The 72089-nt window shown below is 39.5% G+C and overlaps 1 protein-coding gene across 2 annotated transcripts; it reads right to left on the reverse strand.

Annotated features, from left to right (window-relative positions):
- Positions 1-8678: 8678 nt before the first annotated feature.
- On the reverse strand, positions 8679-49186 carry NAF1 (nuclear assembly factor 1 ribonucleoprotein). Of its 2 annotated transcripts, XM_003129014.7 has the most exons (8): positions 48833-49186; positions 46236-46407; positions 34504-34597; positions 31288-31370; positions 17506-17666; positions 14661-14712; positions 11244-11346; positions 8679-9604 (listed from the first exon to the last, which is right to left on the reverse strand). In XM_003129014.7, the coding sequence occupies exons 1-8, from the start codon at positions 49087-49089 to the stop codon at positions 9141-9143; spliced, it is 1386 nt and encodes a 461-aa protein (XP_003129062.4). In that variant the 5' UTR covers positions 49090-49186; the 3' UTR covers positions 8679-9140. The 2 variants fall into 2 exon arrangements, with proteins under 2 accessions (XP_003129062.4, XP_020956970.2); XM_021101311.2 differs by lacking the exon at positions 11244-11346.
- Positions 49187-72089: the final 22903 nt, after the last annotated feature.

A 72089-nucleotide genomic window follows, 5' to 3' on the forward strand; every position in this document is an offset into this window, starting at 1 on the left:
ATCTCTTTGCCTAGGTACATGGTATCGCTTGGAATTGTGCAGCAGGTGACCCTACTGAGAAAGCGTGACCATGAGGCAGAATAAATAAGCAAGACTGACATCTTAGGAGCCAAGCGGGAAAAGTTTGAGAGTGGAAAACTATCAATCATGAAAAGAAGTGAAGTATGTAGTAAAGGCTGAGTTCAGATCATCATAGTGTCCATTGCGGGAGGCACGGAAAGACTTTGACAAGAGTGGTTTTCACCCACCAGTTTGGGCAAAACCCTGATTCAAATAAAGAGAAGATGGGAGAAGAGGAATTGGGGACTGGGGTTATGCTTTTTTTTTTTTTTTGGCCGCCCTGGCATAGAGAGTTCCTGAGTCAGCGATCAGATCCCAGCCACACTTGTGGCAATGCTGGATCCCCAACACACAGTGCTGGCCAGGAGCTGAACCTGTGTCCTGCTGCTTGCCACAGATCTCGTTGTGCCACAGAGGGAACTCCTGGATCATTTCTAAAGTTTTTTTTTCCAAAAAGAAGCAGAGAAATAGGGCAGGAACTGGTGAAGTGGGCCAAAAGAATGATTTCCTACCAATTATAGGATGGGACAAATAAGAAATAATTTTTCCTGGAAGGGAAGATTGGTGATGTAGGAGGGAGATGGGGGCACTGGGAGTGCACAGATGAAGTGATTGGCTTTAAACAAAGCACCATCTAAGTAGATGCCAACTGTTACATTTAGAACAGATGAGCAATGAGATCCTACTGTATAGCAAAGGGAACTTATATGCAGTCTCTTGGGATAGAGCATGATGGAATATGAGAAAAAGAATGTGTATATATACACACACATACATATATATATATATATATATATATATATACATGTATAACTAGGTCACTTTGCTGTACTGTAGAAATTGACACAACATTGTAAATTAACTATACTTTAATTTAAAAAAAAAGGAAAAAAAAAAAGTTAAAGCCCCAGGACTTAGGAGCAGAAGCAGGACCTAGGAGGAGAACCAGGCTGGGAGACAGACGTGGTGACAGGTCTGGCTGCTGCAGAAAGCATAGCAGGTTGAATTTCTGGGAAGCAAAGTTAAGTGGGAGTCTGGGATGATGACCGTGTACTGGGGGTCACATCTGTGGAAGTAAGCGGGCAGAAACAGGATCAGTGGAAAGAAAAATTCAAACTACAGTGCATGCCTGGCAAAGCCTTAACTAACTGCAAAGGCAGCTCTGGATTTGTCCCTTGATACCCCTAAACAGGTGCAGGATGTGGGTCCCCCTGGAAGTTGTCCTCCTGGGCTCTTGCTCCTTCAGTGGCACCTGGAGCTGATTTCAGGAGGATACCAGCTGGCAGCTCTCCCAGCAGCTGGAGAATCAGCCACTTCCATAACAGACCTCCACGTCCACCTTTGCATTTCCCAGCACACAGAGGTGAACAAAACCGATACCTGGAAAAGGAAGGACAGTGAGATGGGGGCAGGGGAGTAGAGGGCTTGCAGAGGGGGTGGGGAGGAGGGCGTGAAACCATCACCTCCCCCCTTAGTGACGACAGAAGGGTCTGGAGGCGGGGGAAAGGGTGCCTTTTAGAGGTGGTAGTGAGGAGTTTCAGGTGACAGCACTGGTGGTCTGGTTTTCTCCAGCCACATTCAAGTGTCTGCGCAGCTGCAGGAACAGAATGAGAAAGAGAAGAATTGAGAAATCAGTGAAGATGGGGCTAGACTGTGGAGGGACTTGCAGGCCATTTAAGGACGTTGTCTTTTTTCCCTGAATGGAATGGGAAGCCATCCCAGGGTTGTTTATTTTAACCTTTTTAGACTATGAAAAATAATATACATATATGGAATTGCATAGAACGTGCATGTTCAACCAAATAAATTCTCCCAAAGCCATAACACAGATAACTGTCCAGATTAAACAGGGCATGGCCACCAGCACCACAGAAAGCAACCCTCTTGTCCTCCCTCAATTTACTCCTTTTCTCTCTGTTCCTGGCTTTGACTCTCTTGACAATTACAGTGATTCTTCTCTTGCTATTTTTTTTTTCATTTTTTCATAGTTGTGCCATCAAAGCTTGTTATCTCTAAAAACTAGAGATTAGGTTGCTGTTTTTGTGTGCGTGTGTGTTTTTATTTTTATTTTTTTTAGGGCAGTACCCTCGGCCTCTGAAAGTTCCCAGGTCAAATCAGAACTACAGCTGTCAGCTGATACCACAGCCACAGCAATGTGGGTTCCAAGCCACATCTACAACCTGCACCACAGCTCACCTCAACAACGGATCCTTAACCTACTGAGGGAGGCCAGGAATTGAACCCGCATCCTCATGGATACTAGTCGGATTCCTTTCCACTGCACCATAATGGGAACTCTGGCTAGCTGTTTTTATGGAATCAAACAATATATTCTTTGTGTCTGGCATTTTTGCTCTACACTGTGTTTTTGAGGTTCATTCAGTGCTGCATTTTTCAGTTCAGACAGCTACAGGATCAGACCTAGGTTTGGATTTTTGAAAAATTCTAACACCAGATAAGAGGAGCTGGTTTGTGAACAAAGCTGGTTTTGTCTACATTTCAGGACAATATAGCTTTCTGGGTCCTTACCCAGGCTGTAGGATTATAATTTAAAGTTCTGAGTTTATCTCTTTTTTCTCTAAACTCTCCAGTCAACTTGGAAGAATCAATCACCCAATGCTAAGTCCTTATTATTTGTTCCCATGGTAATGTTTTCTGTCAGCAGCTACTTGCTCAATTAAACTTTGTCTTCTCTAGACACTAGTTGTTGGGCTACTGCATGTCATGGACTACTGTTTTGTTGCTTATCTGTATTTTCAGTAATGTAGGATGTCCTTAACTCTGCAAAAGTTCTCAATTTTCAATCTTCATCAGTTTGCCTAGAAGGAGCTTTGTAAAACACAGATTGAACAACTAAATTTGTTAAGCCGAAGATAGTGCCTCTTTTAGTGTAAGAGTGATTTCCTGTTCATAGTCTAAATTATCTAAACTCCCTACTGAGCAGACACATTGGGAAGATGTTTTCTTCATTAAATACTTTCTCCCCTTCTGGCAAAAACTAGTTGGAAGTTTTGCCTATAGTCATTTGAAATGGAACATTGCTTAGGCCAAAGTTTCTTTAAATGGAATGTATGCACATATACAATGTTGCAGATATAAAAATTCTGTAAGAAATCAAAGAAGCATTTTCAGTGAAGGCAATTTTAGTTTCTTTCCTTTTTGCTTTTTAAGGCATATGGAAGTTACCAGGCTAGGGGTCTAATCAGAGCTGCAGTAGCTGGCCTACACCACAGCCACAACACAGGAGCCTGGTTGCATTTGCGACCTATGATGCAGCTCATGCCAACGCTGGCTATTTAACCCCAACCTCCCCCCCCCGCCCCGATCCAGGCCAGGGATCAAACCTGCATCCTCATGGATACCAGTTGGGTTTGTAACCCGCTGAGCCACAAGAGGAACTCCAAAATTTTAGTTTAATTCAGTGTCTTCCAATGCAGTGTGTTCTTTGCCTTCACAACAGTTTTTTAAAGGATTTGTGCATTATCAAATTTGAAAAACCTTTGTGTTCTACCCACTCCAAAAGCGGAATACCTTGAGAGCTTCTCTCCAGCCTCTCCCTTTCTCTCTCTTTAAAAACAAAGAGGAAAGCCAGGAATCCTGTCCTAGAAAAATGCACCTCTCACAGTCTTTTAGTATGTTCTAGAACACTGGGGAACCAAAAAATCCCACATTAAAAAACTAAAGAACAGTAGACTCCTAACCTAATACAGTACATTAAATATTACTTCCAGGCCCCATGGTCTTCTTAGCAAGCCCAGACACCTCTGAGAAATGTGCCCCACCATGAATTTCTTCCAGCTCTTCTATGACAGTATTTCCAAAGTGTGTCCTGCAGAATGGGGCAGGGAGATGTTCACTGAAGAAAAATAAACATGGGGAGTAATATATTCTTTCATCTATATATGAGATTGAACCATATGAAATGGCCATTTCACAGACAACTTCATACAGTTCATAAACAGTATTTGAACACACTAATAAAGTTAACACCTACAGTTATTTCCCTCTGCCCTTAAATATTTTTCCACCCACAATTCACCTGTGGCATATGGAAGTTTCCAGGCTGGGGGTCGAATTGGCACTGTAACTGCCAGTCTACACCACAGGCACAGCAATTCAGGATCCAAGTCCACGACTGCAGCCTACACCACAGCTCACTGCAATGCCAGATCCTTAATCCACTAAGCGAGGTTAGGGATCAAACCTGCATCCTCATGGATAATAGTTGGATTTGTTACCACTGAGCTACAATGGGAACTCCCAGCCCACAATTTTGCTAACAGAATTAATTTGAACTTATGTTTCTGCCAGTAAGTTTAGCGTGACCACAGTCAGGCCAACATTTATGAGGGCAATGGTTCTACACATGGCACTAGCCATGGGTACTAAGCACCTTTATTTCCAAGACATCCATCTATCACAATTTAATAGGACTCCATGCTAACAGGTTTTGTTCTTTTGTATTCTTTCTTGTTAGAGCTGAACCTGTGGAAGTTCTGGGCTAGGGATCAAATTGGAGACATATCTGCAACCTACACCATAGCTGCTATGTCAAGTCCTTAACCTGCTGAGCCACACAACTCCTGTTCCTTTGTATTATTTTATTACTATTCAGGTCAAATCTCTTGTTTAATCAATGTTTAGCCCCTCCATCCTCAATACAGATAAAAAACTTTTACCACTTAAGTCTCTTCTCTTCAGGGGCTGGTGCAATACAACCAGCTATGAAATAAGCCAATGTAATATTTATTCCCATTTCATCAACCTTATGAGTAGAAATAAAAGATACTGAGCAACTAAAATATGCACAATAGACTTTTTGTACTAATCTTCAAATTTATATATACATAAGCATTCATATTTTATATATACATTTTTAACTGCACATGCAGAATAAATTTTTGATATTTTTCTTAATTGGCATTTTCATTATTTTACCATCTGATACACAAACATGTACCTTGTTTCCAGGACAGTAACTGTACATGTCTAACCCATCAATGTAACAATTTTGGTACAGGGCACAGAGTCAGAAATGTAATTTCATTGCTACTAGTAGCTCAAACAAGTACTTTGTCCTCATAGATGGTATTAAGGTATTTCTCAACTTTAATTTGAGGCACAAGAGAGTCACCATTTCCCTGGTTTTCTGGAAAGTAATTGCTAAATAAATTTAGGTTCTGAATAGGTCAGGATGACAAGCAGAGAAAGGCTTTTGGAATATTGGCAATTTATCTGCAGAAAAGGACACAAATGTGTATTGCTGTTTTTATTCTGAATGTATTAAATCATACAATGTAAAATGTATTAAATCATAGTGCACCTGCAACATTACAATGACTTCTAATTATTTTACTTTCCAGATTGCATTCTACTGCAAGTATTTATTTTTTAAGTTAGAACTGAGAGCTTATTATCCTTGGAATCAAACATGCAACGTCAGAAGAGAGATGCTGTGACCACATATTATGTGAACACAACAAATTCACTCTACAAAACTTTAGTTTCTAACTCTTCTTCCATGTACTGAGATGAGCACCTAAGGACAGTGTCCTGGCTATTTCTCAAGCAACAGAAAAGAACTCAACTATGGGATAGCATGGAAAATAATTACCAGTAAGCTTTAAGCCAGTTAATTGTATTGTCTTAAAATGTTTAAATTCATAAAACTGAAAGCAAATGCTAATTACTGTTGAAAGAGAATATAAATGAAACATTAGATCTGAGATTTTTCTCTCCCCAAAGTAATGTCTTAAGAAAACTTGTCCTTAAAAAACACACTAAGATTTCTAACACTTGGGGACTTTAAATACTGCTTCTTTTTTATTAAAGTGATTGAAACTCAGATCCTATCTATTCATCAACCATGTTGTAAAAAAACTTCTTTTAATTTTTGGGGCCATACCCATGGCTTATGGAAGTTTCCAGGCTGGGGGTCAAATCGGAGCTACAGCTGCCAGCCTACGCTACCACAGTGAAGTGGGATCCGAGCTGCGTCTGTGACCTACACCACAGCTCATAGCAATACCAGATCCTTAACCCACTGAGCAAATCCAGGGATTGAACCTGCGTCCTCATGAATACTAGTCAGGTTTTATCTCTGAGCCACCATGGGAACTCCAAACGTATTGAAATTTTTTTATGGACTTAGTTTTATCAACTACAGCACAAAAGGAATGGGGTGGGGGTGGGGAGAAACAGATCAAAGATGAAGCTTCTCAAAGTCTCCAGAGTCCCCAGGGGTGGGGAGCCCTGCACCACACTCACTGCTATGGGGTAGGATCTATAGTCGTCCAACTTCACAGAAGAGACGGGTGTGTTTCAGGATTCAACTTTATGACTTCACTGCTGTCTCAGAAATGTGTTTTGTTAAGTTCTGAAACTATACCTCCTCTAGGTCTCCACTTGGTTCTTTCAGTGTTTATTCTAATATGTGGACAAGTCATCCAATTACCATGAACCACATTCACTGTTCTGTTTAAAGGAGAGTTACTCATCTTATAAAACAAATACATTAGCTTGGGCAGTAATTCTTATTTCATTTTACCATATTTACAATGGCAGATGTGCAAAAAGCATCTATATTCAATCACGTGAAAGTCAATACACTTGATTATAGGTTTATATAAAGAATTCTCTGTTTGAGAAAAGAAACACTATGTGGAGAACATTTAAGTATTTACCTTGGAGTTCCCATCACAGCTGTGGAAACGAATCTGACTAGCATCCATGAAGCCACAGGTTTGATCCCTGGCCTCACTCAGTGGGTTAAGGATCCAGTGTTGCCATGAGCTGCAGTGTAGGTAGCAGATGTGGCTTGGATCTGGAGCTGCCATGGCTGCAGCAGCTGTAGCTTCCATTCGACTCCTAGCCTGGAAACCTCCGTATGCCACAGGTGCAGCCCTGAAAAACCAAAAAAAAAAAAGCATTTAACTTTATACTGGCTAGTAGTCGAGAGATCCACAGGATTTTAAAGGCAGCACTGTTAATTAAGATTGAGATTGAGATGGGGATGATGAAAGTTGTACTTTTCTCTCTTCTAATAAGAGACAACTTGGTTCCTCCTCTTAAACTCCAAACATCACACAGCTGAAGATACAGCTGAGAACCAAGTGAGGTACCACATATACAACTGAACCACAATCTTCTCTCTTCTCCCGTCAACCCCCACCTTACCACCACCCCAGCAGAAACCTCTTCAGTCCGAGAGAGAAGGGCCAACAAACTGAGGTAGATAAATCTACCCTGAAATCTCCATAGACTGAGAATAAACCCTTAAATTCATCACCTGGGGGGACCTGTTCAAAGGGGTTTCCTGGGTCTTCTCTCAGAATACACTGAATTTTAAGATAAATCCAAGAATGTGCATTTTTAACAAACTATCCAAAGCTTCAGTGATTTCTGAAAAGCCCTGAATTAAGTACCGGGAGGAAGGCAAATTAGACCTAAGTGTTTAAGTAGCAGCTTCATTGAAAGCAGAGACCGAACTGCATCATTCATCTCCAAGTGTCTTCAGGTATATTAAACAGCTACTCTCTACTTTCACAGAGGTGAGATTTCCTACATGCCATAGGGATTGTAACCACTACTGACTTACTGCTAACTAGACAGCAACATCTCATGCTCCCCACCCTCATGAAAGAGCTTTAGTTTCCTTAGTCCCATAATCTACGAAGCAAGTCCTAAAGAGAAGGTGCAATAATACTACAGGAAAGAATCACAAAGCACAACACACAGAAGGTCCATGTACACCACGGCAGGAACCTTTCCACGAGTGCCCAGGAACCCCAAAGAGGCTCCTCAGCCCGTGGGGAGGTGAGTCCACAGGCCTGAGGTGAATCACAGGTGACCCTAACAGGCACACATATATTTCCATAATATATAATTAAGGAACGAAGGGTGGAGAACACTGAGTACGAAGTGCTGGTCTGAGAATGAGAACTAGGTCTAACCCCTGCAGCTCGCTGAGCAATCTTAGTGACTTGACTTCTCAGGGTCCACAGTCAGGCTGCTCCATGGTTAAGTGAGGGCTCGTTCAGCCTACTTTCCAAGGCCTCTTCTACTTCTGATATTCTGGGCTTTCCTTACATTTATGTTTCATGAATACAGGAAACGTGAAAGAATACCCACTGGTCATTTAATTCAAAGCTCTAAATTCAATCAGTCATTCAATAAATATTTACTAAGCACCTAACCCCTGCCAGGCATCCAAGGGTCTGAGAAATGGATGTGGAAGACACAGTCTCCCAGTATTCACATGTTACCGTGAATGTGTAACATACTTTACTGAGAATAACCCTTGTGTCTAAGTGATTAAATAGTAAAGCCTACTGGATCTTGCCCAAATATTGGAAAAAATCTGCACAGATAATGGAAAGCTCATTTATATAAAACAAATATTAACTCTACATATAGATAATGCTTCTAATATGTAAGGCTTTCTTCTCTGTATGCTTCACTGCTTAAAAAAATAACAATAGTACAGGAATTATCTTGCACAGTGGGTAAAGGTTCTAGCACTGTCAATGCAGCAGCCTGAGTCACTGAGGCAACACAAGTTTGATCCCTGGCTACAAACTTTCACATGCATGGAACAGCCAAAAAAAAAAAAAAAAATACTACATTTAAATTTATTGGTAAATCATATTTATAATCAAAATTAACTTTCAAAGTACAAGTTTATAAAAATAGTTTAAAGGCTTTTAATAAGACTTACCTTATTTTCAGACACACCAAGAAGACAATTATTTTCAGCATAGTTTAATACATGATGGAACTTGCTCCAAGTCTATTATTAGATCTTTACATAATCTTTAATTGGGCAGGGTTTAGTTTTAATTAAATATTACATAATTGGACTTTCACCCCATCAATTTAAAGTTAAATTCTCATGAATACAATTTCACAAAGGTTATAATATACATATATCAACTGAATATATACCTCAACTACTTACAAGTGAAGGAAGCATTTAGTAATTTACAGTGTTTTAAAAATCTAGCTCCATAATCTCTTTAGAAAAAAAATCCTTTCCATATAATATACAAAGTCCACATTTCTCAGGAAATGCATACATCCACCTAATAGTAAGGTCCAAAATGAGAAGAATTACTATCTTCAGAAGAGGAGGGAGGAGGCAGTGGTGGGGGTGGTGGGGGTGGAGGGAGGGCGTATGGTAAGGGAAGTAATTGGTGAGGGGCCACCGCAGGTGTAGCCCAACCCATGTTTGCAGATACAGGCGGTGGCGGCGGGGGTGGGGGAGGGGGAGGAAGGGAGAAATTGTGTATGTCGAACACGGGAGGAGGGAAAGGGTACTGTGGCATCACGAGACTATCCTGTCTCTGAGGTGGAAATCCTGGGGTCTCCTGAGGCGCCATGGGTCCTGAGTGGTAAAACTGTGGCAGTGGGGGCTGGCCAGGGCAAGGCCGAGGGTGTCTACCCCGAGAAAATCCCCGCGTGAATTCTCTGTTGCAATAGCCTGCTGAAGGCTCCGAGGCAGAGCTGTGAACATTCCAATTCTGGTGTACTTCTGCAAAATCTTCACCTTTAGGGAAAAAAGGATAACAAAATTCAAATTAATTTTAATACATCAAAAATACAGTTTAGGTGGCCAAGGGGCACATGAAAAGATGCTCAATATCAATAAATTATGAGAGAAATGCAAGTCAAAACTACAATGAGGTATCAGTTCAACCCAGTCAGAATGGCCATCAATAAAAAAAATCTACAAAAATAACAAATGCTGGAGGGGATGTGAAGAAAAGGACACCTTCTTACACTGTTGGTGGAAATGTAAATTGGTACAACCACTGTGGAGAATGGCATGGAGGTTCCTCAGAAAACTAATATAGAACTACCATAGCACCTAGCAATCCCACTCCTGGACCTATATCCGGATAAAACTGTAATTCAAAAAGATCCATGCACCCCTATGTTCACAGCAGCACTATTCACAATAGCTAAGACATAGAAATAACCTAAATGTCCACTGACAGAAGAATGGATAAAGTTATGGTACATATGTACAATGGGATACTACTCAGCCATGAAAAAGAAAATAATGCCATTTGCAATGACAGGGATGACCTAAAGATTATCATACTAAGTGAAGTCAAAAAAAGACAAACATCATATGATATCACTTATATGTGGAGTCTAAAATGACACAAATAATGAACATATCCACTAAACAGAAACAGATTCGTGGACACAGAAAAGAGACTTGTGGTTGCCAAGGGAAGGGAGTGGGTGAGGGGAAGGACTCGGAGTTTGGGACTGGAAGATGCAAACTATTATATACAGAATAGATAAATAACAAGGTCCTACTGTATAGCACAAGGAACTATATTCACTATTATGTGATAAACCATAATGGAAAAAAAAATCATGAAAAAGATATGACAACGAAAAAGAACATACATGTATAACTGAACCACTCTGTTGTACAGCAAATACTAACACATTACAAATCAACTATGACTCTAAATTAAAATTCTTAATTGTAAAAAATTACTGTTTAAAACTTTAGTAATACCTTTTCTTTAACTTCCAGTGTATCTTAATAATTATACATTTATAAGGCTTAAAATTATCAATTTTAAATGAATCCAAAAGGTCAGAGGATCAGGAAAAGAAGTATGTTTCTTAAGAAAAAAGTACTGATGGGGAGTTCCCATCGTGGTGCAGTGGTTAACAAATCCAACTAGGAACCGTGAGGTTTCGGGTTTGGTCCCTGGCCTAGCTCAGTGGATTAAGGATCCGGCATTGCCGTGAGCTGTGGTGTAGGTTGCAGACGCAGCTCGGATTCCACATTGCTGCGGCTCTGGCGCAGGCCGGCAGCTACAGCTCTGATTAGACCCCTAGCCTGGGAACCTCCATATGCTGCGAGAGTGGCCCAAGAAATGGCAAAAAGAAAAAAAAAAAGAGAAAAGTACTGATGGGCACAAATGATTCTACCAGGCCCAGTTTGCCTTTTAGCCCTGGGAGCTCTTTTTACATCCATAAGCTTGAAAAGCACCCCTGAACAACACATGACTCCGACTTCCCCTGATCAAGGCTACCTCAAAAGCTAGCCAGATGACAGAAAGCAAAGAGAAATCTAGATGTTTCTCTCAGGTTTATTACTGAGGAACTTACATAGATGTAAATGAAGATTGAAAATGACTATTATTACATTTACTCACCTGGTTCATTAAATTCAGATCTGAACTTTTTCCGCCCTTGAATCTGAGATTTTTTCCTCTGTTTGGCTTCTTTTTCCTTTTCATCATCACTGAAATCTAAGGCCTTGCACAGAAAAATATACAGACTAGGTCACATGCATTCACAGATTCAGTGGTACATACTTGGAGGTGAGGAGAAAAATTATATTATTTAACAATGACCCTGAAAGAAAGTTACCCTTTTCAATTCTTAATATTTACTAGTAATATTCAAATAAATTAGATGATAGAAAAAGCAAGTAGTTTTTGAGAAATGCCTAAGAACTCTAACACAGGTTAGCAATCAGGATGAGTGCTTAAGATGTTTTTAAGTTCCCAGACAGTTTCAGATAGCTAACTATAAAATGCTGATCTTTCAGATATGGGTATTCCCTGGCTAAAAACATCTGGCTTTCAGCACAGAGTCAAGATTCTTCATGGTGCCAGCTGCCAAACAATGCTAAAGAAAGTAGTTAGGAATAAACAAATACAAGAATTATCAAATCTAATATAAAAATGAAAGATAATATTTTACCTTTCATTCATTCAAAAATTTAAACATACCAATTATATGCCAGGCAATGTTCTAAATACTTTTATAGGTATTAATTTTTTAAATAATATAGTGGCAAGCAATGATAAGGCAAAGTATGGAGAAAATCACCAGGATGTTATTTAGATAGGACTGGAGGAAAAGACTTTTGATAAGCAGATCCATGCATCATCCAACTTTCAAAAGGAAATCATTTCAAAATACAAGGTAGAAAATTTAGATATTCCTAAGAACTGGGATCCACTGTTAGAAGCCTACAAAAAAAACCAAACCTAGAAGCTATGTAACATTTCTATAATTTCTTGGAATTCGATATTAATTATTATATTAATTTCAGAAAACATCATTTCAGTAAAAATATGAAAGCAATAGTTCTTCTGTGGCACAGCAGTTAAGGATCAGACATTACCACTGCAGCAGCGTGGGCCACCGCTGCTACAGTGAGGATGCTATGGCGAGAATTTGATCCCTGGCCTGGGAACTTCTATGTGCTGGGGTGTGGCCATTTTTAAAAAAATATCAAAACAGGCTGTGAATATATGCGTTCGTATTTAAAAGGAAGAAACAAAATATATGTGAAAATTCTTTTATGGGATTCTCAGTATGGTTTTGCTGAAATATATTCTAGGTTGAATCTTCCATGAACTAGGAGTTCACATACCTCAGAATCCATAATCAAATTCAAAAATATAAGCTAATTTTAGTACCTTCAAATACATGATCTTTTATTACTGATCTTAATGTGCTAGCATTTTTAAGCTCATATTAAATTTGACATCTGCCAGATACTAGAAAGTACTGAGATCAGATGGAAGACCTTCCTTTCTGAAACTGTGCAGTCAAATAAAAGAATAGATTAATAGGCCAATAAACAAGTGCTTATGACTTAGTGCTCTGGGAGCATGGGGCTAAAGGGAAAAGGGCCAGGAAGATTTGATACTGGTGACGCAGTGAGGAATCAGCAATGATCAAGGGAAGGGACACTTTTGGTGTCTGGGAGTAAGACATGCATAGCAACGGTGTATTAAGAGAAATAAAAGTGGTCCAAAAGACAAAGTGAAAACTTCTTATAGAGCAAAATGACATGATGAAACTGGAGAAGTTAGTGAAGACCCTTACTGGACCATTTTCAAGAACTGTGCATTATCCTAAGAGCAGGAGGGATATATCAAAGAATCTTAATTGGCAATATTTTAGAGAGACTACTTTTCTGATATTTTATTATCTCTCAAAATCAGAGAAAAATTTACATTTCTTGTATACAAACTGATTCAAACTTAGTCTCTAAACATTTATTCAACTCAAATTATGTATTCATATGTTACAGATGGATGCAGAGATAAATAAGATGTATTCCCTATTATGCTTCTTTATGCAAGTTCAATATTTCCTATTTTCATGGCATGATTTTTTCTTTAAGTTTAGATCCCACAAATTCCAAATTCTAATACACAATTAAGACCAGGCAATACTATATTACAAAATCTGATCATAAAATAAACTTTACAATCTCAGAGATATTCATATTATGGAAAGAGACATTTAATCAATACTTGGAAAAAACAACCACCTTCAAATGAAGTATGCTGGGATTTAATTTTACTATTAATTTAAGCCAATTTTATAAACTATTAATGATTCTATAATTAGCGACCTCAATGCTTAGATCTGAAACAATAGGGATATATTATTATATTATTTGGTTGCACAAGGATTTCAAGACCCTTGTGAGTCCCTGAGTGCTTTAAGTGAATCTTGACGGTCTTAGTGGAAATTACAAGTACACATGACACAAACCAGAAAACATAATCCTGTGGCAATGCGGATGCTAAGCCAGGAAGGTTGGATGCCTAGGTGACCTCTAAGTGGGCATCCCCTGACTCAGGCCTCAGCAAAATCAGAGATAAGCACAGAACATGAACCTTCAGCACTGCTTGAGAACATCAAAAATAAGCAAAGTCAAATCTGTAAATACCAAGAATTTACAACACTGAGAAACCTCATCAGAACTACTGAGCACATTTAAGAACTCTGACTTACAAGAATTACATAAGTTTATACAGTATTTAAGAATGTACACCCTCACTGTTGTAAAGTTTATATTTTAAAAACTTAAAGACCTTATGCATCAAGCTACTTTATAAGACATACTGAAGCGGATTCATGAAGAATAAGAGCACTCTTTTAGGAAGGTAATTACACTGTAAAAAAGAAGAGGTAGGTAGACTCTAATCACTTTGCACCACCCAAAAAAAGGCTGCTTATTCAAAGCACCATCAATAGTCTTGTGTTCCACATGGTGGATTTACTAAAGAAAAACTTGTTTTAAATTTTTCTTTTTATAGCTGCACCTATGGCACATGGAAGTTCTTTGGCTAGGGATCAAATCAGAACTGCAGTTGAGGCCTAAACCACTGTCACTGCAATGCCCGATCCAAGCTGTAGCTGTGATCTATGCTGCAGTTTATGGCAACACCAACCAGATCCTTAACCCACTGAGTGAGACCAGGGATTGAACCTACATCCTCAGAGACAGATCCTTAACCTGTTGAGCCACAACAGGAACATCAAAAAAAATTTTTTTTAATAATGACAACTTTGCCTTCACCATGTATCAACAAAATTGATAAAAACAGGACATTATGAAAAAAATAAGGGGATAATTACTAAAATGTGAGCAAAAAACATTTATTTTTCCTGAAATGATCAACACCTCTTATTGAAAGATGACCTGGGAGAGGGAGGGTCACAGGCTCCAGAAGAGAGTGACTAGGGAGAAGCAGAGGGGCCTCCTCCAGGTCAAAAAGGACAGTTTACAGGACTCAGTCCGACCCTCTTATACTTACTTCTGGTGGTGGTTCTTGATCATTTTTCCACGAGGCATCTGACCCCCTATCCCTAGGGGAAAAAACAAAGGTCAAAGGATCAAAGTCTCCGTTAGTGCTTATAACGTAATAATGTGGAAGATGATAAAGTAGAAGAGCTAAGCGCAATGCTTAATTTGCAATAAATATGAAAACGGGGCAAAGAATAATGACCTATTTATGTGGTCTACCCCTTGTTTAGAAACTGTGGGAAGGGCACACATAACACTAGGACGGAGAATGGGAATGAGACGCCAAGGCCGAGAGGTGCAGGGCAAAGTCGTCCTGGGAGCCTCAGGTGCTCTGCTTCTGACGCCCTTACGCACCTGCACTCAGCTCATAAAGTGCCCACAATAAATGCTTGTTCAGCACCAGCTCTCGGTCATTTGCTGCTGTTCCAGGTGCCAAGTACACAACAATGAATACAGGCAACCCCTCAGCTAATAAGCATTACAGTAAGCATGACACTCACTTTTAATTTTATCTTTCAAATCTTGCCCGATTTTGGAGTTCAACAACATCTTGTTATTCAATTACATTAAAATATTGCAAAGTATTAGCAGTAGATGTCGTCCTCACTGCTTGAAATCGAATCTCAAAATTATGAGATTCTCAGGAATTCATTAAAATTATCAACCCATTAATTTTTTAAAACCAATTTACAGATATCAGTGGGCTGGCACAACATGAAAATCATTAAGTCTGCTCAAAAATTTTAATTTGGAACTTCGACATTACAAACAAGGCATCATTATTAATGACTTTTCTGCAACTTAAAAAAAAAAAAAAAAGAATTTTAAGCATCCTTTTACACCCTCTCATTTAATACAGCTCCAGGACCCCTCTTTATACCATCTCATGCCCTGCAGTGCCCTTAGCCTGGAGCCTTTAAAAGTCATAAACAAGAAAAGTTCTCCAACTAACACATCACCACAGAAAATCAAAATTAACTAAAGATCAAGCAACATTTAAAATAGCATCTTTAACAAGAGAGTAAGTTCATGGGATGCTAAGATTAAAAAGGCTAGGAAAAGAAAAGGCTAAGATTGGCCTTTCCAGAGGCCAGTAAAACTGAAGAGAAGCTTCTCCACCTCAAAGGTAAAGGAGTCCCCGTGATGGAAACAAAAAATAGACCCAAACAGTCTTCTTTAGGTGGGCTTCTGCACCCACAAGCCAACTTTTTATTTTCTTGTTTTTTTCTTGTCGGACAAAATTCTTGTTCTTGAAAATCAAGAACAAAGACTACTTCTATTATTTAAAATCTTCTAAAAACATCTTCAGAAAATCTGTTTGATTTATTCAGTTTAAGCTAAAATACTTTATCTGTTAAAAGCTAAACATATGGTACATCCAGAGCGACATCCTAATATTCAAAACAGAATGAAATGTAATTACTTAATGCATGATTTTGTAACATACTAAAATCATTATGACTTGTCTATTTGATTCACATTTCTTGTCAACAGTTACACAAAAACGTTAACCTTCCACAGGCTGACGAGCACCTCAAGTTCCTTCAGATAAGTATGAGGATTCTTAAACATAAGTTTGATCAACTACCAGGAGCAGAATGTTCATCTCATTTCAGAGTTATTCCCCATAACTGAAGCTCAAACTGAATTCAGTCTGAAAGTGATGGAGGGCTTCCTTGCGCCTTGTGCCCTGCATCTGGGGCTGCTTTGTTAGACAAGCCACTAGGGCTACCTCCCCCCAACTGGGATTCCTCTGAATCTCCTGCAGACCCAAAGCTTCAGGCTTCACCTGTATTTCAGGTTTCCAACAGGAATAGAGCTGGACTTCAAAAGGCTTTGGGCGTCCAATCAAGTACCATGTCTTTTGGGATTTGAGACTCTCCCACCCTCCCTCAATCCTTTGGGGTCTTTGCCTCCACCCCTAATTGGACAATATTTTTATTGGTTCATATTCACTACATCCTTCCAAAGCATTCAACTTACGGTTATAGAAAAAGCTATTCTACTTGAATCCATTTGACACTGGTTGGTACAATAATTAATTATGCAATTATAAAAACAAATTCAACTGATATAAATAGCTCTACAGCTAACACCTGACAACACAATTTACACCTGGCAAATATACAACTAACCAGTGGGAGCATAAATATGCAGAAATATTACCAGCCACATGCCACAGGCATCTACAGGTAGAATGGAGAGCACTGGTCTACTGTTAAGTCAACTCTGTTAATCTCAATTTGATACACAACTCTCCAGGAACACTACAGTTTTCTTCTTTAAGTTTACAATTTATAAACAACTTGAAATTCACTCATTTTCTTTTTTCCTCTTGAGAATTGTAAAGTTTTATTAAATAGTTAAACCTATGAATATAACCCAAAGAAATAAAAGTTTTTTTAAAAACGTTATAATATTAATACTAAAGTAGCATGTATATAAAAGAAAGTACAATGGAAAAATTAATGAATTAAAATTCAGAAAATGGGGAGTTCCCACTGTGGTTCAGTGGGTTAAGAATCCGACTGCAGCAGCTCATGTCTCCACAAAGGTGCAGGTTTGAACTCTGGCCCACCACAGTGGGTTAAAGGATCCAGCATGACTGCAGCTGCAGCTCAGATTCAATCACACAAGAAAATGCGCATGGCCCACGTGTACTGTCATTTTGGGCAAGAGATATAAATGATCTCTACCTGTAAAATCTGATAACTGTAGTTCTCAGAGGTGCTACCAGGAAGATAAATGCACTCTTTGGAAGACAAATAGCTTTTATTTACAAGAAACCACATCACTAAGAATTATTCCTAAAACAAACATTAGAAAAGAGTTAACATGCCAAAAAAAGTACTTACTGTTTAAGTTTTTCTGTGAATATATACTGGGTAAAGTCTTTCATTGATGGAGCAAAATACATAGTGTCCTTTATTTTAATACCTTTACTCTCAATGTGCTCTGAAGAATTAAACCGTAATACGTAAAATGGATGCGCAACAGGTCCAAATATCTCAAATATCTATAAGATAGATGAAATAGAAAGATCTCCATCATCATGTAAAGTAATGACTTCAACAGTTAGCAATACTTTTAAAAAAACATTTATGAATGTTTTAAAAAGTTAATTTTGTCAACATATTAGGAAATAAATGTCATTCCTGCAAAATCATGCCCCGAAATTTTGATCATAAATGCACTAGCTTATTCCAGATTTCCTTTCCATGAATCTAAAATAACTGTAAAGAGTTTGTTTCTTGCTAAATTTAAATCATTTTGTGCTATCAACTACATGCAAATAATACATTGTTTTTTATTACTGCTCATTTAAGTTGTAAGGTACAAACAAAATTACAACTTTGGCAACTTTTGAGAAAAAAAAAAATGCTGTCATTTTAAATCTTATGAAACTTTTAGCTTCTGCTTTTAGCTTCTGCTGTTTCCAAAGAGCAGTTAACATTTTAACAGTATTAAACCACAACTTTCTCTAATTCAAAAAGTACTAACTAGATTTAGACTTGAAGTTGTATATTTCTCAAAACCAAAGATGTTATGCAGCCTTTAATTCTGAAGGAAAGGAATGCTTTTAGCACAGATTTGTACTTTTCTTTAATGTTTTATAAATGAAAGGAAGCCTCCTGATTTCGAACTTTTCTCCATATAAATGTCTGAGTTTTTAAATATGTTTCTGATAATAAATGTTCATGTATTATAGAAACTAAACCATGAAAATCAGTGGATTTTCCCAGTCTTTTTTTTTATTAGTAAATTTTTTTCTGGAGTTCCTGTCGTGGCTCAGTGGAAAGGAATCTGACTAGACTCCATGAGGATACAGGTTGATCCTTGGCCTCCCCAGTGGGTTAAGGATCCAGTGTCGCCGTGAGCTGTGGTATAGGTCACGGATGCGGCTCAGATGTGTTGTTGCTGTGGCTGTGGCTTAGGTGGCAGCTACAATTCCAATTTGACCCTAGCCTGGGAACCTCCATATGCCACATATGTGGCCCCGAAAAAATATATATATTTTTTTTTTCGTGAAACTGTATCATAGTTTTGTGTGTTGCTCCCTTTTATTTTATTTTTTTAACCATTTTTAAAAATTGAAGTATGTAGTTAATTCACAATGTGTTAGTTTCAGGTGTATTAACAAAATGATTGTTATACATATATATTTCTATTTTCTTTCACATTCTTTTCCATTACAGGTTATTACAAGATACTGATTATAGTTCCATGTGCTATACAGTAGGTCCTTGCTGTTTATCTCTTTTACATGTAGTAGTGTGTATCTGTTAATCCCAAACTCCTAATTTATCTCTGTCCCTCTCCCTGCTATCCCCTTTGGTAACCAAAAATTTGTTTTATATATTTGTGAGTACATTTCCATTTTGTAAACAAGTTCATTTCTATCATTTTTTTTAATCCACTTAAAAGTGGTATCCTATGATGTTTGTCTCAGACTTACTTCGCTTGGTATCATAACCTCTAGGTCCGTCCATATCACTGCAAATGGCATTATTTCATTCTTTTTATGGCTGAGTAATATCCCACTCTATGTATGTACCAATTCTTCTTTATCCATTCCTCTATCAATGGACATTTAAGCTGCTTCCAGGTCTTGCCTAGTGTAAACAGTGCTGTAGTGAACACTGGTGTGCACATTCCTTTTCAAATTAGAAGTTTCTCCAGATAAATGTCCAGCAGTGGGATCACTGGACGGCCATACTACTCCTCACAGTGATTGCACCAATTTCCATTCCCACCAAGGGTGTAGAAGGATTCCCATTTCTCCACACCCTCTCTAGCATATACTTTCTTTTTTTTTTTTTTCTCCCACTGTACAGCAAGGCGGTCAGTTTATCCTTACATGTATACATTACATTTACATTTTTTTCCCCCACGCTTTGTTCTGTTGCAACATGAGTATCTAGACATAGTTCTCAATGCTATTCAGCAGGATCTCCTTGTAAATCTATTCTAAGTTGTGTCTGATAAGCCCAAGCTCCCGATCCCTCCCACTCCCTCCCCCTCCCATCAGGCAGCCACAAGTCTTTTCTCCAAGTCCATGATTTTCTTTTCTGAGGAGATGTTCATTTGTGCTGGATATTAGATTCCAGTTATAAGTGATATCATATGGTATTTGTCTTTGTCTTTCTGGCTCATTTCACTCAGTATGAGATTCTCTAGTTCCATCCATGTTGCTGCAAATGGCAATATGTCATTCTTTTTTATGGCTGAGTAGTATTCCATTGTGTATATATACACCACATCTTCCGAATCCAATCATCTGTTGATGGACATTTGGGTTGTTTCCACGTCCTGGCTATTGTGAATAGTGCTGCAATGAACATGCGGGTGCATGTGTCTCTTTTAAGCAGAGTTTTGTCTGGATATATGGCATATATTTCTTGATGATGGCCATTCTGACTGGTGTGAGGTGATTCCTCACTTTAGTTTTGATATGCATTTCTCTGTTAACTAGCAATGTTGAGTATCTTTTCATATGTCTACTGACCATCTGCACATCTTCTTTGGAGAAATGTATATATATATATGTATATATACAATCTTTTATATATACATATTTTTTTCTACTGTACAACATAGTGACCCAGTTACACTTACATGTATACATTCTTTTTTCTCACATTACCTGTTCCATCATAAGTGAAGAGACAGAACTCCCAGTGCTACACAGCAGGATCCCACTGCTAATCCACCCCAAAGGCAACATTCTACATCTATGTACCCCAAGCTCCCAGTCTCTCCCACTCCTTCCCCTTCCCCCTTGGCAATCCACAAGTCTATTCTCCAAGTCCATGATTTTCATTTATGTGGAAAGGTTCCTTTGTGCTGTATATTATATTCCAGATATTAAGTGCTATCATGTGGTATTTGTCTTTCTCTTCCTGACTTCACTCAGTATGAGTCTCTAGTTCCTTCCATGTTGCTGCAAATGGCATTGTGACTTTTGATGGCTGAGGAGTATTCCATTGTGTATACATACCACATCTTCCTAATCTCATCATCTGTCAATGGACATATGTGTTGATTCCATGTCTTGGCTACTATAAATAGTGCTGCAATGAACATATGGATGCATGTGTCTTTTTTAAGCAAAGTTTTGTCCAGATATATGCCCAAGAGTGGGACTGCTGGGTCACATGGTAGTTCTATGTAGTTTGCGAAGGTACCTCCATACTGTTCTCCAGAAGGGTTGTACCAATTTACATTCCCACCAACAGTGCAGGAGGGTTCCCTTTTCTCCACACCCTCTCCAGCATTTGCTATTTGTGGACTTATTAATGATGGCCATTCTGACTGGTGGGAGGTGGTACCCCATGGTAGTTTTGATTTGCATTTCTCTAATAATCAGGGATGTTGAGCGTTTTTTCATGTGCTTGTTGGCCATCTGTATATCTTCCTTAGAGAAATGTCTACTCAGGTCTTTTGCCCATTTCTCCATTGGTTGTTGGTTTTTTACTGTTGAGTTGTATAAGCTGTTTGTATATTTTAGACATTAGGCCCTTGTCAGATTCATCATTTGAAACTATTTTTTCCCATTCTGTAAGCTGCCTTTGTGGTTTCTTTTTGGTTTCCTTTGCTGTGCAAAAGCTTGTCAGTTTGATTAGGTCCCATTAGTTTATTTTTGCTTTTATTTCTGTTGCTTTGGGAGACTGACCCAAGAAACAGTCATAAGGTTGATGTCAGAGAATGTTTTGCCTGTGTTCTCCAGGAGCTGGATGGTGTCTTGCCTTATATTTAAGTCTCTAAGTCATTTTCAGTTTATTTTGGTGCATGGTGTGAGGGTATGTTCTAGTTTCACTGATTTGCATGCAGCTGTCCAGGCTTCCCAGCAATTTCTGCTGAAAAGACTTTCTTTTTCCCATTTTATGTTCTTGCCTCCTTTGTCAAAGATTAATTGACCATAGGTGTCTGGGTTTATTTATGGGTTCTCTATTCTGTTCCATTAGTCTGTCTGTTTTGGTACCAATACCACACTGTCTTGATGACTGTGGCTTTGTAACAGTGCCTGAAGTCTGGGAGAGTTATGCCTCCTGCTTGGTTTTTGTTCCTCAGGATTGCTTTGGCAATCTGGGTCTTTTGTGGTTCCATATGAATTTTTGAATTGTTTGTTCCAGTTCTCTGAAAAATGTCATGGGTAATTTGATAGGGATTGCACTGAATCTGTATATTACTTTGGGTAGTATGGCCATTTTTACAATATTAATTTTTCCAACCCAGGATCATGGAATATCTTTCCATTTCTTTACATCTTCTTTAATTTCCTTGAGGAATGTTGTATTGTTCTCAGCATAAAAGTCCTTTACCTCCTTGGTCAGGTGTATTCTGAGGTATGTGACATTTTGGGGTGCAATTTTAAAAGGTATTCTATTTTCGTATTTCTTTTCTAATATTTAATTGCTAGTATAAAGAAATGTGACTGATTTCTGAATGTTAACCCTTTTTTTTTTTCTTTTTGCCTTTTCTAGGGCCGCACCCATGACATATGGAGGTTCCCAGGCTAGGGGTCTAATGAGAGCTGCAGGTGCCAGCCTACACCAGAGCCACAGCAATGGCTGATCCGAGCTGTGCCTGTGACCTACACCACAGCTCATGGCAATGCCGGATCCTTAACCCACTGAGCAAGGGCAGAGACTGAACCGGCAACCTCATGGTTCCTATTTGGATTCATTAACCACTAAGCCACGAAAGGAACTCCTGAATGTTCTTATATCCTGCTACTTTGCTAAATTTGTTGATCAGTTCAAGTAGTTTTGGGGTTGAGTCCTTAGGGTTTTCTAATAGTATCATGTCATCTGCATACAGTGACAGTTTTGCCTCTTCTCTTCCTATTTGGATGCCTTTAATTTCTTTTGTTTTTCTGATTGCTGTGACTAGGACTTCAATATTATGTTGAGTAAAAGTGGTGAGAGTGGGCATCCCTGTCCTCTTCCAGATTTTAGTGGGAAGGCTTTCAGCTTTTCTCCAAGGTGTATTATATTTGCTGTTGGTTTGTCATAAATGGCTTTAATTATGTTGAGGTATGTTCCCTCTCTATACCCTTTTGGTGAGAGTTTTGATCATGAATGGATGTTGGACTTTGTTGAATGCTCTTTCTGCATCTATTGAGATGATCATATGGTTTTTGACTTTTCTTTTGTTAATGTGGTATATAATGTTGATTGATTTGCATATGTTCAACCATCCTTGTGCACTCGGGATGAATCCCACCTGGTCACGGTGTACGATCTTTTTGATGTTGCTGGATTCGGTTGGCTAAAACTGTTGAGGATTTTGTGTCTATATTTTGGCCTACAGTTTTCTCTTTCAGTGGTATCTTTGTCTGGTTTTGGAATTAGGGTGATGGTGGCATCATAGAATGTCCTTGGGAATTTTCCTTCTCCTTCTACCTTTTGAAAAAGTTTAAGGAGGATGGGCATAAGATCCTCTTTGTATGTCTGGTAGAATTCGCCTGTGAAGCCATCTGGTCCTGGACTTTTATTTATAGGGAGTGTTTTTATGACATACTCAATTTCATTTCTAGTGATCGGTCTGTTCAGTTGATTTCTTCTTGATTCAGTTTTGACAGGTTGTAAGACTCTAGAAAGTTGTCCATTTCTTCTAGATTGTCAAATTTGTTGGCTTATAGTTGTTCATGGTATTCTTGTACGGTTTTTTGTATTTCTGCAGTATCCATTGTGATTCCTCCTTTCTCACTTATTTTATTTGGGTTTTTTCTCTCCTCTTCTTGGTGAGTCTAGCCAGAGGTTTGTCAATTTTGTTTACCTTTTCAAAGAACCAGCTCTTGGTTTTATTGATTTCTTCTATTGTTTTTTGAATCTCTATTTCATTGATTTCCTCTTTGATCTTTAGGATTTCCTTCCTTCTACTGACTTTAGGTGTTGTTTATTCTTCTTTTCCTAATTAATTTATGTGGTGTGTTGTCAGTTTGAGACTTTTCTTTTTTGAGGAAAGCTTGTATTGGTATGAATTTCCCTCTGAGCACTGCTTTTGCGGCATCCCACAGATTTTGAGTGGTCGTGTCTTCATTATCATTTGTCTCGAGGTATTTTTTAATTTCCTTCTTGATTTCCTCATTGACCCATTGGTTTTTAGTAGCATGTTGTTTAGTCTCCATGTAGCGGATTTTTTCTCATTTCTTTTCCTATGGTTAATTTCTAGTTTCATGCCATTGTGGTCAGAGAATATACTTGAAATAATTTCTATACTCTTCAACCTGTTGAGGTTAGCTTTGTGCCCCAGGATGTGATCAATTCTTGAGAATGTTCCATGTGTACTTGAGAAGAATGTATATTCTGATTTTTTTGGATGTAATGTTCTGAAAATGTCAATTAGAAAAGTCTAACTTTTCTATTGTTTCCTTTAGGATCTGTGTTGCTTTAATTGTTTCCTGTCTCGAGGATTCATCCATTGATGTGAGTGGGGTGTTAAAGTCTCCTGCTATGATTGTATTCTCATCAATTTCTCCTTTTATGTCTGTTACCATTTGTTGTAGTTATCTGAGGGCTCCTATATTAGGGGCATATATATTGACAATTGTAATATCTTCTTTAATGGATCCTTTAACCATTAAATAGTGTCCTTTGTCTTTCTTTACAGCTTTCACATTAAAGTCTATTTTATCTGATGTGAGTATTGCAACTCCTGCCTTCCTGTCTTGTCCAGTGGAATGAAATATCTTTTCCCATTTCCTCACTTTCAATCTATATGTGTCTTCTGCGCTCAGGTGAGTTTCTTGTAGACAGCAGATTGTAGGTTTTTGCTTTTTTATCCAATCAGCCACTCTGTGTCTTTTGATTGGACTATTCAGTCCATTGACATTTAAGGTGATAATTGAGAAGACGTTTATTCACTGCCATTTTAAACCTTTTTTTCCAGTTGATTCTATGTTTCTCCAGTCTTCCTTTCTTTTTAGTTGGATGCTTTCCATTTATTTTATGCTTCAGTACTTTTCATGTTTTGTGAATGTAATGTTTGGTTTTGATTTTTGATTGCCCTGTTTTTCAAGTATGTTAAACCCTTCCTATAACTGTTTGCTTTGGCCTCATTGTCCTATAGGCTCAAACACTTAATTAAAATTAAAAAAAAAAAAAAGTGGAGTTCCCGTCGTGGTGCAGTGGTTAACGAATCCGACTAGGAACCATGAGGTTGCGGGTTCGGTCCCTGCCCTTGCTCAGTGGGTTAACGATCTGGCGTTGCCGTGAGCTGTGGTGTAGGTTGCAGACGCGGCTCGGATCCCGCGTTGCTGTGGCTCTGGCGTGGGCCGGTGGCTACAGCTCCGATTCGACCCCTAGCCTGGGAACCTCCATATGCCGAGGGAGCGGCCCGGGAAATAGCAACAACAACAACAACAAAAGACAAAAGACAAAAAGACAAAAAAAAAAAAAAAAAAAAAAAAAGTTATTTATTTCCTTATTTCCCTTGTCCACATTGTATGATTTTGATGTCTTTTTTTTTAAAAAAAAAAAAAAAAAAAAAAACATCTTCATGATTAGATCTGTATGTGGCTCATTTAAGTGACTGCTTTCTAATTGTGGTTTCCTCCATCCTAGTTCTTCTTTTTATTTATTTATTTTTTTAATTTAGAGAAGCCCTTTCGGTATTTTAGAATGGGTTTAGTATTGCTGTACTCTTTCAGCTTTTGTTGCAGAAATTCTTTATTTCTCCTTCTATTTTAAATGATATTCTTGCTGGATAGATGTTTTCCTTTCAGCACTTTAAATGTATCTTAATACTCCCTCCTGGCCTGTAGAGTTTCTGTAGAGAAATCAGCTGATAGCCTTATGGGGGTTCCCTTATAATTAATTAATAATCCGCTATCATTAACTTTTGCCATTTTTATTATAAAATGTCTTGGTGTGTGTCTATTTGGGTTCAACTTGTTTGGGGCCCTCTGTGCTTCCTGTATCTTGAAATCAGTATCCTTTAGATTTGGAAAGTTTTCAGCCATAATTTCTTCAAACGTACTTCCAATCTCCTTTTCTTTTTCTTCTCCTTCTGGAATTTCCTATTATACATAGATTGGCCTACTTTATATTATCCCATAGGTCTCTTATATTGCTTTCATGTTTTTTCATTTGGTTTTCTGTATGCTGTCCTGTTTGGGTGATTTCCATTATTCTATCTTCCACATCACTAATTCCTTCCTCTGCATTATTCATTCTGGTCTTCATTGCCTTTAGCTCAGTTTATCTCTACAAATGAATTTTCTAGTTTTTCTTGGCTCCTCCTTATATTTTCTAGTTCCTTTCTGAGGGAATTACTGTTTACATCTTCTCTTAATTCCTTCAGTATTTTCACTATCTCCCTTTTGAACTCAAACTCTGTCAGACTACAGAGACCTGTTTCACTGTTGACTGCTTTAGCTGAATTCTCCTGTTGCTTTAACTGGGAAGGGTTTCTGAGCTTCTTTATCTTGCTTGCATTTTTTTTTTTTTCCTGTGAATTTGGGGAGGCCAAATTGTAGTCTGCACACTTTGGTGCACGCTGCGGCAGTGGGGCACTTCCCGCAGCCAGGCTGGGCTGGTCAGGGCGTGCCTCGGCAGCGGGGCCAGTCCACCCAGTCCACCGCAGATGGCAGGCAGCTCCTAGCTGCCACAGTGGGGTTGGAGGGAATGTGCTGTGAACACTCTGCTCTCTGCTAGTTGGCAGGTAAGCACACATGCTAAAGCACATGGAGTTTTCTATGGCAACCCGCCCCTCCTCCTCTCCCCTCTCCAACAATGGCTCCTTGTCTCTCCTGAGGGTCTGGACCTTCTCCCAAGTTCCCTCTGTCTTGGCTTTCCACTTCCCAGTCCTTAGCATATCACTCCTTCTGCCTGCGGCGCACCAGTCCTTAGTCCCTCAGGCTGTCTCCACACCACCAACCCCAGCCTGCTCACAGGGACTGACCTCTGAAGCCTAGGTCTCCGTGCCCAGCCACTACCTGAGCATCTCAGTCTGTGGCGTCCGTGCCAGTGGTTCAGACGATCTGTGCCTCTCTCACTCCGCTTTTCAGGTCTCAGACCTGCTGCTGCGCTTTTCTCAACATCTCAGAGATCCCTCCGACTTGGCTGATCTTTCTATCAGTTAGGTGAATTCCCAGGGTGTAGGTTCCCTTTGTCCTTCACAGCTCCCTCTCGGGAGTGCTAGTTCTGTCCTTATTCCCCTTCTCTCTCTCTCCCCTTTTCTGTTGTTTTAACCAGTTATGTCAAGAGATTCTTGCCGTTTTTGGAGGTTTAAGTTCTTTTGCCAGCATTCAGTTGATGTTCTGTGCAAGTCATTTTACATGTAGATGTGTTTTTTTGTGTGTGTTTGTGGGAGAGGGCGAGTGTGTCCCCCTACTCTTCCACCTTCTTGCCTCTCTGGTGAGAAATGTATATTTAGATCTTCTGTTCATTTTTTGGTTGGGATAGGTTTTGTTTTTGATTTTTTTTTTTTTTTTTTTTTTTTTAATGGCCGCACCAATGGCATTTGGAAGTTCCCAGGCCAGGTATTAAACCCAAGCCACAGCTGTGACCTATGCCACAGCTGCAGCAATGCCAGATCCTTTAACCAACTGTGCCAGACCAGGGCTCAAACCCACACCTCCACAGCAAACTGAGCCACTGAAGCTGGATTCTTAACCCACTGTGCCACAGTGAAAACTCCAATTAGGTTTTGTTGTTGTTGTTATTGAACTATGTCAGCTGTTTGTGTATTTTGGAAATTAACCCACTGTTGGTTGCATCATTTGCAAGTATCTTCTCCTACTCTATGGGTTGTCTTTTCATTTTATCTATGCTTTCCTTTGCTGTGCAAAAGCTTTTAGGTTTAAGTCCCATTTGTTTATTTTTGTCTTTATTTCCATTACTGTAGGAAACATCCAAAAAAAAAAAAAAAAAAAACCTGCTGTGATGCATGTTAAAGAGTGTTCTGCCTGATTTTCTCCAGGGGTGGATAGTATCCAGTCTTACAACTTTTTTTTTTTTTTTTGTTAGGCCCACACCTGTGGCATATGGAAGTTCCCAGGCTAGGGGTTGAATCAGAGCTGCAGCTGCCGGCCAAAGCCACAGCTAAGCAGAATCTGAGCCACATCTGCAAGCTACACCACAGCTCAAGGCAATGCCAGATCCTTAACCCAGTGAACGAGGCCAGGGATCAAACCCGCATTCTCATGTATACCAGTCAGGTTCATTACCACCTGAGCCACAAAAGGAACTAACTCCCAGGTCTTTAATCCATTATGAGTTCATTTGTGTACGTGGTGTTACAGAATGGTCTAATATCATTATTTTACATGTAGCTGTCCAGGTTTCCCAGCACCACTTACTGAAAAGACTGTCTTTTCTCCATTATATATTCCTTGGTAGAATGTAATTGGCCATAAATGCATAAGTTTATTTTTGGTTTTTTATCTTATTTCACCGATCTACTACTCCAAAGTTTATGTTTTGCAATGTTAAACATATTCTTCATAAGCATCATGTCCATGGCTATCTAATACCTCTTTATAGATCTAGCACAATTTATTTAACTTGTCATATACTGTAGAACATTTAGGCAGATTACAATTTATTCAATGTAAGAACTGATGTTATGATGAACACTTTTATATGTCATCTGTACTTCAGACCTCCTGAAAATTTATTTTTAAAGGATGGAATTATTGAAGCCAAAAGTATGATTATTATTTAAATTCTTGACGTAAATTACCGACTCTCTAAACTCAGACAAATTTAAATCAACTGCAATGAAAGTGCCTATTTATTATATCCTCAGTTGCTTGCTTTTGATAATAAAGATTCTCATCTGTTAGAAATTAAAACAGATAAGGAAAAAAATTTGCTTGAATACTCAAAACTAAATGCAAAGAAAATGACCAAGAAATTCATGTTATAAAGATATAATAGGTGGCATAGGTTAGTCACTTTTTAAAAATCCCATATTAAATAAATCAACATTAAAAGCAGAAATTGATTCACTACCATCAAAAGGAACTAATCATTATTAAGATTAAAGTGCAAAAGGTAGAAATTCGAATATGAGGTTGCCCTCCTTAAATCAGCAGGAAAGGGAGAGGGAGGTGGAAAGGAAAAAGAATCAGATCAGACCACTCCATTTAAGTTCTTTTTCAGCTTTGTAATTTTTGAGTAAATGAGGACAATTCTACTTCCTTACAGAATTTCAGTGAATTTTAAAAGATACACAAAACATTTATCACTGTGGCTGATTACTATTGTTATTGGAGAGGAGAGGGAAAAGGATGAATATTCAAAGGTTTAACACTGAAGGCAAAACTAATTTAGGGTCTAGATAGAATATGCTAAATAGCTAAGAGATTTGATTTCATTTTTGATCACTAGTTTAGTTGATACTCTCAACCCTCCACACCCCCATCATTATCTTGGGGATTATTTCAAGGTGCTTAGATTTACAGTCGAGTATTTTTGAAAGACCTGTCACTTGCTGAATTTACAAAGCCTTCTATGTAGTATTCAGAGAGAGACTGAATTTTTCCCTCTAGACTTATACCATATAGCTAAAGGTATACATAAGTGTCATGTTTTTATATAACACCTTCCAAAGTCAAATGACAGAAAGGCTGAGTAATAATATTAGTCAGGACTGTAAGTTCAAATGTACTGGAGGATATAAGAAATATGAGTTTAGATGGTTTTAAAATTGGGAAAGTGTAAGAGTTCCCTAGTAGCCTAGTGGGCTTGGCATTATCACTGCTGTGGCTCAAGTTCAATCCTTGGCTCAGGAACTTCTGCTTAGCATGGGCATGGCCAAAAAAATTAGCAAAATGTTGAGTATTTTGAAATTAAAATTGCCTAGGTTAGAATTACAGAAAAAGGAATCATGGAAACAATTAATTTTAAGTCCCAGGAAATGTGTTTCCCTTGCCCATCTCCCTCTTCCACTCAGGGCACAGGGTTTCTTCTCCTCGTCCCTTCCCACAACCTGCCCACTCACTTCCCTCCCTCCCTCTTTCCAACCCAAGGTTAAGCCTCTAGAATCTCTCTGACCCCTGAGAGTTTTAGCACTTCTTCCTCTGAATCAAAAGAACTAAGATTCACACTTGAAACAAAAGGACTGAGCCTAGGTACCTGAAAGGGAGATTAGCCCAGAGCCATCCTCCAGGCATGAAAAAGTCCTTTCTCGTCACAAACTTTCTCAAGAATTGTCAAAAAACCTTAGCTCTGGACACCAATTAATTCTGCCACTGACGCTTGCAATCCTGCTGACTGCTTTGCAATCCTGAGATTCATTTCTCTTTGGTAAATTAGTCTATCCACCTAAAAAATAGGCAGTGCCAAGGTGGCAGGACCCTAATAAAAAACCTGATCCTGGAGTTCCCATCGTGGCTCAGTGGTTAATGAATCCAACTAGGAACGTGAGGTTGCAGGTTCAATCCCCGGCCTTGCTCAGTGGGTTAAGGATCTGGTATTGCTATGAGCTGTGATAGGTCACAGACACAGCTCGGAGCTGGCATTGCTGTGGCTCTGGTGCAGGCCAGCGGCTACAGCTCCGATTAGACCCCTAGCCTGGGAACCTCCATATGCCACAGGAGTGGCCCTAGAAAAGGCAAAAAGACAAAACAAACAAACAAACAAACAAACAAAACCTAATCCCTTTCTAATTTGTGTTAGAATGGAACGGTAGGAAAAGGCATAGAAAAGAGAAAAGTTATGTGAGCTAATCCAGTAACACAGTTCAAAATACATGCTTTTTTCTGATTAAACACAAACTATATTTCTTAAAACAAAAACAACAACAAAAAGAAGCCAACTGTTGCTTACTTAGGAAAAATCAAACCGCAAAAAGCTGTTTCTCCTAAGATAGTGGCTGGTTCCTTATCTATTTCCAATTCAATACATATTTCTTAGTACACATAATTTACAAAGAACTGTACTACATACAGTGGGGAATCCTGGGGTGAATAAAAGATTACCTGGTTGGTATTTATATTTGTCCTCTTGGAAGGCTTAATGTCCTCTCCTTACCACTCAGAACCATGTGTGTGCTGGTACAATGTGGGTCTGTCTTTCCCATTAAGGATGGACATGCACTGTGCAGGCTGTGCCATCAGTAAGATGCTAGAAGGGACTGCCCAACTTATAGCTGGTATTAAAGTACACATATTCATAACTCCCCAGGAAACGCTTACAGTGACACTTTACTGTTACCACTGAAACCTTTTTCCACTTGAAAAAGATTCCACTCTCAGCACTACCTGAGGAAGACAAAGTCTGAAAAGTTTTGAGATCCAACTAGGTAAAGGGACTCAAAAACCAAAAAGTGTATGAACTACTATGTAGTGAAAGTCCCTCACACTCAGCTGAGTACCTGGAGGGTAGAGAACTATGTCTTATTCAATACACAGTCCCACTGATGGCAAAAAGCACCTGACAAGCATCAGGAAAAATTCTACACATGGGTATCTGATGACTCAAGCAGCAAAGACTAATAAGCAGTATTAAATGAATTTATAGACAGGCATAAAGTACTGAAGAAAATCAGGAATGTACTTAAACTCAAGAGCTCTAGATTGCTCATATACTAAAATAAGTAATTTTTTAAAGACAGATAGTGAAAGTCAGAAGAACCAATAAACAAAGAAACAGGCTAATTAGTAGGATTTGAATTTTTAAACAAACCTTTCCTGCTGCCTGTCGGTCGCTTTTAAAAATTACAGTCTCCTCATTAACTGGAGGTATGTTAGTCATAGATTCAATTATTACTGAAAAATGAAACAGAAGATATTAATTAGCAGGTAATGTAGACTTTAAATGAGAATATAGGATTTAATTCCAACATAATTTAAAATGAAATTTAAGGTGGGATAATATACTTCAGTTAAGTACTCCTCTCGAATAAACAAAGTCTATATGTTATCAAGTAGCACAGGGAAATAAATTCTACATATTTATATTTAATACAAAAGCTACAACTCTAAGAAAAAAAATTAAAGTGCAAAATCTCACAGAAAAAAACTGTAATCACCCAATAAGGATTCAACAAATTCAAGCTATGTAGTACTTTTTATCAAGCAATTTTAACCCAGAAAAGAATAATCACATTTAGTCACATAACTTCTGTTTTAAAAAAATTAGTCTTTCTCACTAGAAATTCTTTTCTGCAAAGCACTGACTACTTACCGATGTACAAAAAGGTTAAAGACTTTACATAAGCATTTTTCTCTGAACAGACGAAGTAAGAACGATACAGCTCCCAGTAATTCTTACCATTTCTCTTCTCAAAAGGCAAAAGCATTACCCCACTGGTCTAGCATAACCTTCAATTCTTGTAAGTCCCACAAATGGTAAATAACCAATCTATCACAGCAAAGAAACACACACACAATAGAGTCTCAGGAAATTAAAACAACAAGAAAACTCTATCTCATTACACACACTTGGAAAATAAAATAATATTAGTTATTATTTTATTAGTTGAATTCACTCAAAAAATTTTCACGTATATCCCAATTAATTTTGAGAGAGTTAATGCTAAGTTCTGAACATGCACAAAAGTAACAGATCATGTAAGTGACAGATTCTAGTAACAGGTCAACAATTTTTGAGTTAGAGCTACTTCTGAAAAAAGGACGATGGTAAGAACTGATGATGACAGGGAGCACTAACAGAATCCATCCTCAGTCTCCTCTCTCTCCCAATCCCCTTCCCAAGGAGCCAAATGGACATGAAAATTTAAAATCACCTAATCCTAAACCCTCAATTTATACAAAGATTAGAAAACAGGACTCAAGAGATTAACATCATCACATGGCCAAATCCAGACAGCACCACCACCACAATTCAGTGAGCTACCTTCTGTTTTGTAATTTGGTCCAAATAACAGTGGACACTTTAAGTTCTTAAAACAGGGTGTGAAATAAAAATGCACAAGACAGCATTTCCTCAGTCTGACTCATTAACCTTTCTTCCCACTAGGTTGAGAACTTTGTTAGTTTATTAAGGTATCTTAAACACAACAGTATCCTTGGAAAGCATTATTCCATGTGTTTCATATAGTTTACATTTATTTCCCTTGGGAATAAACATTCTGACCTAATTTTTTTCTATATACCTCAAGTCCAATAAATGCTTGACGCATACTATGTAATCAAGGATTACCTGTCTGACATGCATATTATTAAACGTCAGAATTCAAAAACTAGTAAGTGTAATGACTCAAGAATCATGAAGTTTTAATAATTACGACTTTGTAATTATTTTTAATCAGAATTTTCATTAATAAATTATAAAATTATTTAAGAATCAGGTTTTTAAATATTGCTAGGGACACTTACAAAAAGGTCAAAAGATAGTTACTCTTCTAGCACTGACTCAATATGCAACTGATCACAAGAGCAAGGGACTTGAATTTTTCTACACCCATAAGTCATAAACTAAGGAAAGCGGTAGACAATTTAGTCTTTTTCCCAGTTCAAAAATTCTATGATTTTGCCAACTCTTGAGTCCTATTTTCGGATGCATCTTACTAGAGGGTTAATGGTAGCAACATTAATTTCAAGGTCTCTCATTTAACTTCCTCATATGTTGGGGCTAAAAGAAGTCTGTAATATTTTTTCTCATATATTCCAATGGGTTCTTATTTCATATTATTATCAACCTTAAACCACAGAACTTGCTAACTGATACGTTTATAAGATAAAAATCAAAGGCAGCAGCAGATTCACTCCTCTCTACCACCCACCCCCCAAAAAAACAACACCCTAATCCCTGAACCTGTAAATGTTTCTTTACATTAAGAAGAGACTTTAAGGCACTCCCTTCATGACGCAGTGGAAACTAATCCAACTAGGAACCATGAGGTTGTAGGGTTTGATCTCTGGCCTTGCTCAGTGGGTTAAGGATGTGGAGTTGCCATGGTATATGTCGCAGACACAGCTCAGATCCTGAATTGCTGTGGCTGTGGTGTAGGCTGGCAGCTGTAGCTCTGATTTGACCCCTAGCTTGGGAACCTCCGTATGCCGTATGCCGCAAAAAGCATAAAAGAAAAGTGAGAGAGACTTTAAAATGTAATTAAGGTTAAGGACCCTGAATGGATTAACTGGATTACAAGTCTAAAGAGTCTTTAAAAGCAGAAAACTTTACAGGCTATGCTCAGAGAGAAGCTCCATTACGGGCTTTGAGAATGAAGATGGCCAAGGAGGTGTGCACCTCTGAAAGATGCAAAGGCAGAAAATGAACTGGCCTCTAGTGCCTTCAGAAAGGGGTTCAGTCTGATGGACCCCTGACTTGAGCCAATGGGACCAGATCACACTTTAGTCCAGAGAACTGTAAAATAGTTTGTGTTGTTTTATACCAATAAATCTGTAGCAATTTAACAGCAACAGAAAACAAATACACCAAACCAAAGAAATTCTGGAGAAATATGTCAATAAAAGCACACTTTAATCTTTATAAAGACAACATATTTATGTGTTACTTGTACAAGTAAAAACTGAGTTTATCTGCTCAAACTTAATGACCATAAAATGATCTGTTATTACGTATTTGGAGAAAGTTTTCACTAGTCATAAAGTCTTTGATTTCATTATTAATATATGCTTGGATATACATGGTAATTTTTATTAATAAAAATATTCAAATGAGAGTTTGGGGTTTGTAGGTGTAAGCTACTGCATTTAGAATGGATAATGTACAACACAGGGAACTATACCCAGACTCTAGGGACAGAACATGATGGAAGACAATATAAGATAGGGAATGTATGTGTATACATATATATGTATGGATGGATGGCCAGATCACTTAGTTGTACAGCAGAAATTGGCACAATATTGTAAATCAACTATATTTTAATAAACAAAGACAAAAAGAAGTTATTAAAAAAATTTCACTTACCTAACTGTTCAATAACACTTGAAACCATTCCAAGAGGCTTTAATTCAATATCTTCAGGCAGAATAATAGTGAGTTCTTCAACAGAAGGAAGTTCCTAAAATATAAAAAGGCATTAATATTCCTCCAGCTTCAGCAACTTAGCTTTTTAAAAAAGGCCAGTTTCCATTTAGAGAGCTATACCCGTCTCTGAAGATGTAACATTAAGTACTAACACCACCTCTTTGATGTTGTCCTTTCTGGTGTCTGCATATTTCTTCCCACCTTCATGATCTCCCACCTAAGTAATTCAAAAGACTTAGTGACTATATCCTAATCCATGAGAACATGGAACTAAATACCACTCTAGATGTTTTCTTCCAATCATACTTGAACAAGAGACCTCTGTCCCCTAAGAAAGCTACTGTTAAGGAATCCAAGGTAAAGAAAAGAGACAATTCACTTAGTAACTCCCAAAAAATGTTCCATCTGAAGAGAAGTAATTTTATTGGTCACTGCACTATCTCCACAGGTGCCTTCATGTAGTTAATTAATATTACTGTTATTAAATAGCTGAACAGAGAAGCAAGTAACTTTGGGGCTGTGTGAAAAAGATGATTTTCCTGGCCCCTTAAGAAAAAAATACCAAATTCCTGGAAACACTATGTAAGCTTCAGTCTGGAAAAGTGTGAAGGTGTTGTCTGATTACCTTCCCTCTCCAGGTTAAACATCAAATTTCTTTGCATCTAAAGATTTCTCTTTTCTGACCCAGCTGCTAAATGTATCTCAGTTGCTATAGAAACTAGATATTAAAATAGAGATGAAGTTGAAGAAAAATCCAAGAATAAAACAGACCTCAGGCTTTAAATTAAATAAACAGAGCTTTTTCTTTTCACTTCTGCCAAAACATCACAATCGACCCTGTGAAGGAAGTTTTTCCTTCAGAAGGGCTTGAAAGTACTAAGATCCTATTAGTGGCATGTTAGGGTTAGTTTGGGAAAAAAAAAAGATAACTTTTGAAGAAATGCTTGACAAGACAGGAAAACCTAAATTATACCATGCATTGCAGGTGAGAGTATATTTAGTAATCATTTTCCTCTACTGGAGCTGAAACCAAGGTTTTTAACAAAGCACTTAACCAGAGTTAAAGCATAACTTTCTTCTGGGGATGCTGCTTTCTGATCCAGAACTAGTTATAAAGTGCCATGGTAAGGGGCTCAACAAACTCAGTGAAAAAGACTCACCCTGCATGGTCAAGTGTGGCCTGTGATGAAGGAAATGATTATATTTTCACATCAGAATTTTACTGAGTCTTTGAAGGAGAGGAAAACCCCTGTCCATTTTACCATATTAACTATAGAAGGAAAGCCTTTTCCAGGCAAGACCCTGGTCTGAAAGTGCTCCGTTCATCTCAGAATAGGGAAGCAAGTTGAGTTGTTAGAACAACTGGGAAATGTGACATGGAAAGGCCTGGTTTAAGAAGTTCTTAACTAAACAGAAACCCCACACCCTGTTAAATAAGACTGGAGAACTGCACGCTGGAGGACTGTAGACAGGAGGCTTTAATGGGATATAGTGGGCAATTGAAAGGCCGGTGTTATGGGGCTGGGCTCTGGGCCTGGCACCCCTAACTCAGCAGGGGGTGACGAAACCACACTATTCCTTGCCACCTGCCAATCCCTCTTCAGACAGCTCTTAACAAACTTTACATTTCTAACTCTAAAATGTTTTACTTAATAAAATATCCACATTGCAATGTAAGGTATCCTTCTACCTATATTTTGCACATGTTTCCATACCAAAACTAAGTCTCTAATTTCATTTAAACACTCTATGGTGTCCACTGTAGAGATGTACTATAATTTAGGATACCTGTCACCTGATAAAAATTAAAAAGGTACAGATGAATGTTTTATCATTAAATGAAATGATACAATGAACATTCTTTACCATATATCCTTTGTTTAACTCCTCTGAGAAATTCTCCTTAAGTGAAGCTGCTAGATACAGAGCATAATTTTTTTTTTTTTTTTTGCTATTTTAGGGCCACACCCCGTGGTATATGGAGGTTCCCAGGCTAAAGGTTGAATCTGAGCTGTAGCCCCCAGCCTATGCCACAGCCACAGCAATGCCAGATCCGATCCATGTCTGCAACCTACACCACAGCTCATGGCACGGCAGATCCTTAACCCACGAAGCGAGGCCAGGGATCAAACCTGCATCCTCATGGATGCTAGTCAGGTTCATTAACCACTGAGCCACGAAGGGAACTCCCAGAGTATAAACATTTTTAATTTTGACTGATACTGTTAAATCCCTTTTCAGAAAGGTTACATCAGTTTACACATCCAAGAATGATGTACGAAAGATTTTCCTACATCCTTTGCAGCACTGAGAAGCAAACTTCAACTCCCATCCGTCTGATAGGTCTAAAATAATATCTTGCTCTAGTTTGAATTTCTTCAAATAAATCAGGAAGACACATGTCCTTGCTATCTGAATGTGTCTGTGAACTGTATGCACACTTTATACACTTTTCTTCTGGAGGGTTTATCTTTTTACCAATTTACAAGAAAACTGTGGGTTTTTCAGAATACTTTCCCTTTATCAAATACATAGCAAACATATACTCCCTTACCTCCCACCATGTTTTTAGCATTTAAGTTGTTTAATGAACTCTGGCATTTGACTAGACCAAATACACTAATTTTTTCCTTTCTTTCAATTTTGAGACTTGTGTCATATTTACAAAGACCTTCCCTATACCAGGATAACTCAAACTTATCAGAGTTTATTTGAGCAAAAATCAATTCCAATCAAGAAGCACTGAACTGGAACTGGTTGGGGGTTCCCAGGATCACTCAGAAAATTCACTGATTTTATTGCTCCTCGTTTCATTTTTTAAATTTGGATATTTGTTCCATATGCAACTTTTAATTATATATAAACAAGGTACAGACTGGCTTTATCTGTATGCCAATTACTAGCCAGTTCTGCCTACATGCTGTAGAATAATCTTTTTCCTACTGATCTGAAAAACAAACTTTAACATATATCGGGCGTTTTACTAAAATTTCCACTTGGTTCCACTGATCTCTTTCAGTATTTGGTACTAAATGTTGCCTTTCATAATACATTTTAATTTAACATCTGGGAATAAGGGCTAGTGCCCCTAGCCCCTCCATCAGTACTTTCTCCCTACATGATTTTCTTACAAAATCAACTTTAAACCACTCAGTCCTACTAGTGTAGCTAGGGCTGTTTAAATCACATGGAATTATGACTGTCCTCTTACAGGTCCTACATAGTCCATACAGGCTTACTGAGGCCACTTTACACCTTTGTGTTCTTGTGAATGCCAAGGTATTTAACATGTTCTATTGCTACTATAAACAGATTCTGTTGTAGGGTATTATTTGAACACAAGAAAGCACCAGGCTGAAATTTACATTTAGTGATTTTCCTCTGTATTACCACATTTTCAAGAAAATAAGTGCTTCTCCTCCTTTTCAATATCAGTATGTTATGTATCACTCTTGGAATGACATTGGCTGGAAGACCAGAATATCAAGTGTGAAGCACTGGTGGCAACCATGGGTATGTCTGACTCTATGAGGACAATTTCACATGTTAAGCATAATGATGCATTCTGACTGGGTCTGTTTAATAAGGTGAATAAGAAAAGTATCCTTCTATTCATATCCGTGTCTTTTTTCAATCAGAAATTACTGCTGAACTTCAACAAATGCCTTCTCAATGTCTTCCAAGATTACTACAACATAACTGACTGTGAGTCTCCAGGGCCTGATGGAGTCCTGATGTCCTGCTGTGAGGACATCTAAGAGAAAGACAAGGAAAGGTAACAAAGCCAGAATATCCATGCACAGGGAGGCAGGGACGCACACCCACAAAGCATAGCTGACAGGCTCCCTTAACTCCTGTTACTACCCTGTTTCCAACTTATGGACGAATACAGTGAAAAGCTTTGCCAACCAATGGCGAAGATCTCTGATGTCATGTAGAACCAAACTTAGAAGAGACACCACACTTCTAATTTTCAGTGACTCCAGTACTTTATAACATGGCAATGTATGTACATTTCCTGCGATTCCTAAAAAAGGCAATGAAGGCATTAAATTGACTCTACCTATAGAAGTCGTAACAGACCCTACCTATAAAAGTCATATGCCTGAAGTCTCTACCTCCAATACTCTGTAGAACAGAAAGGGTATATATAAAAAACTAAATATTGTACATAATACTTAAGGAGATAAGTGAAATCAGCCTAGTACAATTCCAGGTTGAGATCAATAAGAAAAACCAGCCTCACATAGTTTCAGGTTAAAAAGCCTGTTTGGGAGTTTGCCTTTGAAAGTCCAGTTAGGTCAAGCAGTATATTTGCTGTGGAAAAGGCAGATATTTGAGGGACTGAATCAAGGGAGAAAAGACATACTTGTTCCTTTTAAATGAGCATGTTAAGACATACAGGGGGGGGGGGGGCATCTACCCTACTCCCTCAGCAACTCACCCAAAGGCGTGCTTTCCATGAATATTTTTGGCAGATTGAGGGCTGAACTTTGGAAATTGAAAGGGGAACTCCCTGGACTATAACATCAGACCATCAGTCTAAGATCTTGTCTTGATATGCAGATGTCACAAGTTACCTTCCCTTCCCTAGTGAGGATCTAAAGAACTACACCATCTCCAAGCTTAGTCACTCTTTATCAAATCATCCCACAGCTTTGCTTCCTCAATACATTCCTGTCTAAGGCACTGTTTACCTGCTTTTATTTCCCTGACTAGACAGGGAAATAGGACCTGGTCTGCCCTGCTCACTGCTATACTATCACTGGAGCATAGTAGGTGCTTAGTATAAACTTATTCTTTGGTCATCAGTCTAAACTAAACAAAAAGCTCAGAAAAGGTCACAGCATTTTTCAGTCAGAGCAGAAATGAAAAAATAATTCTTACAATTTAAGAGAATCCTCAAAGAATAAAAAAGCTCTCAACCCAACCCTCTCAAAAGCAAAATAGAAAACACAGGCTTTTGCTTCAGCGTCACTGCCCAGGACAGATGCACAGACACCTCGGGTGTGCAACAGCAAACATGACTCCAACTATTAGATTAACACCTGGCCCCTGACATCACTGCAGCTGCCCCGGGAAGATAAGGACTAAATCTGCTCAGTCTCAAAATCCCTTTCAAGGAAAAAAAAAAATCAATCATTCTGCTTTTCCATCATTGGAGAAAGTGTGAGTGTGTGTGTGTGTGTGTGTGTGTGTGTGTGACAGAAACAAGTAGCAGAACACAGACACGCCCCAATAATGAAAAAAAGGGCCAGAACACACCCTCAAGGATGCCACTGCCCTTCCAGTGCACACAGGATGTAAAGAGTCAGAGGTAAAAGCCACAATGATAACACTGAGGTAGGGGTGATGAAGGAGGTCCAGGCGCTTCCCTCCATATCAACACACCAATGTAAACAGGTTAGGAAGACTGAATATATGAGCCTGGTGAACCTACTACCCGCAGGCAAAGATGAATGAGAGAGTATCTGCCTATCAAGACACTAATTACATTTGGTTATTTCAATTTCATAAAAGTTAAGATTCACAATGCACTCTTTAGGAGCAGGAGCCACACTCAAGTGCTGAGAAGCTGCAGTTGAAGGACAGCACAGATACAGACCAAAGTTTTCTTCGCTTCAGGAAAGCCCACTGGGCAGCAGTGTTCACACTGTCACACCCAAACACTAGCTATGCACACAGGCCTAAGGGGACCAATACATTTTCAGCCATTAATACAGGTATAATTTTAAGACCACATTACAAGAGTATGTTACTATTAGGTCTCAAAGCCAATCTGCATACTCCACCTGGAAAACAAAGGTACATGATAAATCTCTACCATCATCATTGTTACTTGTTATTTTCCAAAACTATAAAGAAATTAAAAATCTGTTCTGGATGTATAGTACCTACAACTAGACATAAATAGCTACACTCTCGTTTAAATAAAATTAACATTATGTTTACTGACCCAAATCAAAGAGGAGCAAAAATATTTTTCTGGCCATATCATAGTTATTCAAAATGTCAATATGTAATAACAAAGAAAAGACAGGGAAAAGAAAAAAATATTTCATTCATATCAGCCAAAAGGGAAAATAAAAATCACAGCATTTGGCAAATGAAGAGATGAAATTCAACATACTAAAGAAATCCAATCATTTCTTTCTGACACTCTCTATAGTTCCAAGTCAAAAGCTTTATTAAACGGCAATGTAGGGTTTCTTACAATAATGTAAGAATGCCTGCAGCATATGATACAGTCATCCTTTACCAGGACAAAACATGCTACTTATTCAGAAAGCAAACAATTAAGAAGTTTGGGAGTTCCCGTCGTGGCGCAGTGGTTAATGAATCCAACTAGGAACCATGAGGTTGTGGGTTCAGTCCCTGCCCTTGCTCAGTGGGCTAATGATCTGGCGTTGCCGTGAGCTGTGGTGTAGATTGCAGACGCGGCTCGGATCTCGCGTTGCTGTGGCTCTGGTGTAGGCTGGCAGCTACAGCTCTGATTCGACCCCTAGCCTGGGAACCTCCATATGCCACGGGAGGAGCCCAAAGAAATAGCAAAAAGACAAAAAAAACAAACAAACAAAAAAAAAGAAGTTTGAATGATCCAATTCCAGCTCTGCTAAGCAGGTACCAGAGAAACTAAATACAGAGCTGCCTGGAATCCACCTGATGTGAATTCTGAATCTATAAGCACTGAGGAATCTGGCAAAAAAAGTTCTGAGTAACGCATACATGTGATTAACAACGTAATTTTTAAAATGTTCAATAAAATACAAACCCAAAAGACAGCGCATTAACACAGCAACTACACAGCGGATCCCCACAAAGCTAGACTGAGTCTGGAGAACAGAGGCTCAAAGCTATGGCACTGACGAAAGGCAGGTCTGAAGCACTCTTCAGAAGCAGCCAGGAAAGATCAACCACTGTGCTACAAGAATATGGTTACATCCTGATTCTTGAACAGAATCCTCAGCTCAACAAAATATTCAAAATGAGTCACATTCAACATTAAAAATTCAACTGCAAACACACCAGTCACAAAATGGTGTCTAAGGCTTGGCAGCACAAAAGTGGGAGGGGTTCATGGGTCAAAAGGGCCCTTGAAATGGACATTCACACCTTCCCTGGCCTTGACTGACAGCCCAATGGGGCTTATCACAGGGAAAGGAAAAAAAAATCAGAAATTTATGACCATCTGAGGCAACATCATCTAAAGAACCTTTGATTTGGGTTTTCATGGACAAATACAGGAAAAGGGCAGCACAGAGTAGGAAAGCCCCTTCACAATACCTGGTGGAGCTCAGCTATTGCAGGCAAGCACTAATCACCCTCATTAACTCCCCTATTACACATGACACTAAACTTAGATTCACACCAGACCATTAAATATTTTCACCTAAAAAATGAAAACGAGGAGTTCTTGCTGTGGTGCAACAGAGATGAGTGCTAGGGCACAGGTTTGATCCCCACCCAGCACAGTGGGTTAAGGATGCGGTGTTACCACAGTTGCCACAGCTGATCTGAATCAGATTCCTGGCCCAGGAACTCCTTATGCCACTGGGCAGCCAAAAAAAGAAAAAGAAAAAAAAAAACCCCACAAGAGTGAATAATACTTAAGTGTCTTTATATTTTCCTTTTAAAACAGAATACAATGTCATCATTCCATTTTTCTTTAAAATTACTGTCACCAAAAAAACAGTTCCTAAGAATACCTTTAAAAGCTAACTGGCATAAATATAAAATTAAAATAAAATCATAATCATCTCAATAAGAAAAAAACCTCCACTGATAGGTAAAACCCTAAGCAGTGTGTCTTTATGTTATCGAGGAGTCCATATTCCACCAAATCTAAGATACTGACTTTACGCTCCACAAAGATAGAAGCTCACCATCGCCATCAGTTTTCAGTCCCTACTTCACAAACGTGTTAACCACACTGCAGAATACAATTCTTCTGCAACAGACCTGGCTCTTTCCCTCCAAGTCCCTATTCTGCCCGCCTGCCCCTTTCCACCCTTCAATCTCCAGTCAGGCCCTGACAGCTCCTGACCACTGCAGCGTATGTCAACTCCTTATCCACTCCATCCTCCAGCTCCAATATCTGGTCCCACTCATTTGGCACTCAGTCCAACTCCCTGGGGTTACTCTGCCTTCAGAAGGTGTGAAGGCTCCCCCTCTAGCTGGATTCCTCATCACACATCTGTCTTTATGCCCTAAAGCAATCACCATTTCCTGATTAAAATCTACTGGCGACCAGGGGAATCTAGTCCATGGACTGTTTCTGTGTAAGACAGATCATATTCAAGTGCATGCAGAGGATACTCTGCTGAATAAACCATACAAGCCTTACTGAAATAACTGTATCATGAAGCATGAATTTCAGGGTTTAAAAAAAAATCTGAACACTGTTTCAAAAAAACACCAAGTATTAATGAAAACCTATCTCTTTTCAAGTATGTAAGCCATTTCTTAAGTATCAGGCATTTTGACAATAATGTTAATAACTGCCATCAGTATTCTAAAATATGATACAGTTAATTTCAAATACTAGAGCTAGAAAAAGCTGAAGTTGAACAAAGCCTACATTTAGGACAAAACTTATAAACCAAGTTAGGCCCTGAAAACACCACATGCAGTCAATGATTATCAAGTGCAGAACAAAGTACAACACAATTTCAAGAGGGTGGAAAGTCAAAAAGCTGTGAAAGAATCTACTGCAATTTCTGAGCACTTGAGGTGGTCCAGGTATTTCCACATCCTCATCTTAGGGTGTTTCATGACATAGGTCTGTGCTGCCCGGAAGAGAAAAAGTGTATTCAACCTAAAAATCACAAAGTTCAACCTAATACACTGCATGCATCTTATAATATAGGCAGTCTCTAAACAATAAACATAAATTTACCAAGAACTGCCCTACAAACATTACATTTTTTCTTGATCATGCTATATTACCTGTATAAATATACATCTCAATGACAATATTATCTATGTATTTTCCTCATAAGCATTGTAATCATAATTTTTAAATATTATGTAAAAACTTCAGGTTTTCAGGAAAGAAAACAATAGGCACTAATTTATATAATTCGTTTTTTGGTTTTTTTTTCTTTTTTCTTTTTTTATGGCAACACATGTAGCATATGAAGTTCCCAGGCCAGGAACTGAATCTGTGCCACAGCTGCAGCAACACTGGACCATCTTCAAAATTTACCTACTTTCACAATCCCTTTGTCACCTGGCTCTCTACATACTAGCCCTCGCATTTGCCCATGTGCTTTCTGACAAGCACACTTTTCTACACACTCTCTGGATGTCCAGGCAATCTGGGTACCATTTCACTAGCCTCAACTATTTGCTCAGGCCTATACACCAGGCCCCAGAAAACCACCGAATCTCTCCATGGCTTTCACACAGGAGTACCAGTGACCAAGCCTCCAGCCCATGGAGAAACACCTACCAAGCATCAAAGAATGAGGCGAGTCCTAAAGAAGCTGAGTCCCTGCAGCCACACCACCCATAGCAAGGGGCCAAGGCATTCTCTCCCCTGGGATTTCAGGGCTGAAGCCCTGAGGGAATCATCACATAAGAGTGAGATCCTAAATCAGAGATTTGGGGCAGACCAGGGACCTCATTCCTCACTCTAAAGACTAGGAACACCTAGTACATTTACTTCCTAACTATGGAAATACAAAGTAAATAGCTAGGGAAGAATCCACAATTTAAAAATAAAGACTATAGGAGTTCCCCTCGTGGTGCAGTGGAAACAAATCTGACTAGGAACTATGAGGTTGCAGGTTCGATCCCTGGCCTCACTCAGTGGGTTAAGGATCCAGCATTGCCATGAGCTGTTGTGTAGGTCACAGATGCGGCTCGGATCTCGTGTGGCTGTGGCTGTGGCACAGGCCAGCAGCTGTAGCTCCAATTAGACCCCTAGCCTGGAAACCTCCATATGCCGCAGGTGTGGCCCTAAAAAGCAATAGATAAATAAATAAATAACAAAATAATAAATAAATAAAGACTATGACTGCCTCTTCCATCCTCCCCAAAGATCCTACAGAACTGGCACAAAAACAGACCAGTCCACTATTCCAAGTTTTAAGAGCTCATATAGTTGCCCCACAAAGTGTCATTTTGTGCCAGAAGCCAAGCACATACTCGCGTTAACTCAACAGCACCTCCAGCAATTAACTGTGTCAGCTTCATATACTGTCTCTCTCCAGTGGGGACTAAGGGCAGGAGGGGATGGGTCTTGTTTACAGGAGCCTGCACTCTCTCTTAAAGTGAGTGACTGCGGAATGCCTGCTCACCCCCACCCACATCCTACAATCAATCAGGTGTCACTGAGAACCCAGGTCCTAGAGCATCCCTAAAGGAACCACAGACCCACCAATGTTGGGTCTGAATGCAGTCCTCAATAACATGGCTCCTGGCCACTTTTTGGACACAGACCCTTTCTAACTTTCTGATGAAAACATGGGTACTCTAGCCACAAAAATACCTAAATAAATTGACTAAGATTTTTCATTAAATTTGAAGGGATTCCTAAGGGAAAAATTCCTGATTTCGTAAGATAAATCCAAAAATGAAGCACATACCTATACAAAAGTGCCATGACCATTTATTTGTGATTCTTACTCCCTAAGAAATAACTTAAGTAGAAAGGTGATCAAGATATATAGGGCAAAGACCAAACAAATCTCCCAATACTTTCAGGAAACAGTCCTAAGTCAGGAGAGGCCTTTGGGAAAAAAGACCACTGAGAGAGATCAATGTCTACAATAGGAAAACAAATCACTGGTGAAGCTGCATATAAACTCAAGGGCTCTGAACATGTGAGGCATAAGTGAGACAGGAAATTTCTTATTAAGAGTAGAGAAAAAGAAACAATACTGATCAAACACAGTCTTGAAAAGGTGCCTGAATGCCTCTTAGCCAAGAGGCATTTATAAAACTTTTTTCAAATCTTGCTTTACTACTTCATCAATTTGAGTGTTATATATTTATAATTAGGGGTCACTAAATTTTTCAAAGTTTTTTCAAATTTACTTATGTGCGGCAATACAGCGGTATATTGTGAAATTCTGAGACTTTCCTCTTGGATCGTATGATTTCAACAGTACCATCAACCTTCTAGGAAGAGCTTACAGCTTAGGAGGAATAACCACACAGGAGTGAACTTTATAAACCAAATCCATCAAATGCTAATAACATTTTGCAATAAACAAGCTTTTTCCAACTGCAATAATGAAAATAATCCAAAAACTTCAATAGAAATCCTCAAAAGTACAACCAATCTAATTTCACTTTTTATTTCTCTAAATGTAATCAACTAAAAACAATAATTTCACTTGCTACTGAGAAAATTTTCTGACTTATAGAACAAAAAAGAGTTGTACATCTTTCCAATCTTTAGAGAAGACTGAAATGGAAAACAGCAAGTTAAACTGGACTCCCAGCACAACTATCAAATCTTAGCATTAGAAGCCACCTAAGAAATTACTCAGATCAATCCTCTCTTTGAGTTAAGAAACCCAAAGCATGGCAAAAGTACGACCAATAAAAGTAGAGAATGGTCTTCAAATATATGGAGCAGATACAAGCCAAGTGAGATCAATATTAGTGCCATAATATATTGTAGAACATGCAAATTAGGTTTAGTAACAAATCTAAGTACTTACACTAAGAAGTAACTCATCTTTTGTTTTAAGAGGAAAATTCTTATTTTCTTTCTCAACTTGTGAATCATCTTCTCCATCTGACAGCACTGGAGGAAGCGATACACCAGAGGAGGATGATGAGGATGATGAGGTGGAAGAGGAGGAGCTTGAACTATCGGAGGAATCTGTTTCACTGCCGAGAAGAAAAAGTTGTAAACAGTACAAAAGTACTATTATGATGGTATCAAATTAAGAATATTCAGCTAGGAAATATCTACTTTACCAGATGTTGACATTGCTGGTATAATTCAAAAGCTCACATTTCAAAAGTAACTACAAGGTATTTGGAAAGCAGTCTAATCCATAGATCCCATGTTCACATCCTTCCTATAACCCCAAACCTTCTTATCACTCTTGCCTCACATTTGATGACATATGCATCTAACCTAAATATAAGTAAGATGACAGAAGAGAATTCTGGGCATGGCAGCTCTCTTATTAGTCACCAAGGACCATATCACAATTAAGCCAAGAGGACTTCTCAGTCCTCAATCTGCAAAATCCTCCAAGTTACTAACCATGCGGAACACTCTCTCCTCTCCGCACACTCCTTGAGCCCTGGACTTCGACAGCAATTCTCCTCTTAGTTTACATTTTGGTTGCTGGTACTCCTTCAGCTACTCCTAGGTGTTGTTTGAGTCCCATCCTTACTTTTCCTTCTCTCTGTACTATTTTCATGAATAACCTCATCCACTCCAGTGAGTTCAATCATTACTGATGTTCAAATAATGCCTAAATCTTCAGCCTTGATATGGCTTAGCTCCACCCCAATCTCTGGTTGTTTACCACAACCACTGTATCAAAGACCTACAGGGATCTCACACTCACAACAAGTTCAAAGAAAAGAAGTGCTTTCTCTTTACTAAATCTACGTTTCTTTTTGAGCTTCTAATTTACTTCACTGTTTTGGCTTCAGTCCAGTCACCAGAGGTAGAAACCCTGGAAACACCTTAAGCTACTACTGCATTCTCAGAGTCAGTGATAACTGCTAAACATGACTCCTATTCCACTGGTAACATCTGAATACAGAGTGGGTATCAGGTGACATTAAGGAATTAGGGTTAACTTTACTATGACTGAAAACAGCATGATGATTATGTAAAAAGTATTTTACTAGTTAGAGATGCATAATAAAGAATTTGCAGATAAGCTGAGATTTGTTTTAAAGCTATCAGGTTAAAAAAAAGCTAAAAACGTTTGACAGAACAAAATTATCAAAATATTGCAAAGTGTCAAGTTTGGTGATGAGTGTATGTGCATTGCTTTCTATACTTTTACATTATACTATTACATTACTCTCTATACTTTTTAGGAGTCTGAAAACACCCATAATGAAAAGTTAAAGTAAGTTTTAAATTTATACCCCCATATCAGAATCGTCCCCTGAAGTCTAAACTCCTATAGCCTCTCTGCCACCTCAAATGTCCCATAAGAGAAGTCTCAAATTAGCTGTCCAAATTAAACATTTCTATTAGTCAACATGACGGTCCCAGACAGGTTCTTCCCAGCTCAGTAAACACACCACCATCCATCCATTTGGTGCTTTTCGTTTAGGCCACGACCACATCTATTGGCAAGCCTAACCAGGGGGTTTTTCAAAGTATTCAACCCAAATACGGTCACGTGGACTGATGCAGCATCTTTCCATCTGCCTCCATCCGCTTCTCTCTGCTTTCACTCTCGAACACAGTTCAATTCCTTCCATATCGGGCGAATTCTATTAGAATGTTAACCTGAGTAAAACTCTTAAAACAGTTTCTGCAGCACTGACAATTAAACATTAACACGGTGTTGGGCTCTCCGATTATTTTCTCAGTGCCGTGCTTGTTCCCTCGTGGTAATTTCACCAACTAGTGGACGTGCCTACTATTCAAATACAGGGCAGGGGTCTGTTTTGTTCGCTGGTGCGGCACCGCACAGGACATACTCAAACACTCGCAGACGACGTTCTGTGTGGTTTAGTAACGTCACGCTGACTCTCCTACCGCCGCAGAAGTTTCACACACAAGACTGGGGGGGGGGGGGTCCTACTAAAACCTATGCAGAACGACAAGTAATAGTAAAGTAACATCCTTTCCCTAGCCTCATGAACACCTGCCCACCACAGGGACTCTAAGAATGAGCAAAATTGTCAGGAGCCTTTTGGAAACGCACAAAGTTCCCTAACTGGTGCTCCATCCACGTGGTTCAAAGAGCTAGAGCGCGCGCCGAACAGAACAGAGACGGACCTGTCCCGCTCTGGCTCTAAGTCACTTAGCGAGGGACTGCCCTGGTCCCCCAGCCCCGGGCCTTCCAGGTGTCGAGCCATGTCCGACCCCCGCGCCTCAGGATCTCAGCCCTCTCATGGAAGGGACACGAGGCCCGGGAGAGAGGAAATAGCTCGGACTCCCGCCCCCATTCTGCCCCGCGTCTCCTTACTAAAGGGACACAACACCCTGGAACCACTCCGACCCCCGCCCAGGCCCAGGCTTCACGTCCTCTTAGGAAGAAACACAAACTCAAGAAACGGCTTTCAGACCCCTCTCCCTCCAGACCCTCGTCCCCATTCTCACGCCCACCTGTCCGTGTCCGAGTCCGAATCCGAGTCCGAGTCAGACGTCTCCGGGCAGCTTCCTCGGTGAGGCGGCTGCAGGCCTGCTGGCGGCAACCGCATAAGCTGCTGCTCCTCCGCGCGGTCCAGGGACCCCCCGTCCGGGTGCTGCGCAGAGAGCGCAGCGGGGCCCAGCGCCGGAACCGCCAGTCCTTCGCCCGCCTCCACGCCGACGCCCCCGAACTTCAGCGTCTGCAGCTGAGCGGCGGCTTCCACCACCTCCATGGCTCTCCCGGCGAGAAGAGAAGGAACTCCGCGGCCACGGCCGGGTTCCCGCGCGGCCCCTGGCGACGCGCCTCCACCGCGCACACAGCGCCGCTTCCGGGCAGCGCGTGACGTCATGCGGCGCGCGGACGTTCCAGGAGCGGAGCGAGAGTAGGCCTTGGGCTCCAGGATTGCGTGGTCCTAAGCCCGCCGGTTTGGCTGCGCTCAAACGGAGTTACAGCCATGGGTATACTGCTCGCACGGTGACAGTTCGTCTCAAAAACTCCTGCAGTGCTCCCTCTTTTTATCCAAGGCACTTTATGAGAAAGCACAAATAGTGGGGAACTGCCGCTGGTGGTTGCTGTCACAGTTGACTCTGCTTCACAGAAAGGGTGGGACGAAGATAAAAACACTAAGGATCTGAGAAGTCATGACTCTAGGTCATAAAGAAGGCAAGAAAAAGTTCTTAGGAGTGAAGAAGAGACCAGAATGACCTGGTTTAGCACTTCGATTTCATGCATCAACCCCTCGAATAAGTAGTAAATTGTAATCGTTGTGACTATGTATTAGCATTCATATGTGCCAAAGACTGTGCTAAAGATGTTATCGGTTATTCACCAAATTTGACTAGCCCTTGACTAGACCACGGTACTAGCCCTTCCTAGAAATTAAGGCAAGAATAATACACACTCTCTGGTTTTAAGGAGCTTACAGTTTAATGAAAAACGTCAAAGCACAAGAGATAACTAGAAAGATGTGTTTGAAATGTGGAATAGAAGATGCTATTTCAGCAGCGGTGGGAACTTAAGACTGGTGGGCTGGATCATGGGGATCTTCAAGGAGAAGCAGGAATTTAAATTCCAGATACTGTTCGCTAATGCAGTGATTAGGGAGAGCTCACTGTTACCAGCTAAACAGACCTATGTTCAAATCTCAGCTCTACCGTTTCCTTGTTGGTGTAACTGCGACTTTGGCCAGATACCCTGACATACTTAAATTTCATTTTCCTTATCTATAAAATGGATATAAAAACACTATCTCATTTAGTTCATGTGAACATGAATTAAGGTTTTATACAAGAGAATGGCATGTGCCAAAGCACATAGTAAGTGTACAAAATTACTTGATAAATCAAAAAATGCATGGAGGTAAATAAAATGATACTTCAGTGACAGTAATCTTGCAGAGATATACAGTATTAATTTAAGAGAAGAATTTTGAGTCAGAATGACTCAAGCAAAGCAAAAACATCTTGTATTTTTCTACGAATTGAGTGATCAAAGTCTTAACTGAGGCTAGAGTCCAGGAACGGATTAAAAGAACTCCCCAGCATCAGAAGAGGAATCAAAGTACTCTAAAATATCTAACTGAAGAAACTTGGAAAGAAATTGGTATTACCAATAAATATAGAGACGTTGGAAGAAGATAATGAGTTTGTGATACTGTTTGAGGAAAAAAAAAAAAAAAAAAAAAAAAAAAAAAAAACCTCAACAGTTAATTAAAAGCCAGTGGTCCTTTGAAAATATGAAAATGCTATCACATAGAAAGGCTAAGACCAGAAACCTAGGTTTTGGAACAATTCAAATACCAATTCATTCATTCAGTAATTTACTTATCACTGTGTCTATGCACTGCATCATGAACTGGGCATATAGGAAGCAGAGTAAACAACAGTCCCTGCCTTTTAAATAGCTAACAGTTTAGTAGAAAAGACAAGTCAGAAACAAGTGATTCATATTTTAGTTGAGAAGTATATTAATAGTATAAGCATTAACTACAGAAGTGGGAGGGTGGGTAGCAGGAGAGAGAAAGTGATGGGAGAGTAAAGGAAGTCTTTACAATGACTATGACATTTGAGCTGGGCTTTTACAGAGAACTATGAATCTAGGAATCCAAGAAAGTAAAAGAACTTCATAAGGGATGTTGACCTGAAATAAATAGACTGACTGGTATTTCTCCAGCAAAGATGGGTTTATTCAGGATCAGCAGAGAATTGCAATTCTGGGCCTATGATCAAGGCAAGCCACAGACAAGTCCCAGCATGGCAAGGGAAGGAAAGCTCTTTTTATAGAGGGGAGAAGGAAGTTAGGAGAGATGTAATAAACAGAGTCCATGGCTTTCCATGGTGAGTCCTTGCCAGGAAAGAAGCATCTTTCTTCTTCCTCTTGGGCTCTGCTATTATCACAGGGTGTGAGAGCTCTTCTTTCTGGTCGCCTAACTCTATTTAATTGATGTTTCTGGTTATTAATTTTTTTACATTTTCCCTTCTTTATCAAGATCTTTCTCTGAAAGCATCATTGATCAAGAGTTAGTTTTTCTCGTTTCGGTGGCTTTTTGTACTTCAGTGTCAGGAATGACTATTCTTGGGGGTGTAATCTTACATTACAGAAAAAATGCACAGTTTGGAAACCTAGTAAGGTCACATTGGAGTAACAGAGGGGTGGGAGGGAGAACCCACAGGCACCTTTTATCTAAAGTCCATATGTTACCAAAATCCTAAACATTGGGGATTATCTGAAGCATTATGTCATCATCAAAGGTTTGACAATAAACTTCCAACTGATCTGGTCTGCATATCTTGGGAAAGCTGTCTCATCAGAGTTGTCTGCTTCCATTGCAGGAAATCTTTATTGTCAAGTCATGAGATGATGGGCAGCTCCAGTCAAAGTTTGGTGTTTTCCTTAGGTGTGTCATGTCACATAACTCCAAGAGTCTGTTCCCTGGAGTTTGGCAGCACAAGTGTTGGTTAGCAGGACCTGATAGGACTTTTCCAGAGACATTGAAGAGAATCCTTCTGCAAGTGTTCTTTTTTTTTTTTTTTTTTTGCCATTTTCTTGGGCCACTCCCACGGCATATGGAGGTTCCCAAGCTAGGGGTCTAATCAGAGCTGTAGCCAACAGCCTACACCACAGTCATAGCAACGCAAGATCTGAGCCATGTCTGCAACCTACACCACAGCTCATGGCAACGCCGGATCCTTAACCCACTGAGCAAGGCCAGAAATCGAACCCGCAACCTCATGGTTCCTAGTCAGATTCGCTAACCACTGCGCCACGACGGGAACTCCTGCAAGTGTTATTTCTAATGGACAAAATTCCAAATTGCAAAGTGTAATGCTTAAGGTCTTTGTCTCCAAGGGCACACTGTGGAAAGATTCCTCTACCAAAACATGTTTTTGTTTTTGTTTTTTATAGAAGCAATTAGGCCTTTGTAATATTGGAATATCTCTCCATTTATCAATTGAGTCAAAGGAGGCAGGAGTTAAGGGTATTGAGCATCTCGTGACTCTCAAAGACTGAGAGAGTTTATGAGCTACTAAAAGGGTGAATCCAATCTTAGGGGCACCAACGGCAATGCCTTTGGCCAAGGTATTTGGAGGGTCTTTACAAATTTTGCCCATTGAGTCTTAGTAATGCTTTAATGTGTTAAGCCAGGGGCTTGAGAGTAGTAAGTGCAGTGAAAGTGTGTGAAACCCATCAAACAGCACAGACTTGTCAAAGCACCTGAGGAGTACAATGGGTTCCTCCATCACTATAAAGTTCAAGAGGAGTTTGTCAGGCAGGGATCATCCTTTTCCAAAAGGCTCAGCCACAGAAGAGACAGTAACCTGTCTTCAAGGAAAAGCTTCAATTCGTGATCATGACTAAAACGTATTTATAAATATGAGATGGAAGAAGTTGTATGAAATCCATTTTACAGACTTTGAATTGGTCCATCAGGCAGTTTAAAATGTCCAAGAACAGTATGAACAGACTTCCCTGGGTTGTACTTTGGACAAACTGGACAAGTGAGGTAGGCACTTTTTGCGGCCTTGTTAATGTTTCCCTGCCAATACTGACTTATGAAGGCTATCATTAGACCAACGGTTTAATGCATTTACAGTAGTGAAAAGTAGGAATTTTAGAATGTCTGGTAGAACTGGGTTATTATTTGGTATGAACCAGAGATTTCTCTTTTTATCAAAACAATAATTGTTAAATTTTCAGTCTTGTTTTTCATTTTCTGAAGTCAATTTTTGGGTTTCTCTAGCTAATTTTTCTCAGTTACCATTTAAGGAAACATCCCTTTGGGCCATGATAGAAGTTTGGCTATGTTGGTCCCTATAACATCAGCATTCCTTGAGGAAAGGTCAGCAAGGTAATTTCTCTTAAATACTGGAGAGTCAGGTTTAGAATGCCCTGGACCTTAATAATAGCTCAGGTGGTAGGTTAAAATATTGCATCCCATGATTCCTGAACATTGGGGCCATATTAAATATTATTTCCAGAGTTCCTGTTATGGCTCAGTGGTTAACGAATCTGACTAGGAACCATGAGGTTGCAGGTTCAATCCCTGGCCTTGCTCAGTGGGTTAAGGATCCGTTGTTGCTGTGAGCTGTGGTGTGGGTTGTGGGTGCGGCTTGGATCTGCTGTGGCTGTGGTGTAGGCCGGTGGCCACAGCTCCAATTAGACCCCTAGCCTGGGAACCTCCATACACCACGGGTGTGGCCCTAGAAAAGACAAAAAAAGAAAAAAAATTATTTCCACTGGAAGCAAGGAAGTTGTGTTGCTTCTACAGCACCCTCAAATCATGAGCTACTCCAAAAATATATCTGCTGTCTATATAAATATTGGCCATTTTTGTCCTTGGCTAAAGTACAAACACCTGAAGGAGCGTATAATTCAGCCTATTGGGTTGAACTAGCCATAGGTAAAGATGGTGCCTCAATAACATTAAGAGGATTTGTAATAGCACACACAACAGAGTATTTGCCATTGTCACCTTTTAAACAAGAACCATCAGTGAACCATGAGAAGTCAGACTTACCCAAAGGAATTTACTCTAGGTCACTATGAGGAGTCAGAGGTGTTCTGTTAGCATTAAGCAGTTGAGAGAGATTTTTGTCAGTGACAGTGGAGAGAAGAGTAGCTGGGTTAAGATTATTACAATATAAGAGTTACGTGAGAGGCAGTTAACCAAAGGAATTCATAGGAGGTGAAATGGCTGGTTGAGAAATGTTGGGTATAATGAGAATGCAGGAGAGATTATACTGCATGAGGTAGCAAAATGGTTAAAGAGGATCCTAGGATTTTCTTGTGGTCCTAACCAAAAGGGCAGTGGCTGTCATGGCTCCATAGCAGGCAGGGGTGGGGGAGGGTATTCCCATGTCAGGGGACCAGTTGTAGGTTATTGTACCCTATGGGTCAAGAGTGATCCCATGTTTTGGTTGAGTACCTCAAGGATATTCCCTGCCTTTCCATACGTTAAAAAGGAAAGAGGAAATCTAATCACTGGGATGCCCAAAGGCAGGTGGGTTCACCAAACATTCATTTGAAGTCTTGAAGTCTACGTTGTCAAGTTCTTCCCATAAAATTGGGTCAGCGTTGTTATTTTTGAGTAAAGCATAAAAAGATTTGGCCTTAAGAGAGAAATCTGGAATCCAGTTTCAGCAATAACCAACTAGCCCAAGAAAACCTAGCAATTGATTGATGCTTGGTTTTGAGTTTTTGGAAACTTAGGACACTATGATGTCATCTGGATCTAGGGGTTTCCTTTGTTCTGATATCAGATGTCCTAAGTATCAGATCTGGGTGTAGGAAAACTGCAGTTTTTCTTTGGTGGTCATGTCCCTTTAAGGCTAGACGCTGTAATAAGAGAATGCTGTCTTCCTGTGAAGAAGCTTCAGAAGGAGAGCAAAGAAGCAAATCATCGATGTATTGCAATAAATAGAACCCCTAGGAAACTTTATGTCACCCAGATCAGCCTTCAAGATTTGTAAGAAATAAGGATTGTCAGAATTCCCTTATGACTCAGTGGGTTAAGGACCAGCATAGTTTCCATGAGGATGCGGGTTCAATCCCTGGTCTTGCTCAGTGTGTTAAGGACCCAGTGTTGCTGAAAGCAGATGCAGCTCAGATCTGGTGTTGCAATGGCTGTGGTATAGATCACAGCTGCAGCTCTGATTCAGCCCTTAGCCCAGGAACTTCCATATGCTGCAGGTGTGGCAAGAAAGAGAGGAAGGAAGGAAGAAAAAACTATTGTCAGTAAACCTTAAGGCATTTATGTGCAGGGGAATTGTTTTTGTTTTCTGTTTGTCTTTTTGTTTTTGTTTTCCTGTAGAGCTGTGTCAGTCACCACATGGATTAGCTTTTTATATTATTAAGCATAATAATTAACATCCATACCTAAATATCTTCATCACACACAGGGGGTGAAATTGTTCACATTGCCAGAAATTATTGGATTATATAAAAGGGTCACAACATCTTAACCTCATTCTTAACATAGAAAAAAAATAAGAGTTCCTGTTGTGGCACAGTGGTTAACGAATCCGACTAGGAACCATGAGGTTGCGGGTTTGATCCCTGGCCTTGCTCAATGGGTTGGGGATCCAGCATTGCCTTGAGCTGTGGTGTAGGTTGCAGATGTGGCTCGGATCACGCGTTGCTGTGGCTCTGGCGTAGGCCGGCGGCTGCAGCTCCAATTGGACCCCTAGCCTGGGAACCAACATATGCTGCGGGAGCAGCCATAGAAAAGGCAAAAAGACAAAAATAAAAAAAAAATTAAAAAAAATAAACATTCAATTATTTCAAGTATTGTGGATTAAGTATCAATCACAAATTAAGATGAAGCAAATCTGAGTCATTAAATTATAAAAAAATTATTTCCTTCTCTTCCTTTTTTTTCCCCCACTTGCTTTTGAATAGAAGGATAAAACCACAGGTTTTATTTATCAGTATTGCAACCTGATACTTTTCAGGTACCAATCACTATGCTAATCTGTTTATAAACATCACATTTAATCCTTGCGTAGTATTATTATCCTTTTTTCACGCACAAGGAAACAGGCTTAGATAGGTTGATAAACATACTCAAGATAACAGATCTCGTTGGCATGTCACCACAGGAAGGCCTGATTCTACACCAGGACCCTGCTCTTTTTCTTCTTTTTTTTAAAAAAATTGATGTTGTGGACAAGGAATATTGTGGCCATTAAAGCTTCAGCCACTGCAGCAAACCCAGTCGGTGCACTCTGAAGGGACTTGGGTTCTGCCTTCCGAATCAGAACCTACATTTTAACAAGATTCCCCACGTGGTTTGCATGCATATTAAAGTTTAAGAAACTCATCCTCACGGCCATGTGAGGGCTGGAAACACCATAGTACTACTGTAGTGCTTGAAAAATAAAGGAAATAAAGCCTTTTCCAAGAGGAGTTGAAATGCTAGACCATTGAGTATAGGCTGAGCAGACGAAACAGCTCATGGTTTGTTTACATGTCTACATGGACACCCCACAAGTACTCAGACTCTCATGCCCAAAACTGACCTCAACTTCCTTTCCTTATAATTCTCCCCTTCATCTCTTATCCTGGTAATGCCACCAACATCCACCCAGTCACTCACAATATACTAAGAATCAGTCTTACCAGTTTGCTGTGTGACTTAATCCAAGTCACTTAATATCTCGGTCTGATATTCATTTATTCACTCATTCAACAAATATTCATCAGGCCCCAACTTGGGTTCAGGTGCTGTACTAGGTATTGAGAATGAAGTTGAAAATAAAAGAGAAAAGGCCCTAGAGCTCATGGAAGTCACAATGTGTTAGCAGTTTGGGATGCTGACTCTTCATAGATCCTCCAGAGCACATCAGTGGTCAGTCAGGGTGGGGGGAGAGGGCAGGGAGACTGGCATTCCATATCTCCTAAACATGCTGGATTGCAGGTACAATTACATTTTAGTGATAAAAATAAATGGGAATACCAATAAGTTCAAACCTAAGACCTTCTCTAGAAATGTCATTCCACATAGTTTCTGGGTTTTGTTTCCAAGTTTCTTAGAGTTTGAGAATTTTTATAGATGACACACTGATTGATCCTAGTTTATTCATTGTTGAAAAGACATGGGTTAAGGATCTGGCATTGCCATGAGCTGTGGTGTAGATCACAGATGTGGTTTGGATCTGGCTTTGCTATGGCTATGGCTCAGGCTGGCAGCTGCAGCTCCAATTCAGCCCCTAGCCTGGGAACTTCCATTTGCTGTGGGTGCAGCCCTAAAAAGCAACAAAAACAAATAAGCAAATAAAAATAAAAATAAAAATTTTTTATTTAAAAAATAAAAAGGCATGATTAGGAATTCTCATTTGGGCTCAATGGGTTAGGGACTTGATGCTGTCTCCTTGAGGATGTGGCCTCACTCAGTGGGTTAAGAATCTGGTGTTGCCATAAGCTGTGGCGTAGGTCGAAAATCCGGTGTTGCTGTGTCTGAGGCGAAGGCCTCAGCTGCAGCTCCAATTTGACCCCTAGCCTAGGAACTTTCATATGCCATAGGTGCGCCACAAAAAAAAATAAAAGAAAAAAAGAAAGACATGCACAGTTCAGTTAGAATCTATAAAGCCCTTGTTAAATGGAAATGAAAATATCTTTAACATTTGTTACATAAGGATTAGAAGCACTGTTTATTAATTCCTTCAGTTGGTGGTATCATTTGTATATTTCTCTCCTTTCTTTATTTTTATCTAGTTAGTTTAACTTTTGACTCTTTCTCCATTTTCTCTTTACTGGTGGGGTACTGATCAGTTTCACTTGTCTCTAATCCGTCTTCTACTCTTGCCAGAATAAGATTTCTGAAATGCAAATGTGATCATATAATTGTTCTGGTTTAAAACCTTCCAATAACTCACCATCATCTTAAGATGAAAGAAAACTCCTAAATAAAGCATGAAAACATGGCATTATAAGTCAGCCACACTAGTGGTCATGGAATGAAGATGATGTTATCAGATGTGATTTTAACGAAAGCATGGAGACAGGGAGATGTTGGGCTGGTTTCCCTTGTCTTGGGCTGGAAGTGTTGCGATTTCTCCTTTCACCATGCTGTTCTCAGATATGGTAAACTATATAGGATATTCTCTTCTAATACTTGAGTGCTCTTTTTTTTCCCTCCATGGAGTCATTTTATTTGCATGTATGCATTACATCCCTAGAGAAAGAATCCAAGGATTTTTCCCTCCTGTGTTTCCTCGCTTCTTCATTGTCCATGGTGCCAGCACAAGCTACAGGGTCATAGCCCCAAGACTTTCAGCCATCTTTCCCCCCAAACCTGGATGAACCCCTCACTCCTTTATAGCCAAGGCCACACACTCCTCACAGCCTCCCCGAAAGCAGGGTTTTCTGAAAGCCCAGACTGTTTCAAACACACACAAACTGCCATGAAGTGGAAGGCTGAGTTCCTAATCTAAACCAGAGCCCTGGTTTTGCGGGAAGGGGGACCCCTTCCAAGGCCCAAGCATGGATTCTTGTCTAACGTTCTGAAATTAATTGTCCAAGGTGACACACTTGCTGACAAAGCAAAAGACTTTATTGGGAAGGGGCACCCAGGTGGCAGGGTGTGGGGACCCAGAAGAACTGCTCTGACAAGTGGCTAGCAGTCTTTGGTTTTATGGGAATGGGGTTAGTTTCCAGGTTGTCTCTGGCCAGTTGTCTTGCTCCGCCCATACTTGATCTGACTCAGGGCCCTTTTTGGTGGCAGTTGTGGCTCTCAGCCAAGATGGTTTCCAGTGCCAAGGACCCTGGGAAATTGATCATCTCTTCTCTCCTATTGGTCCCTCCCGAATCCTCCCACTTAGTCTTCATGGAAGCACCATGTTCCTTATCAGGGCCTCCCACTGTGAGACAACTCATGCAAAACACTATTGTCCTGCCTGGACAAGATGGACAGTTTCGCTCAATGGTTCCCTAACACTGGTCAATCTCCCCACTAGACTTTTTCACCTTGCATGTTAATCTCATTCTTCTTCACTCCTAATTATGCCTAACATTTGGAAACTACCTCATCCCTCTGTCCCAATCCAGTCCTGAGGCAGGTGCAGTGCTTGGCTAGATGAGGGGTCTGAGGCATGGCCGGGCTTCAGGCCCCCTCACAGGCCCTCTGTAGTCAGGATCAGGGGAGGAGGCAGCCACTGTACCTTCCTGGTAGCTGGCTTCCTCCCAGGCCTCAACTCCAAGTTCAAAAGGGTCCCTGAGACATACATGGTCCCTAAACCATGTTTGACATCTATCTCTGTTTAACTCTTCTGAAATTTGTCATTTCTTTTCAGTTTCATTGAATAAGACTTTGTATCCATTTTTATATATCTACTCACACCTTTGACCCTGTTAAATGCTGTCACTCCATCCCAGTGACAGCTCAGAATCACCTGGGCTCATGCTGCTTCAGAATCTGTACTTGACCTCAAATCAACTCTATCCCAGGGTACATGGCTGTGAGAAAGGCTGCCCCCATGGACTCACCTATGCATCTATCTGAAGGAGGTAGGCAGGAAGTGTAGGTGCATAAGAAAGGATGGTGCCCTGAAACATCAAAACGTTTTTATATGTCAATTGTTGTGGTCCATGCACATGGGACAGAAAAAGAATTTTACAGACTCATAGCAAGGTGAAGAGAAAGAAGAGCTTATTGAGATAAGAGACATTGCTAGTACAATAGAATGACCCCCTGATAACCAGGGAGAGCTGACACCAAGTGCACAGTCGTGTCTGTTTTTATAGCCCAGGGAGAGAGGAGAGGTCTCAGGATACACCTGCTGACCTGCTAATTGGTTGGGAAAAGAGGGGTCTTATGATACACTTGCTGGTTGGTTGGGAGCATGTAAGGCCCCAGTAGGGGTAGGGAGAGGAGTAGACCACATACCTTTCCTAGTAGGGGTAGAAAGCAGTAGGTCAGGTTGCTCAAGGTGGGGGAGGGAGCATTACTATGAGATGAGTAGAGTAATAATAAGGGTCTGGTAATTCTTGTCTTGGCCAGAGGCTTTGAGTTCTATCTCCTTGAAGAGGCCTTGAAGTCCAACATCAATTATACTTCAATAAAGCCGAAATTTTAAAAAGAAAGAAAGAAGATAAAAAATAAATTTTGAGTATTTTTGGAACTGCTATAACTCAGGTGGGTGTAAAATATATTCAACAAATTTCTTACACTTCGTTTTTATTTATTCTCAGTTCTGTCTGAAGCCAAGGTTTACATTACCCTTTTTCTAAATTTTGGTTTACTCTACTTGTTGCCTCTAATTCAGTCTTGAAATTACTGAAAATAATTTTATTCTTCCAAGAAAAATATTTTCTTCTCAATAAAGCAATGTGAAAGTTAAACAGAGGTCAGTCCATAGTTGAATGGTTTTATGAACCAGCCAATTAGAATTCAACAGCTGTCACCATTTCCAATTTGGGGAAGAAGCAGTAAAAACAGATGTTTTGCAGTTGGTTTTGTTTGCTGGGTCAGAGAAAATTATTTTTACACTGCCTTGTTGGGATTTACTAGTGATGGAGGGAAAATTCTTATAGGAGATAATTCATTCTCCTCTAGATTCCAAATTCAAATATGCTCGTTCAATTCTCTGAATTAAGTGATGATGGCGGTCTGTGGGCTTTTTACTCTATGTGTCATGGGAAGGTGCTGTGGGAGTGAGGGAGTGAGGAAAAGGGGCTTTGGCCTAACTGGCCTGGATTCTTTTCGTCTCAGACACTCTGGTGGCCTCGTGAAGGACAGACCACGATGGAAGATAATATAAGGAAGAATGTATATGTATGTATGAGTGGGTCAATTTGCTGTACATCAGAAAGTGGCGTAACATTATAACTCAACTGTACTTTAATAAAATATATATTATAACAATATAACATTCTTATTAATGCATATGATATATTATAATAAATATATTCATATAATATATATATTCATATATATATAAAGAAAATAGCATTTTATTTATTTATTTATTTGTTGTCTTTTAAGGGCCGAACCTGCGGTGTATGGAGGTTTCCAGGCCAGGGGTCAAATTGGAGCTGTAGCCACTGGCCTACACCAGAGCCACAGCAATGCAGGATCTGGGCCATGTCTGTGACCTACACCACAGCTCATGGTACCACCAGATCCTTAACCCACTGAGCAAGGCAAGAGATCTAACCTGCGTCCTCATGGACGCTAATCAGATTCATTTCTGCTGAGCCATGACGGGAACTCCCAATAAGGGCATTTTATTGTTGTTCAGGGACCAGGTGATTAACTCACTTCTCAGCACTTCTGAATCATACATTAAGATAAAATAGCAGCCCTACTATCCCAATGTAGTCTCTCCTCTCACCTGGCAAAGGCCAGATTAAGGACCACTGATGTGTTTCTCCAGCAGCCTCCCAACAGTGCAGCCAGCTGCTTCAGGAGATGGTGCCTTTAAAAGCATGCTGAAGAAAGTCTCAGGCTGTACTTGGAGGGGACTGGATAACTTCTAGGGTAGTCATCACCAACCTTTTGTTGGTGTCTGTACCTGTTTTGTATTCTCTTGAGATGGCCAGGCAGGTGGGCTACAGAAAGACACTGAGGAGAGGCTAAGAAAACAACAAGGTTTTTATCCTCACAGGTTCTGGAGGCCGAGGTGGGAGGCACATCACACCACGCAGAGCCATGCGGGAAAGCCTAGGGTGGGATGTATCAGGAGGCAAAGGACAGGAGCCTGGAGGATGCAGGCCACCGTCTTTGTGGGCTCTCTGTGGAAGGCCAGGCAGGGATGAGCCAGCAGTTTTGTTTGCTTCTTGAGTAATTGGGCAGGGGTATGTGGTAGGGGTGGTCCCTGGCAGGAGTGAGCTGGGAGAATATTGCCACCTGGGTCTGGACCCAAACCAGGAGGTCTGGGCTGGGCTGGGGAGTTTGCACATCAAAGACCAGCTCCTGGCAGGGGTTTCTCTCTAAGATCAAGCTCTCCCTTGGGGGCAGGCTCTCCCCAGCCAGAAAAGGTGTTTGTTTTTTAAGATGTCAAAACATCGTAATAGACAGAAAATTTGCAATATTTACAACACAGAAGTTCATCAGAAAATAATTTGGGGTCCCCTAAAATCTGCATATTCTTTTATTTATAAATTGTATGAGTACCTTACATTAATAGTATGTTAAGTGCATTCAAATAGAAATTAGAAAATGGTGAATTTGAGATACTTTAGATAAAATAAAGCACACTGTGAAATAATTCAAATTTAAAAGCAATGCAAGTTTTAAAAATTGCCAAAAGTTTTGCTTCTGTTGAATACATGTCAAATTTAATAATAATTTGGTGAGAGCAATGTTATTGAATATGCTTTATTATTTGAAGGTATTGTGTCAAGGAGTTCTCTTGTGGCACATGGGGTTAAGGATCCACCATTGTCACTGCAGCAGCTCCAGTTGCTGCTCTGGTATAGTTTTGATCCCTGACCGGGAAAATTTCCAAATGCTGTGGGTGTGGCCAAAAAAAAAAAAAAGTATTGTATCAGCATTGTGTAATGTGTGTAATACAACCAATTGATTCTAAATTAAGATTTTTAAACCTTTTAAATATGGAAATGTTTAATGGTTAGAAAAATAAGATGAATATCAAAACAAACCCCTCTGTATTTTTCATCCATTTCAATCTTTATCAGTTCATAGCAATCTTCATTTATCTATACACTCCCACTGACCACTGCCTTGGATCATTTTAATCCCAGATGCCATATATTCATATATAAATATTTCAATATATATATTTTAAAGATATGTATTTTTAAAATAATCACATCATTAACACAGAAAAAAATTGACAAAAATTCCTTGAATTGTCAAATATCCAGGCAATCTTCATATTTCTTATTTTCTTTCGTTTTTTTTTTTTTTTTGGCTGCCCTTCGGCATATGGAGTTCCCAGGGACAGGGATCAAATCTGAGCCCCAGTTTCGACCTATGCTGCCCGATGGGGCAATGCTGGATCCTTAACTCTCTGCGTCAGGCCAGAGATGGAACCTGCATCCTAAGTGCTCCAGAGATGCAGCGGATCCCATTGCACCACAGGGGAAACTCCACTATTCATATTTCTGCACTGTTTTGTACAGCCATTTGGGATCACATTGGTACTTGATTTCATTACAGTGATAGTTGAAAAAGAGGCATTGGAAAAGCATAATATAAACAATGCACATTACACATTTAGATGAAGTTAAATTATGAATGATAGTGGATGTGGAAGCATATTTCAGAGTCTCCTAATACTTTTGAACATTTTTGCCCAACTTTACATTGCTTTCACCTTATAAAACATTGGACAAAAGAATTCTTTTATAAAGATTATTGAGATATAATTGACATGGGACATTGTGCAACGTTAAGATGTACAATTTGTTGATTTTTATAAGCAGCTTTAGGCAGGAAAGAGCTCTCTGCCGAAGGCCCTTTTATCTTGTTGCTAACCCTAAACCAGGTGCCCCCAGTGTCTACTCATCTCTGGCCTAAGCACACCTTTTAAAGCTTTACATCGCACAATACTTTGCCTAACCTGTGGGTTCTTTCCATAGATCAAAGAAGTAGAAATGAAGAATAAGTCACTAACAGATGACCAGATCTCTTCCCTGGCTTCCCCTTTAGTAATCTTCCAAACAAACTGTGTGAAAAAACCAGCGTCTAAAGAAAGATCATGAAGAGTCCATCAGACTGCACACAAGCCTGCATGCAGTCGGGGGCAGCAAGGATTCTGACAGCACCCCCCATCCCAGGGATTAACAGAGGTCACTTTCCTTTCCCCTTTAAAAATTTTCATGGTTTTGGGGGAGGGATGCTGTATCCACCCTCTCCCCAGATTGCCAGCAATCTGATTAAAACAACTTTCCTGTCTACCAACATTTGTCTCTCTCTGGAGTATTGGTTAATGAGTGGGGAGCAGCTGGACCTGATTCGGTAACAATTTGATACATTTATATATTAATAATATATGATGAACAACCCAGAGTTGGCTAAAGCCTTCATCATGATAGAATTTGTTCCAGAATGAGAGAATTTGCAGTTTGTTTGGTCCTTGCCCTGCTGTAGCAAAGCACTGAAACGGTGGGCATTTTACAAATTTATTAAAGCAAAAAGTACATTTTCAGAGAGAGAGAGTGTATGCTCACGCGTGGAAAGAGGGTCTGTCTCACTTTACAATTGTTTTTAAATCCACAGGGTGTGGACCTGAGTGGGGACCTGATTTCTTCCATCCTAGATCCACTAATTTCTCTCCCCCCAGCCTCCTATGAGTGTTGATTGGTCTCTGTATGGGGCACATTTGACCTTCTGATTGGTCTTGGGCAGAATAACTTATTTGCATGCAGAACAGGTTATATAGGGGCAAGGTGAGGAATGGGCAATATTCCTTCTTTAGCAGGGAGGGAGCAGCCCAGGCTGGTCAAAGCAGGGGCAGGGGCATTATGATGAGATATGGCCAGAGGCTTTTGGGTTTAATATTACTGAAGGAGACATGAAGCCTATAACAATCACATCACCAAGTTATTTCTCTTTTGTGATGAGAACATTTAAGATCTGGTCTCTGATGCTTTGAGTTATTTGATACAGTTTTTTTTTTTTTTTTTTTTTTTTTCCTTTTAGGTCTGCACCCATGGCATATGAAAGTTCTCAGGCTAGGGGTCAAATCAGAGCTACAGCTGCAAGCCTACACCGCAGCCACAGCAACTTGGGATCCAAGCCATGTCTGTGACCTACAGCATAGCTTGTGGCAATGCCAGATCCTTAAGCCACTGAGCAGGGCCAGGGATGGAGCCCATGTCCTCATGGATACTAGTCATGTTTGTCACTGCTGAGCCATAACAGGAACTCCATAATACAGTTTTGTTTTTTTTTTTAACTATAAAAAGAGCTCTTATCAAGAAATTGTATGTTCAGCTCTGCTTATTTCCTTGCTCGCTTTTCTAGCACCACTATCGAGCCAGGTTTCTTAGAATTATCTTTTAAAGAATTATCTTGTACGTATTATGAGAGCTACTTTAGTTAAAACCATCCATCATATATCACACACCATAAAACTATATATAAACTATGAATCCACTAAGTCCCACTTAAAATTTGATGTGGTACTATAAACTTCAAGCAAAAGGACAGGGAAGGGTCTCCTGTGAATCCCTCTCTGTTGAGGAATGACCATCCTTCTCCCCCACATACCTCTTATTCCAGGAAACTTTGGACTAAAGTGAAGACTGAAGGAGAGCACCAGCATCAGTCCATATACTCAATAGTTGGAAAGTTAATTTCTCCAAAATTCTTGTAATTAAAAAATACATATAAATGGAAGCTCTAGAGTTTTATTTATTCTCAGTCAGTGCATTGTCGTATGTGCCCTCTTTGGGTGAATATACCCACTTGGGGTTCTCTGAGCTTTCTAGCTCTGAGACTTGCTATCTTAGTGCTTGTGGAGAGTTCTTAGCCATTATGACTTTAAATATTTATTCTGCTCCATTTTCTCTTTATTCACTATTTTGTGTTCCAATTACTCATCCATTATACCTCCTGAAACTGTCCCATAGTTATTGGATGTTGTCTGCTGTTCTTTTCATTCTTTTTTTGCATTCTGTCTGGAGAAGTTTTGTGAAGCTATGTGAAGTTCACTGACCCTCTGATGTCCGGTCTACTGATGAGCTCATCAAAGGCATTCTTCAAGTCTAAGTGTATTTTGTTTCTGGAATTTCCTTTTGATTCTTTCTTTGAATTTCCACCTCTCTGTTTACATTACCCATCTGTTCTTGCATGTTGTCTACTTTTTTTTTTTCTTTTTATGGCAGAACCTGCAGCATATGGAAGCTCCCATGCTAGACGTTGAATAGAAGCTGCAACTGCAGGCCTATACCACAGCCACAGTAACACCAGAACCAAGCCACATCTGTGACCTATGCAGCAACTTGCAACAACACCAGATCCTTAACCCACTTAGTGAGGCCAGGAATTGAAACTGCGTCCTCCTGGACACTATATTGGGTTCTTAACCTGGTGGGTCATGATGGGATCTCTGTTGTCTACTTTTCCATTAGAGCATTTAACATATCAATTATAGCCTTTCAAATTTCCTGCCTCATAATTTCAACATCTGTGTCATCTTTAAGTCTGCTTCTGATGCTTGCATTGCCTCTCTGTTTTTTCTGTTTTTTTAGCACACTTTGTAATTTTGTTGTTAAAAGCTGGGTGTGGAGTTCCCATCATGGCTCAGCAATAACGAATCCAACTAGTATGCATGAAGATGAGAGTTTGATCCCTGGCATCCCTCAGTGGGTTAAGGACCTGACATTGCCGTGAGCTCTGGTATAGGCTGGCAGCTGCAGCTCTCATTCAACCCCTAGCCAGGGAACTTCCATATGCTGCAGGTGTGGCCTTAAAAAGCAAAAAAATTAAAAAATTAAAAAAATAAAGCCTGGACGTGATACATCATGTAATAAGGTAGGTAAACAGTCTTCACTGTGAAGTTTTATATTCATCTGGCTAGAAACTCACTTGTTGCCATAAGTACAAGAAGTTGCAAATTTCTCTAAAATCTTTTTTTTTCTCTACTGTTTACTTTAAGCTTTCCTAAGTAGTCATCTTCAGAGAGTCTGCATCTCATAGTTCTTATAGCATAATCCCCTGTTGTTGCATCAGAACTGTCGAATGAAAAAAAATATGCATATGCACAACCTGGAGTTCCTGTCGTTGCTCAGTGGTTAATGAACCCGACTAGTATCCATAAGAACACGGGTTCAATCCCTGGCCTCATTCAGTGAGTTCAGAATCTGGTATTGCCATAAGTTGTGGTGTAGTTTGCAGACACGACTCAGATCTAGCATTGCTGTGGCTGTGGTGCAGGCTGGCAGCAACAGCTCCAACTAGACCCCTGGCCTGGGAACCTCCATATGCTGCAAGTGCGGCCCTAAAATGACAAGAGACAAAAGACAAAAAAAAAAAAAAAAAAAAAGCACAACCTTAAAGTTGAGAGTTATGTTTTCATCCAGTCAACAAAACAGAGGACCTAAGCCCCAGGAGGCATCATATCATGTAACCCTGAGAAAACTGCTCCAAGGAGGCAAGGGTAGAGCTAGGATATATATAGGAACAAAGGGTAGGTAAGAGGAACAAAATATTATTGCTAATAACAGAAAACCAGATATCTCAAGTTAAGGAATTTAGCATTTTTCTATGGGAAGATACAAAGGTCTGGGCTCGCTGAAATCATTCCTTTGACATGCACCTCAGCTGTCTGAGGCCAGTGTCCTGTGCTTTAATGTCCTGAGGGCTCACCAATGGGAGTAGCTTTAGTCTGAGGGCTGCTGGATGACAGGTGTTCTTTGTTTCCATCCTGAGTTCCCTCAAGGCTCACCTGCTCACTTTGGGTGTGGCTGCAATCTTTGTTGACAGTGACATCCTTTGTTTATTGATATGGCAGACAATATTTTATTTCTCAGAGCCTTGATGGTACAAGGTTAGGTGTGGTTTAACTTTAACCCTAAAATTCATTCTACATCTTTGGGTAGATTTGTGTCCTTGGTGGGTTATATTCCCAAGTGCTCTCCTGTGTCTGCGAAACTGAAGGTGTAGTGGGGACTTGAGAGGAATGAGTGCCCTGCACTCGCTTGGGATAAGGCTCTGCCGAGACTGTTCCTCTAGAGATAGGTCTTTCTTATGGACAATGTGCTATGTTTTCCAAAAGGATGACTCTTTCCTTCCCCAGTCTGAGTCACAGGGGACTTTTCTCACCTCTTCATCATGGGAACCAGTTTTGGAAGAAATCTCAGGCATTATCTCTTCAATAGTACTGCTGTCCCATTGCCTCTGTTTTCTCTTTCTGGTTCTCCAGTTTCACCATATTCATGTGTCTTGTGCCCTTTTTTGTATTTTCCATCATTTTGTCTCATAAACTTCATTTTGGAAATTTTTTTTTCTGATCTATATTTTGACACATTTATTCTCTTTTTATTCTGTTATACCTGGTGATTTTTCTTTTAATGAAAAAGTATAAATAACTTCAATCTCTGAATGATCTTTTCCCACAGGAAGAATTTAATTCAGCTACTAAGGTGCTAGGAATCTCAGGTCATCTTAATATAATCAGGTCTTGAAACGATTCTAATTTGAGCCTTATTTATGATTCTTAGTGTGGGATCATGCAGGGTCCTATCATAAAACCTGTAATATTTGCTAGGCTTCCTCCTGCTTTGTAGTTCCTAAAACCTAGCTTATTTTTCCTGGAATTTCATGTGTCTATCAAAGTCTCAGCTTAGCAGCCCCTGTAGTTACTTTTGGAATTGACAGACACGAGGCTCACCCCTCTGAACTTCCATTCTCACCAGGATCTTGGTCTCACAAATATTTGCTATTTGGCAGCTTTATATGCCTTCAAATATATTTTATTTTGTTATTTTCTTTTAGAACTTCTAGTTCTTAGTTAGGATTAGAATCACTGAAAACATTTTTTTCCCCATAAAGAGTAAAAACATTTACTTTTTGTCACCATATCCTAGTGATCTGAAATTTTGGTCCCATAACAAAGTATCAAATAAGATCTGGTCTAGAAATAGTATATGTGCTTTTTTTTTTGGCAGAACACTAGTGATATAAATCAGCTAGTTTTTATAATATATTTCTTTTTTTTTTTTTTTTTTTTTTTTTTGTCTTTTGTCTTTTGTCTTTTTTTGTCTGTTGTTGTTGTTGTTGCTGTTGTTGCTATTTCTTGGGCCGCTCCCGCGGCATATGGAGGTTCCCAGGCTAGGGGTTGAATCGGAGCTGTAGCCACCGGCCTACGCCAGAGCCACAGCAACGCGGGATCCGAGCCGCGTCTGCGACCTACACCACAGCTCACGGCAACGCCGGATCGTTAACCCACTGAGCAAGGGCAGGGACCGAACCCGCAACCTCATGGTTCCTAGTCGGATTCGTTAACCACTGCGCCACGACGGGAACTCCTATAATATATTTCTTAAAATTTCAACAATAGCTTATTAATGTACTATGTACAAAGTTTCTTTTTGTAATTTTTCTTGCAAATACCTGGTCTGGCTAAGGTGGTAAAATTTTATGCCATACAGCAACTGCAAGCCAGCCTGTGGTATCAAATAGAGCTCTCTGGGAATTCTGTGGTTCAGAAAGGTGCCAGTTTTCCCTTGAAGATTCTGCGGTTAGCATGTTCCATTTCATGATTACAAAAATGTAGATGATATCCTTTTCCAGAGGTTATCCCCGGGGGAAAGGAGCAAGTTTTCCAAAGTAGCCTTAAATAGATTTCAAACTCCTAAGAAAGATGTCACCCAACTTAACTAGTGCTTTTATGCTTCTTAGACCATGTAAACACTCAGTAAATACTTGATATACTCACGAGTGAATTAATGAATGAAACAAGGGGACATTCCCTAGATTTTCAGTGTTAAACTGAGCACAATAATCTATCTGTGTTCTTAAAAATATTAACTAGAGCAAAGTAATCACCCCTGAAATAATGGGAAAATTTTAATTGGGAAAAATTATAAAAAGAGCAATATTAAGAATAAAAATAAGACAGTAATTCAGATTAAAAAGAACTAGATTTCCTGTGGTTTAGTGTTTTAAGCAATAATTTGCCTTCAGTGCCTAAAATTTTTTCCAGAGGTTATATATGTGTCTGTATGTGTATATATATTTTAATTTTAGGGCCAAACCTGTGGCACATGGACATTCCTATGCCAAGGGTCTTACTGGAGCTGCAGCTGTGGCCTACACCACAGCCATGGCAACACCAGACCACACCACATCTTTGATCTACACCACAGCTTGTAGCAACACTGAATTCTTAACCCACTGAGTAAGGCCATGGATTGAACTGAATCCTTATGGACATTATGTCATGGGTCCTTAACCCACTGAGTCACCTCGGTAGCTCCAAAAGTCTGCATATCTTCAATCAGTACTAAAGACTACTTCCATAATAATTTATTCTTTCTCTGGAATTATGATAAGATACTGCAGTTATTATCTTCCTATAGTTTACATATCAAAAAATTCAAAAATATAATCATTATGAATAAACTGGGAACAGAAGAAATTTGGGAAGCATTTAATGACTTCTAACTATATCTTCAGCATGGTAAGGATATTCACTAATTAACATGGCATTCTTTCCATGCCAATAAGTTTTCCTTTATTTATTGCATTCTACCTGCTGTTCAAAACTTTCTTAAAAGTGAGGAAAATAATAAAAGATGATTAAAGAAGAACATGCATGTTTATTAAATAATATGATTCTGTTAATTTAAATTTAGTAGTGTTTATTTTAAAGCTGATTTCCTTGTTTTATTATATTCAGTAGCAAGACGATGAACTGTTGAACTAGACCAGATAAATAGACAGTATTATAAATAGTGCTTTTTTTACGATAACAGATGGTTGTTCCATCCAAAAGAAGAAGTCTTCCAAATAGATATTCTCTGAACACACAGAATGTAATGTAAAAAGTTATACTTTTGCTTGAAAAGCATCAAAGTACTATATTTGGTACTGTTGATGTGAATTCTTTTGGGGTCTTCTCAGAAAGTTTTCTAGGTGGAAAAGAAACTTCAGAAGTTTAACTTGTGTATAAAGTTTAACTTGTGTATAAAGTTTAACTTGTGTATAAAGTTTAACTTGTGTATAAAGTTTAACTTTTGACAACTTAAAAACCTTAATACTTTCTTAAGCAATTAAATTCACCTCATAATATTATTATTCACTTGTAAGAATAGTAATTTTTTTTTTCTTTTTTGGGTCACACCTGTGGTATATGGATGTTCCCAGGCTAAGTGTTGAATTGGAGCTAAAGCAGCAGGCTCAGCAATACCAGGTCTGAGCTGCATCTATGACCTACACTGCAGCTTGTGGCAATGCCACATCCTTAACCCGCTGAGTGAGGCCAGGGCTTGAACCTGCATCCTCATGGACTTAATGTTGGGCCTTTAACCCACTGAGCCACAATGGGAACTCTAGAATAGTAAATTCGAATCACTGTTTTTAACAGATCATTGAATAAATTTGGAACAGCTTAAACGACTAAACACCCTCAACATTTCAACTTTCATTTACATGTTAAGGTACTTTGTTTCCTCCTTAAGTATATCAATTGTCTTCAAATAGATCCTGCTTGATTACTTATATAACTCTTACACACCTAATAAAATAAATAAACAAGGTAGAAGTACATTTCTCTCAGAAATCCTAACATTATGTATAACCTTAGTCATATTTCAACTTAAAAACTACCAAAGTAACTTAAACAATTTAATTGAAATTCACATATGCAATTAAAGTAATTAGATTTTCATTCTAATAATCAAATCTTTGTTAAAATTGCTATCATAAAAAGTTTTAACATTTACTTCCAAACACATTAATTATGCATAGTATTTTGCTTCTCCTAAAACTTTAAATTGTAAATCCAGCATGTTCCTGTGGTTAACAGAAATAGCTATAAGAAAATAAAATCTAGGAGTTCCCGTCGTGGCGCAGTGGTTAACGAATCCGACTAGGAACCATGAAGTTGCGGGTTTGGTCCCTGCCCTTGCTCGGTGGGTTAACGATCCGGCGTTGCCGTGAGCTGTGGTGTAGGTTGCAGACGCGGCTCGGATCCCACGTTGCTGTGGCTCTGGCGTAGGCCGGTGGCTACAGCTCCGATTCAACCCCTAGCCTGGGAACCTCCATATGCCGCGGGAGTGGCCCAAGAAATAGCAACAACAACAACAACAAAAAGACAAAAAAAAAAAAAAAAAAAAGAAAATCTAGCCCAATTCACTCCACTCACTGATTCATTCATTTATTCACTCATTATTCACTCAATCATTATTTCCTTTATACCTTCCATGTGCCAGGTCCTGTGTATATATAGCATAGTGAACAAAGCAGGGAGAAAGCAATTCACTTTCATTTTTTAAGGGACTGGAAAAGTAATAAACAAGATAAAGTTTTCAAACAACTTATTGTGTGCTAAAAAGTGATACAACACCCATTAGGATAACCACCATCAAAGAACAAAAAAGCAACAACAAAAAACTCCCCAGAAAATAACAAGTGTTGGTGGGAACATAAAGAAATCAGAACGCTTGTGCACTGTTGATTGGAATGTCAAATGGTACGACCTTTGTGGAAACCTCAAAAAATTAAAAATAAAGTTACCATATGTTGCAGCAGTTATACTTCTGGTAATATAACCAAAAGAATTGAAAGTGGGGTCCTGAAAAGACAGTTGCACAGCCATGTTC

The sequence above is a fragment of the Sus scrofa genome, chromosome 8 (genome assembly GCF_054392235.1).
Source record: "Sus scrofa isolate SSC_HxYL_T2T_F1_AM1 chromosome 8, Sscrofa_HxYL_maternal_Yorkshire_Landrace_v2.0, whole genome shotgun sequence".
In the NCBI taxonomy this organism is placed as follows: Eukaryota; Metazoa; Chordata; class Mammalia; order Artiodactyla; family Suidae; genus Sus; species Sus scrofa.

Coding starts and splice junctions, on each gene's coding strand:
- NAF1 (XM_003129014.7), bottom strand. CDS start 49,089: ATGGAGGTGGTGGAAGCCGCCGCTCAGCTGCAGACGCTGAAGTTCGGG. Junction 46,408..48,832: donor TCGGACTCGGACACGGACAG/GTGGGCGTGAGA, acceptor TCTTCTCGGCAG/TGAAACAGATTCCTCCGATA. Junction 34,598..46,235: donor AAGATGAGTTACTTCTTAGT/GTAAGTACTTAG, acceptor TTTATATTTTAG/GAACTTCCTTCTGTTGAAGA.